Source organism: Spea bombifrons, chromosome 5 (assembly GCF_027358695.1).
Source record: "Spea bombifrons isolate aSpeBom1 chromosome 5, aSpeBom1.2.pri, whole genome shotgun sequence".
In the NCBI taxonomy this organism is placed as follows: domain Eukaryota; kingdom Metazoa; phylum Chordata; class Amphibia; order Anura; family Pelobatidae; genus Spea; species Spea bombifrons.
The window spans coordinates 98,476,903-98,548,991 of record NC_071091.1 but is presented as its reverse complement, the minus strand read 5'-3'; the positions used below and the strand labels follow the sequence as shown (position 1 = coordinate 98,548,991).

Here is a 72,089-nt window from a genome sequence, read left to right as displayed (position 1 = left end):
TCTTTGGTTACACCATCCAAACCAAGATAGGCTTTTCCTATGAAGCCAACATGTTGTTTTTGTAATATGAGACTCCACCTTACTCGTCTTTAGTTTTATTAAGAGCACGGAGTGAGCTTTCTGGGTGTGTAGTTGCAACCAAAACATCGTCTGAAAACAGCCCTAGCTTGTACAAGCTAATGGCTATGGTCTCTATATCCAACACAAGAATCAATGGGGATGGGGCCAGTCCTGTCAGGTGCCACTGGAGAGTTGAAACCAGGGAGAAGCAAAACTAGAGTAACACACTCTCACCCAGGGTCTTGTGTAGAAAACATTGACTGCCTTCAAAAATTGCTTGGATAGGTTCTAGTGCTTTAAAGTTTCTCTCATAAAGTCCCAAATAATTCTGTCAAAAGCTTTTTCAACATCTAGGGACGCTAAGACCGCTTGTCCACCCTGACTCCACAGAGCCAAGATAAGACCTAAAACATTCCTAGTTCTATCAGGTGCTTGTCTCCCAGGAATAAATCCAACTTGGTCCTTGTGAATCAAGGAAGAAAAACATTCAGTCTATTAGCCAGGATTTTGGTGTATAGTTTCAATAAACATTAAGGAGAGAGAGAGAGGTTGGTCTAAAATTGGCAGGACATGTGGGGGGCTTGCCTGGCTTTGGTAAGGTAACAATGTAAGCCTCTAGCATTCCTGCAGGCAAGTCTCCCGAGGAGAGAATGAGACTAGTGTTTTGACTAGGTGCGGGAGCAACAAGTCCCCAAAGACTTTGTAATAAGCATTCGAAAAGGCATCGGAGCCGGGGATTTAAAAGATTTCAGAGTTTTTATCAGCTGTTTAACTTCTACTTCAGAAATTGGGTTTAACAAATCTCTAATTTCTACGGGCACCCGTGGGAGCTCTACTTGATCTAGAGAGTTGCTTATGTCAGCCCTATATGGCTGGTAAGCGTTACTATCTTCCTTAAAATGATCAATGATAAGGCAAATGCTCGGGATATGTCCCTCGGGTTCCTGACCCCCTCTGATGACATTATGTAAGGAGCCCTCCCCTGCACGTCCGTTTTCTAAACCTCTTCGCTAGCAATCTGCCAGCTTTGTTACAGTTAGTATAGTAGGTTTGTTTGAGTTGTTTGTAGTAAAAGCAACTCATGCCTTGCCTTCAGCAGCTGCTGGGCTGTTTCTGTCATTTGTTATAATTTTGTGGGACTTTTCTAGATTTTCAGTCTGGCACCCAGTTGGATGAAGAAGCCTCCAGTCACTGCCTTATGGGCACAATACTGGTGCTTGTCCTTGTTATTGAGTTATTGAGGCTGAAATACTCCTGAAGATGCTTTTTCCTCCTAGGAACAATGTCTGAGTTGCTGAGAAGGGATTTATTCAGTCGCCATCTACCCTCACCCCCTAATAAGAATTTGGAACTAAAGGATGCCGGCACTGGGGCTTGGTCTAGGCATGTACTAGAACACCCCCCCCCAAAGAGTAAAGTAAGTTCTCTAATAAGCTCTAGTCCACTAAAATATAATCAATTCAGTATTAATATTGTGTTCTGATGAATAAAAAGTTAAATCCTTCTTGCTACCATGTCGTACGTGCCCATAGGTCAAACTCCATTAACAAGAGCTGAAATAGCAGATATTGGCTTTTCATTAGACGTTTCCAACCATGATGTCAACACCACGATGTCAACATCAGCAAAAATATTCAAATCCCTGCATAAAAGTAAACAACATTGTCTCGTCTTTTCCAGTTTCTCAAGGCTGCTCCTCAAAAAGCTAGTTGGGTTTTGTTGGGAGCAAAAAGATTTGCAATTGTTAGACGTTGCTCATTAAATTTAACTACTTGAAATATACGCTTATTAATTAATTCTAACAGCCAGTCCTTATAGATTAGAATAAAGACTCCTCTCAACTTAGTGTTAGCCATAGCCGCTATATGGTACATTCTACAGTATCAGTCACTACGACTCTAGCATGTCACTAATTTAATAAGAACTTTATCCTATATGTGTTTAAGAGAGAGATCTCTTCTCTAATTTGTAGATTTCGGGAAGGAGTTTTTTTTGCTATGTGCATTTTCACAGATGGCCCTCAGCATATCAACAGCAATAAGGACTTTAAGCAGCATTTACAACATAACAGACCTTCGATTCTCCAGGTTATGAGTTTTCTATATATTTTCTACCGAGCCGAAATAGTTGATATAATAAAGTGTCTGCACTCCCTGACAGCTCTATTTGCATTATTATTAGTTAATATAACAAATAATGTTAAGTGGGCATAGAGAATATGGAATGAGGGAGCCGTGAATCCCTGACAGTCAGACTCTCCCTAACAGATTACCTTGGAAGATAGATGTGTCTTGAGCATGTTCTTAAACGTTTTCCTGTAATGGACTTTATACAATCAGCTCATTTGTTTTCTCTGGTCTAACATCCTACTTGACTTTGCCGTCTGGAATCTGCCCTCTACATTCTAGATAACTTTGAAAAAAAAATATCTAAAAAATGTCTAATACCTTACACATCCAGAGATGATTTATACAAGAATTTTGTAGTTTTTGCTGCCACTCAACAAAATGTATCCGTTGTACTTTCTTCCTGCATGAGTATAGGTCATATATATACATCTCCAATCTCTTAAATTCTGATACTCATACCTGGGAATTTCATGGCTCCAGCTACATGTAGCCCCCCTTGCGGCACGTGGGGAGGAGGTCTTGCTGATGTCAGTGGGCAGTCAGCTGATGTTGGCGGGTGGTCCCACTCACGCCATGAGACACGGCTCTGTTTAAGGGGGAAATTGGTGAGGAGTGGGGGATGTGACTCGGAGTTTTCCAGTGGTGGCCCGGAAAAGAAGCGCTTCTCCTGGAGGCTCCGGGCAGAACCCGGAGAGTTCCGTGGTGCACTGATACTGTATCTCCGTGAATATTCTCTACCGAAAGTAATTCCTGAACGAAGTAATTCAGTAAAACACTTTATTGAGGAATATAGAAAGCCATTTAGTCCATAAAGCCAAAGCATTTAATTGAAGGGTTTACTGAAACTACTTGAGAACTGCTTAGCGTGGCCACATGTTTTACAATGACCAGGACTGTATTATCAGCTCAAGGGTAGTGGGATGCAGACAAAAACTAAGCTCTGGACTGCTCTTATGGGTGGGGATCCGACTAATATGTAGAGAAAGATATTTCCTCTGTAATGGCACAAGGGGGCCAAAATTGGAGATGATTCCAAGCGAAGACTCAACGTATGGGAGGCCATGAAGTGGCTCTCTGTTCTTGGTGAGCATCTCATATTCTTGTTGTATGGCGTTAACTAGCATTGAGAAATATTTTGGGGAATACAACCTGATTCTATACGGTAACAATATTTCAGGCCTGGAAAGCCTGAATAACTCACTTGGAACTATTATTTCAGGAAAGTTTTGAAAGGTGGGAACACCACTCAAGTTCTTTATAGAAGCAAAGCATAAATAATTTGGTTGACGATCCTAATAACGGGGGTTACCGGATTAAAGACATAGTTTCTTATTCCCGTGACATATAATAATATAATACATGACCAGCACAGGTATACATAGTCTAAGCGAACTGAGCACTACGTGTTTTAATAAACCCAGAATCAGATAGCATTCTGCAATGTTTATATAGAAACATGATCGTATGCATCTACATTATTACATAATCGCTTAAATATATTCTGCTTCCATCAGCACTATCTCATCTTACTAAATCGAAACGCAACAGTACACTTATCATTATGTAAGTGCACAGGCTGCCATCATGGAAGCGAAGAACTCGCCCTGGTTTTATTTTGATCCTTATTATTTTTGAGTATTGACATCTGAGGAACATGAAGTCATCCTTGGCTCCTGTTTTGGAAATGCATATGTTTTTATAAAGCGGCATAATATATTATAGAACAGTGAACAGAGAGGACACAACGGACTATTCTTTGCTTTTGTACATAAAAAAAAAAATTGTGCTGAATAAATCAACGGCTTTAACATCTATGAAGGGCATATCGTGGACACAGCAGAGCAAAAAACTGAGCCTTTCGTTTAAAGAGGACCTGACACGTTTTAGATTATCCCAGTCATAATTCTGATACCTACACAAAGCACATGATTGATGTTTTTGTCATTTTTACGTTATTAAGTAGAATTACTTTAGTTAGGTTCTGTTGCCAGCAACGTCCCGTGGCCTAGGAAGCCAAACTACGTGTTTGATCTCCCCCTTGGTCAATCAGGACCTCGACTCAACAGGCTGGTTACAAAGGGTATCTCCCCAACCAGCCCATTAACATTATGTAGGGCAGTGCTGAGCAGGCCGGGACTCCTGCGCGTCTTTAAGATATGACATCATATCCTGGTGATCTGTAATGATGACGTCAGGCAGCTTGAGACAATGCTTTGGGTCACTCCTAGGGCAGCACCCAATGTAAAAGGTCACTGTCTGTTGCTCGTATGTAATATAAGCCATCTTTGTGCTGCATCATAAATTAATCTGCTGCTCCATGGACCTTCGAAGGTATGGACAATCTCTAGCACTGGAGAGTCATGCGCGGTCAGCCAATGCAATCCTTCATACTTGGTCTGGTAGTAGGGTTCATTGCGATCTGAGGGATACTCACATGACATGTCCTGGCTAGGCCTTTGGTAAAGGAAGAGCAGAGGACTCAAACTCTAATAAATCTGGAATATTTAAATAAAAAAATACCATGCATAAAAGGGGGTTTTCAGTGTTAGATATAAGGAATTCACATCAAATGCTCTTTCATCAAAGGTCTGGGAAACATGGCAGCCACTTGTTATTATCAGGCCATTCAACTCCGACTCCAACGATACCTAACCATCATCTTTACTGTAAAAAGCCATTTAGGAGTAGTGGTTGAAAAATAGTTTGTAAACTGGTAACAGAGTGTGTAATTCTATGTGCCCTGGAGTGATTAGTGTAATTGGCAACTTGAAATACATTTAAGGAATCTTTAATTAAGATTCCTGTTTGGTTTCTATGTGCACCATGTACTTTTAACTGTTTGGGGATTTTCTTAGCATAAAAGGGGCAGTTATTCTCTCGCGATCTCAGCTTCATGTAGCATATGAGTACTTAAATTTTCATACGGCAACCAGTAACCTTTTGATTGCCCACCCATGTTGGTATTAAGGTTTAAGTTTTTACTATTTGTGTATATATTATACTGGGGACTTGCTGAATCCAGGCACAGTCATTACTTGGAATATCTGACCGAGCTACCGTAGGCATATACGAGAGCCAAGCCCATAGGTTTCTGATTATCTAACTAAACAATAAGAGGTTAATTTATTTTTGAAATGTACCTAATTAAAGTTTATTTTGATTTTTTTTCTTAATTATACTGGTTTAAAGTGGCAAACATAATACTTATCCTGCACATTAGCTGTGCTTTGCATTCACTTTAAATCAAAAGTGGATCCTTTGAATCTCCAATGGAACTCATGAGACCACAGCTACTAGTCATGGTAATAACACATTTTTTTTTATGGTTCCAACTTTTCCGTCATTATTCAGTATGACTTCAGTATGGACATTGCTCAGCAGCCAAACTTCAGAGAAGGACATTATACCCCAATTGACCAATTCATGGAGCTGGTATTTCAAGTTGTCCCTAACAGGATTCCACCAAGGTAATAATGATGAATAATGAACGTAATATGGGCGGGGAATGGGGAAAAGTGGGCGATGAATAGGTGGAATGTAGGTGGGGAATGGGTGTGGCCACATGCTGCTCCTCAGCATGGAGAATTACCAAGTATGGTAATAATCCTCCAAAGCCAAAAAAAACAGTATATTAATATAGCTGATCTAATTTATGTGGAAAATGTAGGCTTCAGATACATAGATGCCTTGCTTATTTTAATATGCAACCATTATTCAGTTTACTAAACTGTACACTGGAGGATTTTTTTGGGGGGGAAATCAACTTTAGATACATTATTATTATTATTTATTGATAAAGAGTCAAAGGGTATGACAAAACTAGAATTGACAGTCTAAGAAACATTTCCATCAATAAAGCGGTTTTATACAAGCTACAGGAAAACCCTTTCATATAGTAGTTATCAGTGGAGAATAATAACAAAGATTAGCTGCTCTGGACAAGCATTACCAGATCAGGGAAGATGAAGGCTAAGATGATAAGGATGTTTATGATTTTGTAAGAGTTGACAGAGAAGATCTGACAGATTCATTTTCTTTAGTAAGGTGGAAGAAGAAATATGAGCATTTTCTCCATACCGCATCGGGTCCAGATACGACCCAATCAGGAAAACGCCTAAGGATGTCATATAAATTATCTTTATAGAAGACAAAAGAGGAAGTAAATGGATTTGTCTAAAACGTTGTCCATTGAAGTCTAGGATCCTCAATATGAAGGGTCATTACATTCCATAGACTCATTAGTTAGATTGTTGCTAATGGAACAGTCTAGTGGCCCAAAATAGTATTTCTGTTTTTGAATGTATATGTTGGAGTCTATTACTGCATTCAAATCGGCGCATGCATTGTTTAGTTATTGCAGTTCAAATAATATGCCTCCTCGTGTTGGTATGTACATGTATTCCACATGCTCGGTAGCATGTAACTGAAGCATTCATGTGATCGGCTGCTGATACTCCCACCATTGACTTCATTACAAGCACAGATCTGATTAAAGGGGAGTTCTACTGGGCATGTGCAAGAAGCATACTGTGGTATGCTCCCGGCTTGACGTACGGGCAGTTGGGGGAGGAGTTACCTGACAAACAGGTCTCATTCCTAACTCCAATAACTAAAGAATGTCTTTACCTATTTGCATGCAGTAAAGTGCAGTCTATGCCAAGTTGACTCCAATATATATTTAACATGAAAAGAGGGCTGGAGTGCTCGTTAACATATTTGTTTATTTCTTACGGGCACATTCACCAATACTTTTGTGATGTTAAAGTAGCTCACCTGTTGGAGGATCAAAGTTATTATGTGTGACCGGAGCAGTCTGTTATTTCAATGAGACAGTCCCTTCTCGGATGGAAGACTTTGGTTTTAACAAGCAGTATGGGTATGTTTCACTTTACAATGTGCAGAACAAACATTTTACTAACACGGTGCATACTAAGGCGAACCAGACCCTGTTGATTGGATAATATTTGTCTTGTAAATTGTGTATTCCCCGATCGGGCGCAGCAGTATGTGGCTGCCGCATTGGATATCCCCAGTTGCACGCTACGTGAGCATAAAAACTTAACGTGCGGCCACGGTTATATAGCCATCAGCCATGTTTACATCATCAGGTGGCCGCTGCCATTAAACTGCCAGGGCATCGCCAGTCCAAACCAGTTGGTAGCACTCATGACACTGAAATAATGCAAAGTAATATCTCAATAAAATATATAAAGGAAAAATGGCCCTGAAAAATACCAAAAAAGAAGAAATAAATACTCTAAACCTAATATATATATATATATATATATATATACAAACATATAATATATATATATAATATATATTCTTACTGTCATTAATTTAACCAATTCCATTATTACCCTGTTGTAGGTGCTGTATGGCTTTTCACTTCCATATCATATCTTGCCGTTGGGATAAATGTATTGCTGCCGTCAGTAATAGCGCTGTAGTATAATCAGCAGAGTTTCATAAGGTCCGTATTCAGGTTTAAATCTGACGAAGGAGATTCATTTAGCTGATTATTTATACAAAATGTATAATTAAAATGAAATTCCATTGTAATAAAGCATCGCTGTAATGCAAATTATTTGCCAGACGGGAACTGTGCAGTTTTGGCATCTTTAAATCTACAATTTCCTCTGCGATTGTTATAGTAAAGCCGACCCGGACGTTAAATGCGTATCACTGTTACTCAGGACTGGGAGCATGTCATTAAAATAGCTTCTCACTGCCGACTGCTCTGCGACTGCGATTAGGGCCAGAAATATTAAGCCTGCAGCTAATGTATCTCATGTACTATTATGACATTCGAACGATGTGCCAGTCTTCTGCTTTGTGAGGAGATACAATATGTTTATTGTTACGCTGCCTGAGTAACCTAGAGGTAATGTTTTTGGAGGGGAAGCAAGTGTTCTATTTTACTGAAATTTAATTTAATGTGGGTTTATTCATTCCCATGATAGGTTTTCATTCTGTATCATAGCCTGTATACCGAGCGAACATACCACCGGCACATACGAGTCATGACAGAGCTGACGAGGAGCATGTAAATGGGCCACGTGTCATGAGACGACCAAGCTGGGATTCAGAAATTCAAAATCTCAGAATCTTCCATATTCTGGAGCATTGTACAGCGCTATGGAAATGGTTGGCGCTATATAAAACAATAAATAATAATAATGTCCTATTTTTAAGATTGGTATGATGAATGCTCCTCTTAGAAGTGGAGTTCCATTAAAAATAAATCAGTTTAGTATTGAAGAAAACTTGGTTTTTGTTTCATTTTGATATATTAAACTTCCTTTATCTGTAAAGCTAGAGGCATGTGATATTTTGGGTGATTTACTGCTCAAAAACCACACTGGGGTTACACTTTATGGCAGTGCTAATGAAGTCCTGCTTAATTCTTTCTTCTACAGGCTTTTTAATAGCATGAGTGTCCAGCTGGGTGATTAACACTGGGCCTTTCTATTGTTTTACCACAAAGCAGTATAATAAAAGTGTTAGGGTCTTTGTCTAGTAGATTGGGCTGAGATAACCGAAAATACTGTATTATCTAAAAATTAGAACGTTTTTCAAAATAGTACATTTTAAAAACCTATTTGTAGTGTGATACGGATAATAATAATAATAATAATAATAATAATGGTAGGAGTTCCCCTTTAATGACATTCTGGCCCCAATGGCGCCTTATCATTGGCACATCTCAGCAGATATCCCGGTTTGGATGCAGATTGTAAACTTAAATCTTAAGGCTTGCAGGTCGGTCGGACACAAGACAGGAAAACGCGTTAGTGACACGAACGACAGCTCAGGTAAACCGTGGGCCACCTCGACCCCAAGTACTCTGCCTGGTGAATTCGCTATTAGTATTTTCCCAAGAACTCCTTTCATTGATTGCAATGGATATTGAGCGTAAGAAACTCCCCAAAAAATAAGTTGATGACCTTCACCAGGAATCACTGAACTTGAAATCATTTTCAGGGAGTTTTACATCTGCCCTTATTTTTTAGACTGGAAGAAAAATGTACACTAATGTACACAATATTAAATAATCTGAGATTTCAGATAAAAAACACATTCCATTTCTTTAGTGATATTCCCTCTTCTTTAGAATGCCTATTACACTTTGAAAAATCAATTTTTGGGGCGAAACACATTGTGCTTTATCCACTTTTATTATTTCATAAAGCTTTGGATTATTCTATATTCTATATTTAGCTCTATATAGTGTGTTTCTCGTTATTATTCACCTTGGCTCCATAAGACGTTCTACACTATTTTTTTTCTTCTTCATTTTACATATCTCAATCCCCTGGTTTTATTGGAAGACCCTTAGGCTAGGTTTCCACTTGGGTATTTTTTGCAAAAACGCCCATAATAACGCCAATTCAGCCACACAGCGTTTTATTAGTTAAAAAACGCTGCGGCCAGATGTTAGCTGTTCTTCAATAGGAAATCGCACAATGCCATATCCACTTGGCGTTTTTCTGTTTGGCGTTTTTTTTTCCAGTCCTCTTTGGCGTTTTTCTGCTTTTTTGGGCTCTGTGGCAGTGTTTCAGAATCGCAGCATGTTGACACTCTGGCGTTTTTTGCAAGGAAATCTTGGCGTTTTTCTCCAAGAGAAGTCTATGGGAGAGAAAAAATGCCATGAAAACGCCATGAAAACGCCATGTGGGTTTTGCCGTGGCGTTTTTTATGGCGTTTTTTTTCCACAGTTACAAAAAAGGGGCAGGACCCAGGAAGAGGAAGAGCTGCCATTTTCCCAGTACTGTGGTAAAACTTGTATCTGCTTGTACACTGTGTGCTGTCTCTGTGTAATTTATTAGCAGCATGGCACCCAGAATTGTCTTTGATGTGTCCAAGCTTATTCAACTAGTGAGTATCCCTTGCAATTTGCAATCATTTGGGGCCAATCTTCCTAGAGGAGCAGACATTCGGAATAAAGCATGCCTTAGAAACCACAGAAAAGAGAAAAAAGGGTCCGCCGGGGCGTGTTTAAGTAGAACTCTACCAAGGAAATGACATCAGGAGGGGGCAGATACTTGCCATTTATCCTAATCCCTTTTAGCTGGGTGAAACTTCTAACTTGTAAAGGCTGGAAAAACTGCCTAGGGTCAAAAAAGCAATTTCCACAGAAAGGCTAAAACGCCAGAAAAAATGCCAGAAAAAAACGCCAAAACGCAGGAAAATGCAGTGGCAGTTTTCCTGGCGTTTTTCATCAAGAAAATAACGCAGGAAAAATACCCAAGTGGAAACCTAGCCTAACAGCCATCACACCCTTAGTCGCCACCGCCACACCCATCCCAAAGATTCTACCTTCAAGCCAGATAGGAGAGATTTCTGGCACGGTTTGTGTTGCTGCCTACACCTCTGTTCAAAGACTACTCCCAGCACTGAACCATTTTTCTGTATTTCTATGCAATTATATTATTATAAGCTGATATTGTGTGTCACTGACCGATCTGGCACTGAAAGAGTTAATTTTGCTAAGTCTGCCCATAAAATGATAAAATATTTAAAATAAAATAAAAACTTCATTGAACCCAACAAACGATGTGATGAGTGGGTGTCACTGTGCGTTAAACTAAGTGCATTATTATTACTAGGCATTGAGCTGAGTCACATTGAATAGAATTGTCCAGCAGGCAGAATGTTATTTCAGGCACAAGGAATACAACATTTAGCGGAGTACAATTATAGAGAGAAACAAAAAAAAAGAATGAGGCAGACACAGATCTCATATGGTGTTTCTTTATAATCATGTAACTCTGACACATCCCAAGCTGCAGACTTGGGGAACACAATTAAATCAGATTGCTTCCATGCATGCAAAGGGTCCAACAGCTTAACCTCAGTCTGCCTCATTATTGCCTTGTGTATAGACCCTCTAGTGGTTAACATGGTAGAGAAGACTATGTAATGATACTATTATTATATGGGATCTGAGCACTTCAGGTTAATATATATATATATATATATATATATATATATATATATATATATATATATATATATATCATTCCTTCCTTCCAATGGTATTGTAGCTTACTAAGCAAAATAAAGCATATTAAAACCATTAAATCTTGGCAGCCAATTAACCCACAGTCTGCCTATTTTCATAAGAGAAGAGTGATATAGTGGAGATTAATGATCAATTATTATTCTGTGGGCACTATATCTGGCATACCATCTGCACTGATTTGGAGACACTAGATTTTAATTTAACTCCTTGTTGGAATGCAGGTGAGTCAAAAGATTCCAGTAAGACTTTGGGGCATATGATTATGAGCTGGGGGGGGAATAAATAATTGGAATAGAAGTGTTATATTAAAATAAGAAATGAACACATCACTAAGGGGAATATAAACTTTTTTTTTTATAAAAATGTTTATCTTTGCTTGCTTTACAATGTATTAATCGTATATTTTCTTAGTATGTGGCAAATAAAACATTTTAATAATGCAACAATATATTAATATATAAAATATATAATTAGTTCTCAAAATATTTCCAGATGTCTTCTTCAAATGCAAAAATAAATTGATATATTTATATATAAAAAATATAGTCCTATAGAGCCCTTTGGCTATTTTTTTTGGTCTGTGAATTTCCCCTGCGTGATTGTTTAGTAAATCGAATGTAAAATCACCATTTTACAAAGAAAGTGGATAGCAGGACCTGTGCCAGATCAACCACTTTAATAATCAGCAAAATGATTCCTTTATAATAAAGCATTTAAAGACCATACATTAAATGTGAAACCTTACCACTTCTGCCAGGATGGTATTCCAATTACCCACTACCACTTCAGCCAGCCTAGCTGTAAGGATACACTAAGGGATCTCATTAAAAATACTTATTTTAAAACTTTGGAAAGTGTTAATATACTGGCTAAGGTTTTGGGATGTAGTTTTATGTGTTATCACTTAATCAATTCTGCATGGGGTTTCAGAAATGCTGACTACATCAGTTATAGAAAAACTGTAATAGAAGGAAGATATGTAATAACTCAAGGAATGTCTCTTCTAACTCCAGTATGGCTCATGTAATAATATTTCAGCATTAGTTTCTTAGAAATCTAGTAAGTTGGAAACCCCTTTAAAAAAAAAAATCTGATTAAACATCCAAATTTTTGTCATACATTTTAATTTCACAACAAATGTGTTTACATTTATCTTTTTTTTTTTTTTTTTTTGGTCTCTTCTGAAATCTTCCAAAAATTCTATTTAAATTGGAAACTGTGCAGCAAATCGCAATGTTTATTGAAATATGAAGTTTAGTAATGCATTCCTGTCCTGTTATTTACATGGATCTCCAAATAGGGATTGAAAAAGTTTCATAGCCCACGTGTTTAAAAAAAAAAAGTGGTATTTTAATTGTTATACAGTATATGAAGGGTTAAGTCTGCCACTCTTTCAGTGCCAGAAGGGTTAGCTTACTCCATTAACACTGAAAAGGGTTAAGTACCCACCTAGGAACACTTTTTTTATTATTTTTGTAGGACTCACGTTAACATACACATTCTGCACATTAACCAGTTCGGTGCCAGGGGTTGGAGATCACAGTGGTGTAACAAAGCCCACCAGGTTCTTGGGTTAGGAGATGATCTAGGTGAGAAAGGCTGCTGGATGAGAATGTGTGATGGGATTGGAAGGAGGGAAGGAGGAGGATCAGTGCAGACAGGACTTCGTCTTATTTAGGACCTCGGGGAGGCTGTGTTGGAGACTCACTGGCTGGAGTGGAGAGGACCACAGCACCACCTACATACTACAAGAGCATCAAACCTGCCACGGGCTCCACTGCATCTCCACGGGGACAGCTGCCACCAGGACCCGAGCACAGCCAGCACCGGGAAAGTCCTAGAGGGGCTGCAAGGGGGGACCCCACGTCACGCGTGATCTGAGTGTATAAAGCAGCAGGATCTCGAGAAGTTCTGGGACAAGCTCCGCTACCTCGGCTTTGGCGGCGACTCCAGATGGAGAAGTTCGGAAAGAGAACCTCGTGAGGATTCCAGCAGAACCGATAATCGTTTTGATCAATCAAGCGGGGGCTTATTTTTAGTTCTGATCACACCAAGCATTCGGAGTGACCGGGAGTGGGACCGATCGGGGGGACAATTTTCACGTGTTTGCCATTAGATTGCAAGCTGATGGGTGCCTCGAGCAGATCGATGGCTGCGGCTTATTGAACGGGAAACACTCAGCCCGGCTGAGTTACTACTCAAGGTAAACTCATATTTTAACTCCTTGACTGCCAAAGCCGATCAGTACGATCTACGCTCTCTCCCTTTTTTCTGGCACTTAACCCCTAAAGCACCAGTGAGGATTGCAACGTCTTGCATGTTCCCCTAGTAATGCTCGGGCTGAGAGCGATTTAATATGCTAATAATGGCGTTTTTTCTATGTGCATACATAAAATATCCGATTTATTTTATTGCCACCACCCCGTCCCCTTCCAAGCGCTTAATGCAATTTAATGGAGCAAAGGGTTTAGAAAGCAGGTGTAATTTAAAGGGCTAATCAGTTTACCTGGGTTCTATTTTAATTACATCCTGTTATTTCTTTAAGACTATTTAGCACTAGACAGCAATCTGTTTACAAAGTGTTAATGACCTTAATTGAATAAATCCCATTGAAATGCGTGTATCTGTGTCCAGATCGTGGCTCAGCTGGTTGTCATCCTTTAGCCCACACTTTGAAGATTACAACTTTCCTCCTTTTTATTTCTAAATCCAGATTCTTCATTTCTGAGAAGCTCTGCGCCTGATGATGTCAAAGAACTGTCCTGGTGCTGACCTTTAAAGGCGCTGAATACTGAATTTGGCGACCAATACACACATTATACATTATATATATTTATATATATATATTTTATTATTTTTTTGTGTGTGTCAATTATCAATTGGCATAGTTCCAATGCAGTTTAAATTGTTTTCGTTCGCTCTTATCATCCTGAACTGTGTGGATTACAGCCACTGCCAGAGCAACCGATGGAGAAGAAGTAAAAGAGGTAAGAGGACTTTTCATGGTACCCTGATTGATAAATATAGTGTATATCCATTTGCTTGTTAGTTTGCAACTGTGTCGATTTAAGCAACCGGTGCTTGTGAACTTTAACTCCTATAGTACCCACCCAGCCACCAGTTGAGTGTGATGGGAGTTGTACTCCTACGTTGCTTGGCTATTAATGACTAGCTGGCTCTAGCAGATACCAGGTACCATTGGCCCTATAATATTGGTAGTCCTTATACCTCAAATGTATATTTGGGTGATGACTACATAATACCATGTGATCATTGGAGGGTACTTTGGAGTTATTGACCTTTAGAAGGCTGAACATGAATCCATAGTGATTGAGTAATTCTGAAATCTTGATTCTGGAATATAACTCTTGATTGCTCAATGTAATGGCTTTATTTATAAAGAGCACACAGGACATCTATAAATGGACAGTGTTTTACCCCCCAAAATGTATATTTTTTTATTTTTAATGTATGTTAGGAGTTAATTTTATATGGACATTTATATGTACTGTGTGCAATTTGGAGAAGGCATTCTTTCAGTTCCTGCAGTTGGGAAAAAATTACACTTCTGTCTATTTTTCCCCTGTGGCTGCCTCTACTGAAACCAAGAGGAATTGGTATGCAAACTTCTTGCACATGCCCAGTAACAACCCTACTGGGCAGCAACTTGCTAGCAAAACATCAGCATTCACATTAATGTGCTGCTACTGATCTACTTTTTTGATGAAGCTCAGCTCACGTTTACTAGAATGAGTTTTACAAGAAGCATACTGCTGTATGCTGCCTGCTTTCCGGAGAGGCAGCTGGGGGAGGGGTTAAATCCGACAAATGTCTCCCTTTCTAATTCCAATAACTCAATAATGCCTACACCGATTTGCATGCAGTAAAATGTATTGGAGTCCATGCAAAATGGGCTCCAATAAACATATAATATAAAAATCAGGCTGGAGTGTTCCTTTTTTAAGGTAAAAATGGAACAATCGCACTATTCCACTTAAAATATAACATTTATATTCTCATTTCAATGATGCCTTCAGAATAATACTGTATGGGAATCGCAAATTCAGCTGCCGTAACATTCCCAGTATGAAGAACGTGTCTACTATAGTACGTGGCCAGCCATACATACTACTACTTTCCACGAGTAACAGTAGATTGGTTGGATTATAGGGTTGCCTACTGGCGACTGAGATCAAGTATTGCCCTTCTGAATCACTGGAGACTTCTGTTCTCCTTTAATTTTAAAGTGGGATCTATAATGGTACTTAAGGATAACTTTTGTTTTATATAATCTGTTAGCGGTCCCCATGGAATAAAAATGTTATTTTTTATTTATTTATTTTTTTTTCTAAATTGGGTCTATATTCATCTTTAACATAACTTGTTCAAGCTGATATATGCTAATAGTTTTTTTGTGAGATCCTGGCTTTTTCCTGGTTGTCACGAAATGGGGTCATGCAAATGATTGTAGGGTCAGCGTGGTTTCTACATTAGGCATGCCGCTTAATTGTGTGGTCTCTGCAGCATGTTTGCTGATCATCAGCCTTCTCCACAACCCCATTTCTGTCTTTCTCCTCTAAAATGACTTCATCTTGCAAGAAATGCCTGTGGGTGTTATCTGCTCAGAGGCTACCATGCACTTGCTGATCATTTTCTAAAAATAAAAAAATGACGGCATATCAATGAAAGGATTGCAGTCACGTTTCTGTCGAAGACACCCAAATATGTCTGCTTGGTTAAAGCCACCATGGGGAATACTAATTCGATGTGGGTGTTCATTAACCATGTTCTCCTTGAGAACATCCGCCTCATATGTTTTGAGCTCCCCGTGACTGTACACAATAAAACCAGGGGGGTTGGCATAATCCATTATCATAAACCAAGGGCTGTCTTGGCAGATATGCATTTTACACTTAAAATATTGTATATCATAAAGCAGCCGCTATGGAACCTAGATATTCAGTGAGGAACATCAATGTTCTTGTGAAAATCATATTTTGGCAACCAGAAGAGTTAACCCTTGCGGTAATATGATGCCAGAGCAAAGTGTTTTAAAATATATATTGGCTAAATCGTGTGGCGTACAATGCATTTTTAACCCTTTGATTGTGAGAGGGTTATACAAACTAACTATACACCCAGTTTTAACAATTGCCAAGATTTCTGGTTTGTCTAATTTTATCTTAATGCTGAAGTCTTTCTTTTTTTGTTTTTAAAGATAAACCATGGGGGTTAATGCCTAATAACCAGTTCCAGTGTAGAACTGAATCAGCTTGGTTGATATAGTGATTGCACCAGAATGTGTGTGTGTGTGTGTAATATATATTGTGCAAGTAGGATTTGGATTGTTAGAACTATGTTTAGCTGTGGAAAACAGTGTGATGAAACCAATACAATTATAGTCACTTGTTGGATATTTTCTCTTTGAATATAAGCAATACTTATATTTCTATTTATTTTGGTGTATATTCAGAGTCGAGTGGGTGAGAAATAGGTTGTAGAGGTTGCTTCTGCTCCCAAGACTGTAACGTACCCTTGTGCTAATTATTGTGACGGCTACACAGGATTATGGCATTGAATGGTTTTTGTTATGAGAGTAGTAGTCCAATACATAAGGAGTGTCGGTTGGCTTAATTGTGTTTAATTATCTTTCAAATAAGATGTGAGCAGAGGTCAACAGGAAATGAATAATTAATAAATCCAAAATTGGATGTGAATGTTAACCCACATTGTACTTGAACCATAGATTATATTGCTGGGATTCTGAGGTTTTTTTTTTCCTGGGGAAATTACTCATTTTTGATGAGTGTGGTGTTGTTTGCTTTGTTCTTGAAAACTGGCTACCATAGGGTGCTTAGTGGTCACCACGAACACATTGGAAAAATCTAAATAAAATCAGAAAATATATGCCCTGAAAGTGAAGAGTTAATGTTCCTTGGCTCTGCCTTTAGTCATGTACCAACCAATAGCTCTGAAGTAGCTTCTGAAGCCACAAAGTAGGAGCGCAAGAAGAAATGAACAAAGCAAGGTACACATTCTTCATGATGTGTAAGAGATGACAAGCTTCTTGCGCTCATCCTGTTTGTATCACTAGCAGCTAGTAGATTCTCAGAATAAGGATTTTTTTTTTTTTTAATATTTCAGCATTTTAAATGTTGCTGTTTCCACCATGTAGTCCAAAGGCTTAGTTCTTTTAAGATGTACCAGAAGCATTTTATTATTTTATGTAGTGCAAACAATTTACACAGCGCTTCGTACAGTCCATGCATTCAAAGGTTATGGCAACGCTAGAGCTGTCAGACTGGGACAAAGAGATGAGATGAAGAGGGTCCTGCTATTACGGTCTAAAGGGTTTTCCCCTTTTGTGTTCATATAGCTGTCTTTATACAAATCCTGCTAAGATCTGTTGCGCTATAAAAAGGCCCCATGTAAGTGTTGCGTGTCTTGAAATTGGGGGGGAAAAAAAGGTGATTCTGCTCGGATGCTGTGAATTCAGCTGTTTTGTGGTTCTATAAACTTATTTTATAAGTGTTGCAGAATATGATGGCTCCATATACATCGATGATTTATATATTATGGTTGTAATAAATGCGTGTAGTCTATGGTAAATGATAACACAACAGACAACATGACTGATATTCTCTTGCCTCCTTTGCCCCTGCAGCATAGCTTAGACAAGTTTTTTTGATTTTGTAAGTTAGCGTGTTGGCCTCTAGGGGCAGTGTTTCACGTCGGTCCGTTTGAACTGATTTTTGTTTGTAGACCATGTATGATCTGCAAGGTTTACTCACTGAACTGCATTGTTGGACTCTTATATACAGTAGAGGTTATGCAAAAAAAGTGATCTTTCAACTGCTGATTGGATTATTGGCTGCAATACAAATTCCTGTACATCCCCACATCCCTTATTCCCACCCCACCTTGTTTATATTCTTTATCACAAGCCTTTTCTGAGCGCACAATAAAATTGATTAGCAAACACTAGAGATCTGTTGGCTAATATTTTTTAATTATTATATAAGCCCTGGTTGGATTCTTTTTAAACCAGAGCGCGCTAAACGCACGTGTCCTCCAGCGTTCCAATACAAACTTGCATTTTCTTGTCTTAGTTGGAAGTATTTTGATAATTCCAAGAAAATGTGTTCCCAATTTTGTAGCTTCTCAAGCTAGCATGATGGTAACTTATAGCTACAACCTTCCTGGCTACAATCCAAGGGCAATAAAATGCAACACACTGGAGAGTCAGATCGCGTAACCTAATTATTGATCCTGTGATTGTACATGTGGTTGCTTGTACCTATAGCGTAATCTCATGTAACGCCCAAATGTTATTTGTCTGTGCCTAATGATCTAGCACTTAAGCTCAGATATGTTATGGTTTGACTAAGCCTAGGTTAAGGGGGTCACAGTCTTCCCATAAAATTTGATAAATTGCGTATCTGTGGCCAAGATTGGGACTAAAAACCTTTTCTTGTGCCCCCCATCCTACACCTTTTTCTAAGCTATAAACTTTAAGTTAAAGGTGTGGTAACTTGTGGAGCTCCCAGGTGTGTGGGTCTTACACACAGGGGTCTAAGAATAAAGCAGTAACCATGCAGTCCTACTGACCGGTTACAGATTTTGATGTTGATGCATAGTAGGTATATAGTAGCCATACACAGTTGCCACTTTTTCTTGTGTTGCAGTATAAACTAGGGGCTGGGACAGTATCTCTTTTAGACCAAAATCCCGCTTTTTATTCCCTAATGTCCCTGTTCTAGGCGCTCACAAGGGTTGCAGGGTACAGGTATATAACATGAATCCTGCAAAGGAGCCACACTTTTACCTTATGGATATGGTTCTGGAATACATTTCTTGTAGCACAGCAATAAGGGATATCTTGGTGAAGAGTTATTTGCATTTTTGTTTTAAGAGTCACCTTACTGCTAATTTATTTTTATTTTTTCCATATATTTTAAATATATAATGCGTATGTGTGTGTTAAATGCTCTTTTTTTGTTAACTTTGACTCAAGATCTATTTAATAAGAAATGGCTGCCACAGAATTATTTATTTTTAAATAAAATACTATGCACAAAAAAGTTTAAAAAAAAAATCTGCACTAGGTGCATTTTGGTAAAAGAACATCACTTTAATATAAATAAGGACAAAAAATTAAAAGTGATCTAAGGCTGACTTAAATCAATTGTAGCTTTTGTGTTTAGTGGTTTCTTAAGGAATGCTGATTTTATTTATTTTTTTTTACTTTTTTTTATAAAGCAGTATAGTTTTTATTTATTTTTCATATTCTAGCCAAACATTTTCATGCAATGTATCTCTGGGAAAATGTTATTTTAATGTTAGAAAATTTTTATTTTGTTTTTCTGTTGTAAACCTTTTTTTTTTCTAATGGATATCCAATATGTTACTCAAACAGCGTCTAATTCTACAGCTTTTTACTAACAAGATCATTACTACCTGTGTTTTTTTTTTTTTAAACTCTATTTTCTGGAGAACAATAAAGCTTGCACGGCCTCTCATAAAATGCACCAGCAAAATGGTTTAAACATTTAGCGTCTTGTAAAGTTTTGAGTAACTTATACGTTAGATTATAAAGCAGGTTTCATTTTGAAGTCGGTCAAACAGATGTTTTGGAGAATTCTAAACTTTTTTTTTTTTTTTTTTTCCCTCCTAGCTCAAATTTGATTGCATTACTTAAAAGTGACCTGAAAATCTGCCCCAACAAAGGGTTTACTATGTCTTTAATTAAATGTGGAACTACTTAAAGTTCTGGCTAGACCGTGCAGAATGATAGTTGTACTTTCTGCTTTACAACCCAGCTTAGCAAGGGTATTGTGAGCGCAAGAACTGAATAGAGATCTAGCTCCCAATTGTGTGAATTGTCCCATTACAATAACTTAAGCTGCTTTTAATTGATCTCCCCTACCACATTGAACAAGTAGATTAACTACAACATGAGCTGAATTGGTTCTGTGCTGGACATCTCATTACCAGCAAACAAAGGCTCAATATTTACGCTAGAAATGTTATTTTGCACCTCTTTTTAATATGGGCAGATGCTGTGGACTTTTTGTGTAGTTACGGGTTGCTAAAAAGCATGCGCATGTATTAAAATAAAATAAAAAATATTTGCGAGGTGAATTTTTTTTTTGTCTTGTACGAAATACACCTGTTACATTGTCGGTGACTTAAGGATAGGTGGATTTAGTGACCCTGAAGACCTCGCCGTTACAATCTGTAAGCCGATGAGAATAGATGTGAACCTGAGTGCTGTACGTGGTCTACCTTTCAATTGACTCAAATCAAATAAGCCCGCAAGAAGAGACTCCTTAAAGAGCGAGATTATTATTATTTATTGTATATAGCACCATTATATTCTGTAGCGCTGTACATTATTACCTGCAGGTTGTCAAAGACTTCTGGAAAAAAAATAGATTAAAAGTCTTCTACAAAATCACCTAGAAACAATGTTTTCCCTTTCATGAATGTTACAGTTGAGCATTGGCAACCGAACACAAACTCATTGTGGGTTCTTCGTTGCCACTGACTCCTTTTTAGTTTGAATCTACGGCTTTTGTCATGCAGAGTTGTACTTGGGTAGCTTATATGTAGTCTCTTTAGGTGAACAATTATGATATTGTACCAGAAACACCCTCGAAAAATAGGTTTGTTTGTGTATTTTTTCTCTTTTTCTCTTTGGCGTCTGAAGCGTATTGAGACCTTTTTAGGAAGATGATAAAACATGGAGAATTTTTGTTTCACGCTCAGTTTTGGTGTAAGATAAAAGTTGGCTTTGTATTTGCTGTATGACTATATATTTGCTTGAATCAAATCAATGTTAAGCAAGCAATGGCCTCCGCTTCACCTACTAGGCCTCCACTTCACCTACTAGGCCTCCACTTCACCTACTAGGCCTCCACTTCACCTACTAGGCCTCCACTTCACCTACTAGGCCTCCACTTCACCTACTAGGCCCATTTACCAAACCAGTAACTAAAGGCCCTCAGTTATAGCCTTTGTTACAAAAACACTATGTAGGGCTTATGGATATAGTGGGAGGTTATACTAAATTTGATTCAGGTTCAGAAGTTACTTGGGTTTACAGGGTTAATAGAAAGATCCCAATTATGTTAAATCTTGGTTCTTCTGGTGACCCACAAATGTTGACACACAAACCGTTGCCTAACATTTGTGTTTGTGGTGATGAGGATAAAGAGATACCTGATTTTAGTAGAATGCCTTAAACGGTTAGACGTTAAGTTGGTCAAAAGTACCCGTAAAATCACTAACCATATCCGTATTAAACCTCACGCTTCTCTTGATCGTTTTAGAGCCCTTTTTTATTTATTTATTTTTTATATTGATTGTGACCGAGGAATAAAAAAATTCTTAGAATTCTACAACTTTCCAGATCCCATGTGTTTATGGTTAATCACTTTGGGGCATGTGCCACAAAAATGTCTTTGGCGTTCTGATCTCTCCATTACATGAGCTCAGTTGCGGCATAATAGAATTTTCTTAATGAAATAAAACTCTTGGCGCAGGGCAACTGTTTGACTCGGTAGAAATCAATTGCATGCAGGCTGAAATGGAAATCAGATCGATCATTTAACTTCATTTAATGTTTTGCTTCAAAAACCAATTTAACAAGATGCAGAAGCGTGTTTCCCCCCCCCCCCTTATCTAGTGTTTGTTTATAACCAGTCTAAGTTATACAGACTCGCTCCAAGTTTGCAATAAACCGTGTGAAACTCATTGAATTTTATAACAAAAGCAAATTAAACTTGATGTGTTTTTGTTATGTTTTGTATTTGTATTGTGGATCCATGTGTATTATAAGTAAATACACTGAAGATCCCTCTTTTATTGGCTATATCCCCATACATTTTAGACCAGTTTACAATCTGACTGCTCCTGGTGGATGAGAGTGATGAGGATTCTAACCCAGCAATGTTTGGTATCAGATGTCTGGCTCCTACAGACCCACAGATCGGTTGTAATGGTACACTGTATAGATCGGCGTTGTTACATCAATATCCGCAGGGCTGGGTTGGTTCCCATGAAGTAACTACCGCTGCCTTTTGAAACAAAATATTAAAAGGCTACTCCAGCTATCCAACATATATGACAGCCGAGGTAGTCTTGTATCTCATCATTCTTTCATGCAAATACATAGGGAGGTTCAGCAGAATCTTCTTTTTCTTTCTTTTGGAAAAACAAGAGGCTAAAATATGATCTTCATGAATAGAATGTAAATGTTTTATGTTGCATCATTCTATAAACCGTATTATAACTCCTTAACTATAGTAGATTGATTGTGATTTGTAAGAACTCTAAAATATTCTTCAGGGAGATATTTTGGACCAGAATCACCGATGTGCCAAGGAAAGAATGTTGTGGTCTCAAGGTTCTTTTTCCTTGCAAATTGAACCTTTAGCAGGGTCAGGCTGGTGATGACTCTGTGGCTTTGGCACTTTAGGGACAGTCCTGGCATTTAATGCCTATTGTCATTTTCCCGATGTGTTGGATGCCCAGTCTGGACCAGAACCTTGGGTAGATGCATCAATGCTTTAAGTCTTATCCTTGTTAGATTCCGCAGTTACACCAAAGGTTGGTTTCTTCTAGAAATCCATTTTCTGGTGGAGCGACGCAAAGACTGCTTATTGTACGATCGTGAACTTGTCACTCCAAGGGCCGGGGCAATCACAGACACAAAGGTTTACTGCATGGGAACTGCTTTCTTACTCTCTTGACCTATGGCAAGCAATCATTTAGACGTTTTGCTGAAGTGCCTGTAAACCAAGCTCTGTTATTGCACCGCATACAATAATCTGTATGGATTTTTCAGAGAAGACTTAGATTTCATGTTACCTCATGTTAGAGTGTTTCTGAAAAGTCCATTTGACTTCAGAGGCTTTTATTGGACTCTACGTATAGTGTAAAGAGGATAAATCTATACACAATGACTACTTAATGGCACATCAAAGTCTGCATTTAATGTATATGATGTATTTTAGGAAACGTACAGGATTGCTGTTCACATTTTCCACTGTTATGTCACTACCTGGATGATTCTGCAAGCGGTAACGTTGTATTAAGTTACCATGCTGGCCGAAATATTGGTCACACTCAGATCTGTATGCTTTAGAAACTAACAATCTGATTTACTGTAAGTTTGGCAATGTTCCAAACATACTGTAGGCATATGTAATTATTATTATTTATTATTGTTTTATATAGCGCCATCAAACTCCGTAGCGCTGTACAATGGGTAGACCGGACATAACAAGTAGTATGTAACATAAATTAACTAACAGAGACAACAGGTGAGGAGGGTCCTGCTCAAACGAGCTTACAATCTTTGTGGAAAAAATACTTTAATTCAGGCCAGTGAAAATACTTGCTTTTTTTTGCAACTGGGGTGGTATTCATACCTGGGCACTGTCTGGCTCCGGCTACCCGAAGCCCTCTCTTGCGGGATGAGGGTAGGTTGTACCGGTGATGTCTTGGCGCTCTCGGTTGGCTGTACTGTCTACATCACGGGTCACGTACCATTTGTAATGGGGAGGTGGGGTGTGCCGCAACCCTGCTCCTGTCACCCGGAATTTCCCTGTATTGACCTAAGGAAGCTATGCTGAAACCCGAGGGTTCCCAGGTATGGTGGTATTAGAAACAACTATCATCATCTTTTTGGAGAACCAAACGAATGATCAGAGACTGGAGAGAATTCGGGATATTCTGGAATTTGATTTACTCAGAGTGCAGCTGTCCAATATTTTGCAGTTCTATACATTAAAAAAAACTTATAAAGATGTTTACAGATTAAAGTGAAAAATATATTTGCCATAAAATTCACCTTATGTATATACCACCGAGAAAGGTAACCCCCCCATGATCTGCAGAATTATTCATCCCCCCCCTTAAGTTATCTCTCCCCAGTTGTTGATTGGTGGAGGCAGTCTTTTGTAATGGTGGAGGGGAGAAGAAAAGAGGAAACTTCTATTTATCTCCAAAACACTGATTACCAAGCAAACGGCTCAAATTATAGGTTGTTGTCATTATAGAATGTAACTGGGCTAAAAGCTGTGACTGCTATTGAACAATCCATACATTTGGGCGTTTCATACTAAAAAAGTATAAAACCAAGTTTTAGGCTGAAACAAAAGTGTTCTAGAATAGAATCAGCCTGGGCCGAGTGCAGAGTTGATTTTCCTTTAATACTGTGTATTAGTAGAAAAGACCCCAAAGACCAACTTGATGCATATACCGGAGCTTCCTCCATTTAGAAGTCCTTTGGAAGTCGGCAACGACTTGGTTACGGCAACCAGGTTTGGATTCTATGTAGATTCCGTGTTTGTTCAGCTTGTGAATTTTGGGGAGGCATTAGATGGTTTGTGAGAAGTATAATTCGTTTTAAAGCAGACCGGGATGAACAAACCCAAAGACTGTAAGGAGTTAACTGTATATCGGGCAATTGCTACTAAAAGTGGTTTTGCATGTTGCATAACGTTTTTTTAATTAAGCTATTTGTGATGACCTTGCTGCTGATATTGGCGATGAGATATCCGTAACCCATGGCAATTCGGTAACAACACTGTTTCTTCTGCTTTAAGGAAAATTCGCCCAAGATGTAAACAAATCTTTACAATGTAATAATGATATAGCACTGCAGTGGTTCATAGAGCACGGATTTATTTGCTTCCAGATGCACGCTATGGCTCGGCTACAAGATTTTATTAAATGTGTCTACCCTGCTGTGAGACGGCGCATGCATAGGACATGCTGTCCTTGTGTTCAATGATGTAATGCAAGGTTTATTGATGGGTTTGAAGGGCTGATGTCAGAGTGAACAGAAAACACCTTTTGTATATTAATGTATATTGCACTTTTTTTTTTTTTTCTTTTTAAATTTTTAATGTTGAGCCTTTTTAAAGATCAGCTGTTGGCCGTCCGCTGTTCTTTTTACACCTCCTCTCTTGGCAAAGCTGTATATTCAGGTCTTCTCTATCATAATTTCATTTCCTACTGCCTGTCTCTGCCTCTCAGAAGTGATTATTTTACCATCTCTTACTTTATATCCTTTATTCGTCTTGGCAATAGCGCATTTTCACCTGCTAACTATGGATTAGGGATTAGGGATTTCGCACTCATACTCACTCCGCTTCTCCAGGTCATGCCCTACTCCCTGCCTATGTCGGGTACGGTGAGATACCTCTAATACCTGTAGTTTGTATGGAGGAGGAGCCCAATATGCAGGTGTGACGACATGGTTCGTGGAAAACGGGGAAAGGCAAAAATCACAGAGGTTAAGTCAAATGGGCAATCCAGGGTCAGTAGGCAGGCAGCGTTCCAAAAGCAAGGTCAATAGGTCAGTAAACGGGCAGAAGAGAGGGGCAAACACAGCTCGCAGCTGGGGACACATTGTATCATACAGAGTGTCTCAGAATATCTGAGCACCGACATGAAGGAGCTCGGGGGTTTTATAGGGTGAAGCACCGATTCTCCGGGTCAACACCCAAATCCTCCGGGTCGCAGCAGCGGGGTCTTGACACGCCACTCTCCCTCCCCTTTCAATGGGGGTGTTTCCCCTGGCGTTAGCGGATCGGCCCATCAACGTTAACGGGACCGCCCGTCAGTGGGCAGTCCTGGCCGTGTCCCACAAGCGAAGGCTCCGGGTAGCCGGAGCTTAGAAGAAAAAACTAAAGGCATGATACGCAACCAAGAAAGTTGGAGGCATGGCTATAAACACTTACTACAAGTAGTATTCATCCTTTCCTCATCTTTTACTACCTAAACTTAATGGATATAGCTTATGAATATAAGAAGCATTTTTATTTGCACACGCTCGGGCCTTCATCATGTGGCTCGTATCCCCACCAGAAATTCCCACGTGCACATAACTTTTTCTATGAAATGTGGATTCTTAAGCATTCTATACACTATTCCTGCAATGAGAGAGGTTCTCGTCCTATGGCGAATCACATAGACAACTTATTTGAATTTCGAGGATACGGACAACAGGAGTGATTCTCCTGAGGAAGCCAAATGAACATTGGTGAAACGCGTTGAGAATACGAACAAAATTAAAACTCCTGGACTTTCGTTTTGGACTCTTAGAACTAAGCGTCTTTGCATAAACTTTGTGTTATGCTGCAGCTTCCTGGAAGTGCGTTTTGATTATTTATCAGCTACATAAGGAGATACGGCACTATTTCTGTCTCACAGATTTTAAAGAAGCCATTAAAAGATTCTTTTAAATGGAACTCTCTGATGGGCCTGAATAACTACGTTTGTTAGTGATATTCACATCATACACCACATTGTTATTTACAGTATATTGCTCTATTTTTTTTTTTTTCCCCCAATGTACATGCGCCCCCAACATTTGCCATTTCAAACAGTGTTTTTTGGGCAGCTGCAGTATTTGTGGAAAGTAATTTTCTCATTTATTTTTTCACATTATTTCAGGTGAGTTTTTTTTTTATTTTATTTATTTTTTTTTTCACTTTATAAATTATTATTAATACCGAAAAAAGTTTAGTCCAAGAAAAGTGAATGAAGAAAAATGGATATTCTCATTGAAATGAATGATTTAGTAATTGACTTGTTGTTTCTGGGGGGAAAAGTCATAACGAAGCCCTGTCTAATTTGTTTTATTCTTTCTGTATAATCTTTAGTTTTGTTTGTTTTGGTTTTTTTTTGCCTTGAAGTACATGTTGTCATGAGTATGCAGAAGAAGTAAGGGCTTTGCAAATAAATAAAATGACGATACACTATGGTAATAAAGATACTTAATGGTGTATGTCCATTGGTTTCACTGGAAATTAAATTAGTCATTACTTGCATCTAGCGTTCACGGGAAATGAGTCAGTTACTTTCAGCGCAAGTAAGATGACACAGATATGAATCTGAACAGCTAAGGGATCTGTAAATTTTGACTGAGCTTTTCTAATCAGTTTGTTTTTTTTATTACTGTTGTTTAGTCTGACTCTCCGGGACATAGTAAAAATGCTTTTTAACATCGCTCTGTAGATCTTTTGTAGGAAGGGTAAACCGATCTAAACTTTAACTGGTTTTGCGTCAAAATGGTTGAAAGGCTTGTTATGTCCAACATAAACAGATCTCGAGTTTTTACTGCCCGAGTCTAATTGAGTTTCCATGGTAGGTTTGTCTTTGACCTCTTTTGACTAATTTCAATGAAACTTTTTTTTCTTCTTACTCTATTAAAAGCTTTTACATAAAGTTCCATTTAATATTGCAATTGTTTATGTAATGGCTATATGTTACTGATTTAATATTGGACACCAACATTTTTTTTTTTTTTTTTTTTTTCATTTGTTCAGTAAGGGCAAATTGAGCAATTGGATTGGGATTGCAAGCCGACCTTAACATATCTTTTTGGATTACAGCAGGAATAATTGTCAGAATAGATGGGCTGAATAGATTCTTCTTTTAGGTTTTAATTTTTTTTTACATTTTTTTTTTTTTTTTTTTTTTTTTTTTTTTTGGAGGGGGGTGGTTAATTGGGCACTACCTAAACAATTTTTCTACTAAATCGACAATTTAATTTTTAATTTGTAAATACATTTTCTCATTATGCTTTTTATGGCTGTAGAATGGAGACATGCACAATAACTATTGTGAGAGTTAATTAAAATACTTTTTAGGGGTAGAAAAGAAGACAAATTTATTTGGACACCAAAGAGGGTCGGTCACATTTGGAAGATATAAACTATATGAATGGGTGACCTCCTCCCAAAAATTGCCTTTTTTTTTTTTTTTTTTTGTAAAATTGTTTGACGTATCAAAATATAAAAAGTTTCCAGTTTTCTGTTTATTTTCCTAGCCTATTTTTCAGCCGTGCCTTGGTGAAGTCACCACTAAGCAATAATGTCTGACTAATATACTGTGGTTCATAAATTTGTTTTTATGAGCCTAATAGACTAAACTGTTTGTGTCCCGTCGGTGATCAACTTTCCCATTTAGGACTCTAGTGATTTAATATCTACTAACCCCCCCCCCCACAGTGAGAACGTATTTTGTCCCTCTGCTATGTGACCTTTTATTATAAGAGGGAAATACTATCGTTGGGTAGTCCTGTCAGACATCTTGGAACTGTACATCATGTAGTACAGTAAGAATCTCTTCATGCTATTGGCATCCGCTGGAAGGATATTCCGCATGGAGAAGTAATGTCCATTTCTCCTCTATATAAAAGATATTTGTGCAGCTTTGATCTGGCCTTCCTTCTTAATATGCCAAAACGTATACTGTATATTTAACACTTTTTGATTTTTTTTACATCCTTCGTGGCGTCCTTCCTTATGGATGACCTTGACTTCTTTCCTATACCGATACCCACAGTAGGGTTACCAGCCGTTTAGCTTGTCGGTAACATATAAAACGTACATGGCTAATGCAGGCACCCTTATCTACAGGTGGACAAAAACATTTGCACATGCGAAATGTCGAAAAAAGGCAAAACATTCTGCTGTGGGAAAAGTGTGTTCCCGCCATGTGTTCTTGCGGTTTCCCGCATCCCGTGTTTTACATTGCAATGTGTTACAGGAAGTAGTATGTTGCGTTGTGATGTGAGCAAGTGGTATGATTTAATTACCCTATTATTGGGGGGTAGGGGGGTTAAACAAGTTGTCCATGTTCAATACCAAGTTCTGGTTATTTCTTGGACCTGTCCTACTTTCCTTTTCTACATTTTTAGGTTGTGTAATTATGCTAGAAAACCTAAACTGAATATTTCTATAATGATTTGGTCTTTATTCTTCATGTGTCTATGTATATAATATGGCAGAAACTGAGAATATAACATTTAATATTTATATTTAACATTTAATAATATTTACCCTCAGAGCATTTGGTTTGCTCAAAAGAATGGACATTTTCCCGAAATTATGGTATAGATTAAAATCTATAAGCACTGCTGATTGTTAATGACCCAAGGATCATATCCCTTTTTATTTTCTTATAAGTGAAAGCTAAGTAAGGTTTGTATAATTGTAAAGCCCCCCCCATGGTCCTTCATTCATTCCTAAAACAAGTGAGCCATGGTGTAATCTGATGTTCAGTGGATAAAATACATTAGCTTGTGCTACTTAAATCTCTCTGGAAGGCTTAAGGACGAGAGGAAGGAAAATATTTGAGGAGATCAACTGAATGTGGTGGCATACAAGCGGCGTCACCTGAGAAGGATTAGTCCTGACAAAGCTTGGGCTAAGCAAGGGCTCCATATCTCACATTTGTGCAGTGACCAGATGGGCTTCTAGTATGTGCTTTTATTTCTGTAATTTTTCTATCTTTGTTTAATTTTATTTATGGGGCTCTTGTCTTGCTTTGCGTGTTACTGAAATTAGAACTATTGGAAGTGCTTTAAAGTCTTACTGAATCTTCAAACTGAGTGTTGCCATGCATCAACTTGAACTAAAGTACTTTTTCATGGATAAACCATTATTATTTGTAACAAATTTAAAATGTGGAACTACAGGATATGATGAGTTAACAAAGTCCTTATTAAGGATTGTTGGCTGGTATCTTTCTTTATGCAACTCTGTTCAGCACCGCACATCAGTGTTTGATACATTTTTACATAGTTTAAATGATCTACTGGCCTACATTCTAACACTATAATGCCCGACACTTCTAAACGAAAGGACCGATTTAACAAATAAGTGATTATTTTTTATACAGCCTAAACTATATAAGAACTGCTAATGGGAAAGTATGTATAGATTGAGTGGTATGTACACTTAGAAAAAGAAAAATGTAATTTCATTCTTATTTTTATGGAATCGTTATGGCTCATGATAGATAGATATATATTAAAAACCTACACATCATTTAATCCAGGTACACACCAGTCCCCACGATTAGTTTGCCCATTGCAGGGAGCTACTAGAACACGGTGACAAATTGATCCAATCACTTTCCCTTCAGCCATTAATTAAAGACATTATAAACAAGTCCTTAACTCTTAAGCTTCTCTGTTAACAGATTAAGATGAGTTGTAAACCTCTGTTATATAATTGTACATTTTGCCCTTTTTGACTTTTCAGAATTTGAATATTTAAGCCGTTTATGCGAATGGTTGGCTGTTTTAAGTCCTCGGTTATCAGTTGATTCAGAAATTGAATACATTTACATTCCAAAAGGAATCCTTAATTTCCATTAAAGCAATGTCCAAGAGTAGTTTAATAGCTGACAGATGTTAACTTTCCAATAATATAAAATTCTGATTTTGTAAAACTATTCCATAACATTTCATGTTTTTATAAGCTCTAGGTTATGACGCAGTGGAGCAGCTTGGGATACTACAAATTAGGAGCCCTACCACTCTGGGGCCCTGAAGTGATTGCTCCATGTTCTCCTTGGTCCTGGTTTTGTGGGGCAGTAGGGATCATTGGCTTATTGAGGAGATCCTCTTATCTCCTCTGAATGACCCAGGGCGTTGTATAAAATCAAAGTATGCCTTCGCAATTGCAGCGCAGACCTCCATTGTAGCTCCAACAGAAGGCTATAGGTGGCCGTGTCTCTGGTCTTAATTTTGACACCTGAAATGTTGGGGAGATGCACAGCTAATTGGACACATCCAAACTAATGCTAGTGGCGCATGTCTGTTTCGGTTATAAAACGTCTTCTAAAAAGGTTTGCATTTTTTCCCCTCCCCCCAAGGGGATGAGAGCTTTATTCACAGAACTGGTTGTATTCTAGATCTCTCTGAAGTAAAGCTTATGACCCAAAGCCAATTTTCAATAATCATTTCACCCATTGCACTTCTCGTGTGAAACAGTCTCAGTCGCAAAAGCAGGTGGCTAATGACACCTCATTAGAAGTTTCTGTAGTATATAGCTGGTAATTATCAATACTTAACTACGGCCTGGAATTTGTCCAGTATATCATATCATATATTATTGTAGGGAGATGGAGGTAGGGGGTGTAAATCTCTTTTGGATTTTAACATCAACACTATTTCCTTAATCAAGTAAAAGCACACAAATTATTCCGCTATTAAATGCAATATGACAAGACTGTGGTAAAAGAAACTGCTGCTTCTGTGGTAGCACCTCCATTTACAGGTTTTCTAACAGAAATAAATCCAACATTCCTAAGCGTCATCTGATGACTTTGCTCTTGACATTGTCTTATCCTGGATATTAGCAAACGGGAAAACTGGATGCGCAAAGAACTTCCATAGAGTCCAGAATAGGCGCAAAGCAGTCCTTTTATTCCAAAATATAATGCGAGCACACACCGTGAAATATGTAACGATAATGGTGCCTTAAGCGGTCCATACTATCTAGTCGGCATTATATTTAGGAATAGAAGCATCGCTTTGCACCTTAACTTATGTATCGAACGCAACAATGACCTAAGGTGAGATTTAGACAATGACCAGATCATGTCGATCTCTTCGATCTTATTTGTTTCTTCTCTTTGCATTTATTGTATAGGGGCTAGATAATCCATTTTTCAGCTTCTCTTATGTTACCAGCGGTCTGTGGCCAAACAAATTCTGTGGTTAGGGGAAAATTAAGCTATGATTGAAAGATCTTGTTAAAACTTCCATTTCGTTATTGCGTTACTTAGTCAAACACACACAAAAAAATATAATTATGAACCCAAGATTCTGTTTTTGTATTGTTTCATTTAGGGAGCAGACGACAAACTTGATTTTGCTGGTTTTTCTAAGTGATCGTCTACTTAATATGCTACCTACTGACTTACTGACTTTACTGTTGTAATAGTTACCATGTGCTGTTTATCTTGATAATTGTAAAGAAAATAACCAGTTGCCCAGTCCCAGTTTATATAGTTGTTTGTTTTGTTATTCATCATTGGATAATTTTACATTTTTTATTTGGAACCATCTATAGAATGTGTCTGGCAAGAGCTATCCCTTTTTACCTTTTTTAGCCCACTACATGAGCCTCGTAAAATTAGCCGCAGAAGTGTATAACTGGGAATTCTCTCGGTTTCACCTCGGACCTCAGGGGTTTTTATACCAATCTTACAGCCTCGGTGAATGGGCAAATTCTCCGTCACTTAGTCTGGGGCTGACTCCATACTCTATTCTGCACTGACAATATCTGAGCATCAGAATTGTAGCTTTAATCGCTTCTATTCAAGATGTGATGTACCAGGGTAAGTTCTGAACATCCAGCCCCAACCCACTAAAGTTGTTAATACATATTTATTATTTATTCATTAATATTAAAAAAAAAAAAAAAATATATATATATATATATATATATATATATATATATAATATATATATATATATAATTTTATATAAATAAATTTGTTTTATTTATTTATTTTTTTCATAACCGTTATGGAAAGAAGAAAAGTCAAAATGAATATTGTATAATGTAAAGTTTTATTATGTTTCCAAACTAACCAAAAATATATAAAAAATAAAATTTTTATATTAGCAATATTACATTTCAATTGTTTGCATTTAATATTTATTTCCATTTTAGTGTGTGTAATTACCTTTTTAGCATATATTTTTTTTAAATTCCAAAACGAGTACAATGAACATATTTTTCTATTAATCCATACACACAAGAACTTGCTCGAAAGCAGCAAGTGTTTATATTGTAATGTTTCTTTTTAAACAGGAAGGAAATCATCGAAAAAGATCAATGAACTCCTTTGTTTAACTAGTGTCAAGGTTTGGCCTGGATGTAAAACATTTCTTGCCTCAAGAGGTAGAAAACCAACCGTGGGCAACTCATTTTAATTTGAAAAGATTTTGACTACAGACCATTCAGTTCCTTCCACAATGTTCTTGGCAGGCATTCATTAACGAAATAATGTTAGAAGGGTGTCTATAAAACGGACTTAAATAGATCTGAGCCGTGTTGCTGCAGCGTTTTGGTTTACTATTTTTGTGGCATGGCAGAGGTTTTATTAAGCTAGTTCTGAGAGATTACAGCTGGCATGCATTAAGTCTGCTCTTGTTTTGTGGTCAAACTGTGAATGACCCTATTATACCTCCTGAAAAAATGAACTGCCGTTCCAGTCTCGCCATTCATCGTATAGTTTATCTTGATAAGACTGCGATGTCCTTTACGTGTAACCGGTGTCGCTCTTACAATTGGGTGGTCAGTCTACTGATAACTTCAGAATCCGTTGGCTTCCACTGCAACGTAGAATTATTGTGGCCGGCTGGTCCTCTCATAACCTCTGGTGAGCAGTGGGGGAGCCCCCTAAATAGTGGAAAGGGAGCATGATTTTTTATTTTTTTGTTAAATTAATTCAGTCATTGCCAACTTTTTTCTCCGCTGTAGGCTCACCTGGCGAATGTTTGGTCTGAATCACAGAACACAAATGGTGGAAAATGAGTCTACCACAGATGTTCTTTACATTTGCTATGTATTAAACGCGAATAAATATCGGCCATCGATTACTCGATTTGAGTTTGGGTTGAGTTTTTATCATATTACCCTTTTAATGCTGTTCAGAGTCCCTGTTTTGCTTCAGTCCCATTTTAACCCATGTATCATACTTTTAAAATAATTTTAGCACTTTTTTTTATTTGGTGTTTCCTCTTATGCATCATAAAAATTGGTAGATAAAGCAATGCGTTCTGTGCTAACTCTGAAATGTAAAGCGATAGTCTGTGTGGCACTTGTAATTTTGGACATAAAGGGAAAAATTGTGAAAGTCACAAGTTATCATTTGGATAAGAAGGCAAACAAAAAATAATTAAATCCTAGCACATGTTAAAAAAAAAAAAAACAAACAGTGATATGAGAATTTGTGAAAAATGCATTTAGAACATAGAGAAATGATGATCGTTCTATATAAAGTAAATCCAAACTTTTTTTGTTTTGTATTAATGGATATTATTGTTACTACAATATGCATCTATCTGCTAGGTTAGAACTGGACTAACGGCCCTAAGAGGCTATATATTTGGTTGACATCAAGGTTATCTTTGAAGATCTGGTAAGATTGTAGTACGGCTTACGATGATTCTAGTTCGAGCCGTCATCATTATCAACAGTGTCTTTATGAAGGTTCACTCTAACCTGCTCAGACTTGGAGCCCCCGTATTCTTTAATATAAGAAGGCAAGTATTCACAAACTTTTCAAATTTGGCCTATCTAAATTTAATGTTTTCGGAGGACGAACTGAATAATATCTAAATGGTTTCCCCAAGGTGAGCGAGTAGCATCAGCACAACTACAGGATTGTTAATAGCTGCTAATATTGAATACAAGGGCTTTTAAGATTTATTGGACATGCTACAAATCCTTTTTCAAGAACTTGGACAATGGCATTATGGCTAATTAGAGACCTTTGTGTTTATTTTTATTTATTTCTTCTGGAAACTCTATGGTTTTATCAACCTACGGCAACTGCTCTAGTGACCGTCACACAAATCAGCACACTCTGTGTTTTTATAATTCCTACTTTCTATTCTACAAAGAACATAAAATATGGAAAATTCTGTGTAACATTGGACAAATATATTGGATCGTAAGGCTCTTGATGTGAAGTATTTCTTTTAAAGCTATGGTTTTCATTTTAAATAAAACTCTAAAATTTTAAACATTCCTCTTGTTGCCAGAATTTAACCGACCTCTACGATGAATCAGACATCTAAATGGTGACGCAGTCCTAAAATGAGGCTAAAAAATTCTCTTTACATTAAAGAATCTCTGATTGTTTGAAGTGTGAAGAAGAATTTGCCCCAGAAGCACTAGAATGTAAAAGTTAATGAACACTTTCAACATGTTTGCAACACACTTAAGTAGTCTTCTTTGTTAATGCCCCCTTTCTTGCTGGACTATTATTCAGTGAAGTTGCGGCTTCTAATTTGTTTTGATTTATTATTTTTTAAAGCTTTTTATACATGAGGATCTGTCAAACTTCAAAGCATATTTATTTCCTAATTGTACACTGAAGTCCTCCATAAATCTGTTTTTTGTATAATGGAGTTTCTTGTCAAACCGAGACGTTTGCATCAATCGGTGCCGTGAATGGATCCCCTGGTTTTCAGGGTACAGTCTTCTGTCCTCAGGTCCTGATCGTGGCCTCCTTACTCCTTAAGGGAAGATACACTTTCAGACAATGTCTAGTTGTCCTAGGCTTTCTGTTCTTTTGATGTGGAGAGTGTGGGAATGGAACGAGAGATTTTCTAACTTCATCATAGTCCCAAATAAATTCAGATTCTTCCACTCTTGTGATTCTTTTGTGTTTCTACTCACTCTCCCCTTCAAATGTCTCTACTTGATGGCATGGACCATCTCTACTTGATGGCATGGACCATCTCTACTTGATGGCCATCACTAAATATATGGAACTCGGTGGAGTGGGGATACAATATTAACCATGTTATGGGGTTGAAGATGGACTAATGCTCATCTTGCATTTGCTGGGGATAAACCACTTGTGTTGAGCCCCAGTAAATGGGTCTCTCAAATTCTTGAGCCCCTTGAACAGCAACCCCAGTATACACAAATAGATGTTAACAATTGGCCCTTTTTATATTAATATAAATAAAATAAAAATATAAATTAATATACAGTTTGCAAGGTGAAAGGCTTACTTTAGAGACCCCTTTTCCCTCCTATTATTCCTACTATATTGATGATAAAGCGTATGCTTATCATATGGTATTTAAATTGTAAAACCAAAAACTATTTTTTTCTAAATGCCTAATTTGATGGGACACATGAAAATATTTGGTGAAACTTACATAAAGCTTAAACTTCTAAGCCTGACCTACGCAGTTCCCAGAAAATGTTCAGCTCAACCAAGGATATTCTCACCGCTGGCCAAGAGGCATACTTAATCCCAACCGATGTCAAAAAGGCATGTGATTGCAAATTAACAGATGCAAGGATGCTTTTACTTAATGTGTGGTATTTAACACTAAAAAGTCAGCTGCACTAACAACGGCTTGCGTACTGTATGGCACCCGCTCCCTTTTCTTTTTTGTTTAACCTAATTGTTGTAGAGTGAAGAGGCTTAAGCGTTTACAAACAGCGGCTGTTCTGCAAAAAAACAGAAAAAAGAAACACAAAAAAGAACATCAACTCAAATCTTGTACATTTTGGAGGCTTGAGGATAACATAATATTTTTATAGTAGTTATAGTACATTACATTTGCCTCAATTAGTGCCCGCTCCTCGAGGATCCCGCATACTCTTCCAATAGGAATTCCTAAAACCTGAAGTGCGCGGAGGACTTGGGGTGAATAATAAGAAACTTACAAGGATGAAACGATGGCTCCGTCTCATGCAGTTTATTGAATTGGTTGGTTGCCTTATTACTGGTATATGGTCTTGCATTTTCCGTATGTTACATATATTCTGCAGCTTAGACAAGCAAGAATCTTATTGTAACCGGTGCTTAGGTGGGGGTGACAAGCATATTTTATTATTTATTAATATTATTTTTTTAATTTTTTACTATATACTCTTGCTTACTAGTAGCTGACATTATTGGTTCTTAATGAACATGGATATGGTTACGCCTGTCCTGGTGGGCCAGATCGCCATGTCCCTTTTCAGTCTGAATCGTAATCTGGGACACAACTGGGGTTGTATTCCTGCCCCCCTTCCTTAAATACTTTCCACTCTTCTGCCTAAACAGTCCACTACTTTGGCAATCTCCTCTGGCCTCAAGCGCTTCAGCCATGTTGCTATTCCTCCTTGGTGTTTGGGCTTCTCTTTGGAATGATCTCGATAACCAAATGCAGCATGGAGAAAAACTAAATGGCAAACAGTCTGTAGAGGCAACTAACTTGAACCATTTTTTTTAATCACCGTAAATTATTGAATAGTTGGCCCCGTGAGATTAACGCATCGGTGTTGGTAAGCGATGCCTGAATGAACTTCGAGAACTCAGGACCTACAGAAGGTATGACTTGGCGGTTACCAGGTTTGACATGTGGAGACTAGATTATGCTCTGCTATATACTACATCCGCAGCTGGTAAAATAGTAGCTGCTTATTTCATTTATTTTGCTTACTTCGTGGCCTGATCTATTTTGCAAACGTGGATAGGAGGACCATCTTTTCTTTTGAACTTACTATTTTAAACTGGGCTCCATGTTTTGCAGTCTTTAGCGTTAATAATTTGCAGATGTCTTGTAAAATTATAGGTTTTTTAATTTCTCTAATGCAGTACGCCTAAAATATCTAATTAGTACTATAAGAACCATATAGCTTTTTTTTTATTATTATTATAAAATTTTCCTACATTGAACACGGAGGAACAAATGATGTTTGGGGTTTTCTCATATTGGTGCTGAACACTCATTGAGAACTTTTTGCAATTACTTTCTCTACTGTTGCTTTAGCTTTTTTTATGTTATTGAAATGATGCTGTGAAAAAGCAGAAAGCCTTTTTTAACACTTTTCAGCTTAAGTGTTGGCACCTTAGATTTTCAGGCCAGCAATGCCTGTTGGGTTGACTAGTTGCTGGCAGGTGGCTATGTTTTTTCATCAACTAGCCAGATGCCAATAATGTTTGTTTGTCTTTGATTTCTGCTTATGCCTTAGACACGCTATGATATAGTATTAAAACCCTATACCCTTTTCCCCCCTTCCTTGGATAGTTTTATTTTACTTGCCACCTCCATGAGGTCAGTGGATGTTTTTGTACATTGACAGCATTTTGATCAATTGATTTGTAAGGACTTACACCCTAGTATCTCTCTCTCAGTGCAAATAAGTTTAAGTGTTAAAACACTGTTTTGTTGAATGGTAACATATGTTGAATGGGTTGTTGGTTTTCTGTAGTTAAAAGGGATACTCCAGACACTTTACATTCTCATGAGGTCCCGCTTGCATATGCAAGGGGGGGGGTCTGCAGAATCCCTCTTCTCTAGTAGGCGATACATTCAATGGCACCACGTAGGAAGTGTTGTCTCCTAAAATGCATTCATTAGTCATGTAGATAAACAAAACGGTTGTGCTTACAAAGTACTTTAATATGCATTCTTTGTTGAACTACATGGGACATTAGACATTAGACTGTCCCTATAAGTACTCGTATCCCCAAATCTTTTACTTTTAGATTATTTACAACCAGGAAAAAATGACTTCAGGCTCTATTGGGGTAGAAGCTCAAGTGAAGATAAAGGCAGTGGACATTCCAAGCTAGCGCCTTTAGGTACCCTACTCATTATGTACTATAACCATCTTCAGGCCGTGCATACGCTGCCCTACTATGCCAGAGTTGATTAATCAAAGCATAAGTTGTGGGCAACTTGCAATGATATGAAAAGATTCACTTCAGTCAAATACCGGTTTGTTTGTTCTCCTTTTTTCTTTTTGCAAATGCATAACTTGAGAAGTTCATCTTACTACAACCTGTTCCGGAAATCAGACTAAATCACAGCATGTATCCACAATGGAAGATTAAGTCAAAAAGCGGTAGTTGTAATATTTTGCTACATTGTTGACTACATGGAAATGGTTTACCTACCTGCTGCAGTATGAATAGCTAATCAGATCTATCTCAACCACCACCTCAACTCCTTTTATTTGAAATGAAAATCAATATCTGTACTGATAAGAAACGAAAGAGAAACAGTATATCTCCAGATGGGATTCAGCTGGAGGTGTTTTTTCCTTTTAATGCATGACATCATTTGTAATGTCACCATAGAAGAAGGAGGCTCTGGTTTCATTTCAAAGGTATTTCTGCACTTTTAGCTGAAGGCCTTTCTATGATTTATATGGTAAATTATATAATATGTAGTATTATGATGCATGATTTTCCAGAAGGCCGTTGGCTTGTCTTCCAGAATTACAGGCGTGTTTGCATCATTAGTATTTAGGAGGACCTTGTTTACTCTTGCTCATTGGGTCTGCATTTTATAATGCATGTGATAGAAGTGTGTAGAATTTTGTGTACATCCAGGCAAATGGTTTCACCTATTTTCTCAAAATAGAAAATAGCATTTTTTGCTAATGTGAGGTTTACACATACCTCCCAACTGTCTTGTTTTTCCGAGGGACAGGGCTTTGTTGTTCCATAGTGGTAATCTTTCACAAGTTGGGGAGAAGGTACCAGGTCAAAAATTACAAACCCCTTTTTTTGTTTTTCTAATATACTTTTTTTCTGGTCGTTAACAGTACAGAATCAATATATTTAAATGTATATTGCCCTAGGGCAGCTGGCCTTGGTGTGTCACTGTGCAGTGGGGCGGTTACAGGGGCTATCGTCTGATCCTGGCACTGTTGGGTCAGGCCTAGGGTAGTAATAATATATTCTATAGGTTCCTTACAAAGAAAGCCACAGATTAATGTTTTTTAATGTTTGTCTTCCTCTTCTTTTGCAATGTGAGCTCGAATTTTGTATGTTAATAGCTGTAATGGAGATACTGCCCCAGGGGCATGGCAAGAAACCTTCATACTTAGTCTTGAGGTCAAATCCACAGCTTTTCTAGGAATGATCATAGCAAAGGTTGACTCGTAAGGATATTTGGGAACTCTAAGAGTCTGGTTCCTGGGTGTTTAAGTAGAATGGACAAATCCTCGGTGGCACACAGCCTGGAGCAAGCTTCATAGTCTATTCTGACTTAATGATCTCTTCATTGCAGTTGGTGTTGGGTTGATGGTCTCTGTTGAACCACTGCTTCAATAAGAGTGCATTAATTCAGTAATGATTTTCATGAGGACCATTATCTTTGCGATGGGCTATTCAATGGTTAATATTTGGAATCTGTGTCAGAGTATTGCTATAAATTATTCCCTACAAAAACTGAACTGTGTTCTACTATGCTTGTTGAGCACAAGTACACCCCCCGCCCCCCAAAAATGACTGCATTTACTGTTTATTGACTTTCGCCAACAAAGGTGTAATGTTTGTTTTAAAATCCATTACAAAACCTAGTAATCTAAGCATCTGGGGAAGAACAGACCCCCTTTTTCACCATTTCAAGTTTTTGATTGCCAGTGAATTTATTTTCACACTTGCAAACGGCCCAGAACAATTAGCCGGCATTACTGTCTTTTGTCAGTGGTTTGTGAAATGTAACTGGAGGCATTTGCATCAAACAGCACTTGTTGATATCCATTGCAGTGAAATGGAATCCCTAAAGAGCACATAGAAATAAACACAAGAACGCTGCTTGCCTAAAGAATATATTTTTCCCAGAGTTTTTTTAAAGGCAGCCTATAGCATGTTAAAACTCCGATGGAAGATGTGATGGGTGCAGTATTGGAGACCTCATCAAATGACTATGTAGTCCATGGCTTTGTGTATGTAAATTGTGATACATGTTGATCTTCTTCTTTTGTTTTCTTTAATGAATTAGTGTGTATCTTGTGATGCATGTCTTCATGTAGCTATTTTTACATGGTCTACTTGATTTTCTTCCCCTATTAAGTTCTTGATAGGGCTAGGTAAGGAAAAACGAGAGAACTTGAGGAACAGGAATTGATCTGTAATTTACGGAAGTTTAGTTATAATAAAAGTTGTGATGACAACTATTGCCCTTTAGTCCCTTTTAACCAGTGATGTATTTACCGTCTGCACTGCCCTAAGCTTAAGCTACGGTTGTGTCACCAGATGCCCCCTCCGCAATTGCCTTCTTGCCCCGGCATTTAGTAAACCATTTTGGAGCAACCTGGGGAAGCAAAGACAGCAGGGTCACGTAATAAGAGTTTTTTTACGTGATCCTGTAGTAAAAACAAGGCTGATTGCACAGAATGCAAACGGCGAGTCAGGTAAGGGGATGATGGTGAGAGGCAGTATTTATGAATTAATATATGTTAGCGTGAGAGTGTATGTAGAGTGTGTTTGTGTGTTATCATGAATGTTTGTGTGTGTTAGTGTAAGTTTGTTTTAGAGTGTGTATACATACATATGTATGTCAGCGTGCATGTAGGGGGCAAGGGGGCAAATAGGCTTTATTTGCATCCCGGGCTGGAAGCAGCCAGCCGTCCCCTCGCACCGCTGTCCTTACTGCTGAGTGCCGGAATATGACATCATTTTGAAGACTTTTTTGCCGCTGAACTATGGAGGCTGTGCTGCCATTTATTTTTTTTTCCTTCAAGAGGCGCACGCAGCTTCTAAGGTTATTACCAAAGTTTAAGTATAGCAAAACTACAAAAATTGGCCTGGCTCATATGTGAGATGCATTCCTGTACATTGCCAACAACTCCAAACAACGTGCTAATTATTTATTATGTTAAGATTTGGGATTGGTGAAGGTGGGAACCCCTGCTAATCTGCAAATTAAATATCTATGTTGGCAGATTCAAGTGGCAGAATAATTTTCCTGTGTACACTTTTAATCTTCTTAGATTCACAGTGTAATGGAATTCACTTTAATTTGTCCCAGATATGTGAATATTTGTATCAACTTTGATTGTTCTAATATGGCACCATATGCATGTCAGGCTGAATCTACCGGGGACTTTGATCTTTTAAAAACAATATCCAATCCATATACTCTGTTAAAGTCATTTAAGCATAAATTTTGGTTCTAATCTACAGTGGGATTATCTGTGAAAAATGTAACTTTTGTTCCAGAGTTAGATGAGGATTTAGGACTGTATTCTTTTTTGAAGAAAACTCGGACATTGAAGTTTTGCACAGCGTTAAATGATACTAATTATTAGTCCAGTGCGTCTTCTTCCAAACAGAATAGCGAAGCAAAAAAGTAAAGGACAGCGGGCTCACCGGATGGCAGTAAAAAAAAAATCCTTCTTTATTTATGCAAATAGTGATATGGCATCCTAAAATTGCTCAGTCGGCAGTAGACGTGTACACAGTGTGGTACCCAATAGCTACCCAATGCATTTGTGCGTTAAGCACATAGTCATAGATGATATAAAAAAAGAGCTTCACTATTTATGAAAACCAAATACCTTTGAGTGGGAGTTTTTTTGGGCCGGAAAAACAAAAATGGAACTGAAGCATTAATGAACTGCAGTAAAAATGTTGAAGTGTTAGCCGATAGTAGCTGGAGAGACAGATTGGGCGAGTATAGGGCTATGTCAGCCGGTGGCCCACTGGGCAGATAGCCAGTCAAGCCTGATACAATGTGTCGTATGTAATGGTCTCCATTATGAGGGCTCACCTGCACTCTTGAGCTTGCACTACAATCGTTACAAAACAAGTGTTACTTTGCTACAATAATTTATAGTAATAATACCTGTAGGAGGGACACCAGATGTTCTCAGAAATGACTCTAACCCTTTGTTGAACACTTTGTTCTGGCCCTACTACTACTGGAGCCACTATGTCCTCTAGGACCAAATAATATGTATCTCTATATCTGGTATCTCTATAACAATTCACCCACAATCTGTCTTTCTGGAATGGAAAGGTTCAGGATGCTTCAGCTGAAGAGATGGATTATAAACGAATTCACTGGCACTGTTGGGGCAGTTTTAGCTGTTGCCAGGCTGTATTTCATGATATTGACCACCAAGCTTATGGGGTCATTATGAAGTCTTGTTGGAAAGCCCCGTCGCATGTGTTTATACTTCAGTTATATCTGATGACAAAAACATTGGCAGCAAATCTACATTTTATGTTCGTGTTAGTTTTTTTTATATGTTTATCTTTTAATTATTGCTGTTATACCCCAATATGCTACTGGTTACAGTAGTGGTTTTTTTTCTTAACGGCTAGCTTGTCTGCATCTTGAGTTTTTCTGCGCAGTACTGGATATTTTTGTTAATTCTTCTTTTACTAAAACACATCTATATGATGTGAATGTGCCAAAAATGCTATATAACGATAGGTCTGATAGTACTATATGTTTGTACGCGATATTAACCTAGTGGTGTCCAAGCAGGTCTCAAAGGTGTATCAATAACTGTATAATTCTCTTTATTTTACAGCCAGCTATGGATCTAATCCGATATGCAAAGGCTGCCTTTCTTGCTCAAAAGACAATGGGTGTATCCGTTGTCAGCCCAAATTATTCTTCTTCCTGCGAAGAGAAGGAATGAGACAGTACGGAGAATGTTTGCATTCCTGCCCACCCGGATACTATGGTCTCCGGGCTCCTGACATGAACAGATGTTCGAGTAAGTAGATTTATTCCGTATGTTTGTTTTTTGATCCTACATCATATATTTTGACTTCTTCCAAATTAATTGCATTGGGACATTTTACATTGAGCAGTAAATCTTGAAATGGCTTCTTAAAATATTTTGAGTATGTGATGAAATGTTCGAATGTGAAATTTATTGTTCTTTGAATGTGATATCTTTTATGTAGTACACATTACTGCACACTTGACTCCAATATAGTTTTGAGGGAGTGGGGTTTTCGGTTACATTGGTTTTTGTCTCTATACCCCAGGGGTTTGGCAGGACTTCAGATATTGCCGAATTACAATTCTCACTACCCTTTAACTCCTAGGCTGGGCATGATGCGAGTTATATTTCGACAATCGCTGTGATTCCATGGGCTGTCTTTACCCTATCGTCATGGATTTCCTATGCAATTTCCCTATTCAAGTTTTCGGTTTAGCTTTTTGTGTTCGTGTTCCCTATTGTATTTAGAACATTCTTCAAAACTAATTAAATCCATAAGAATATGGATTTTCTAGAACTTAAAAGTTAACTCAAAATACAAAATGTCAAAAAAGTGGAACCCGCCATTTGATCCGTGTTCATCCATTTGTATAACTCACAAATAATAAACAGCTGTAACATATATGATGGATTACATTGCCAAATATTTTTTGGCGTATTCGTTTAATTTTTACCCCACTCGGACTGATGAGGTGCAACTGAATATTCATGTGCCTGCTTATTGAATGGCGACTGTGAGTCCAATTTTAGCTATATGCTTTCATCGCTGCCATATTCAAGGTTTCATCAGAGATCTGACAAAGCCTTTCTTTATCCCTAGATTTACGTAAAGAACCGATAGGCCTCGGCATAATGTTTCCCATCAAAGTCATGTGTTTTTGAAGTGGTTTGCATCATCTTTCATAGACTACATGAACTGTGTTCAATAATTGTTTTTTTGTCACCGACGTTTTCTGATCTTCACAAGCTATTGATGTATACCGAAATAAAACCCTTATTTGTTTGCATTTTAAATCCCTATCATAGACTCTGATCTTTTACATCTTCTCATGAGATCTGGCGTGTCGCTGTACATATCTCTCTATTGTATGTCCTAATGGTTATTAGGTCTCTGTGACGTTCGTGAAAAACTTTTTGAATTGGCTCATTGAATTGAGCTTATTTACAATTTTTTTTTTTTTTTTTTTTTTTAAGGGACACTCCGGTGTCTCATGCAGCTCCATCAATGAAAAACTCTTATTAAAGTGCTTTTAGCATCAATTCTTTAACTTGTACAAATAGAAATTGTCTTTTTTTGGAGAAGTTGCCCTGCCACCCCTGGCGACAATAATAAATTCACAAGTGTGTCTGTATGTGTAGTGTACAGGCCAGGCTACTACAGCATCAACAGTGATGAACAATGACGGTGGCAGTGTCCGCACGCCGTATCATTTTGATGCCACGTCTCATTGGAACGGGCAGGGTACAGTAGCTCCACCGTATTCTGCCCATGCCCCACTCCTTGGGCATTGCTACTATTTTGCAAAAGCCCCCTCCCTCCCGGAAACATTTTGGTGCACGTTAATGGATGTTTTCAGCCATGCTTTCACAACGAGGGACCAAATAAAAACTTAAAGGGACCACTCAGCTATCCTATATATTAAAGTGCGTAAGGTGTCTGGCATGACACTTTAAGGTCACCCTTCTCTCCAACAAGATTTTTACTGTGTAATAATATAGTAATACATTTTTGTTCATAACAATAAAGTAGGCCCATGTGTTATGACCACATGTCTCCCAAATGTCCCCCTTCGCACAAGACAGTCCCGATTTTGCCACTCTGTTCCAGTCGAGCTCCAAGTCCGTCTCACTTTTTTGGCAATCTCGCTATCCCAAATGTATATTGCAAGCTCTGCCCCTGACATCCTTATTCACTAGAGGTAGAAGTTGGGAGGTATGTGACCATCATTCCTGGGAACCCTTGCGGGATGCGGCCAGGACTGAAACACCCCCATTTAAAGGAAAAATGGGTGGGGATCGGGGTGTGTCAAGACCCCGCTCCCGCGACCCGGAGGATTCAGGTCTTGAACCGGAGGAGCAGCGCTCACCCGGGAATCTCCGGGTCAAACCCGGAGAGTTCCCAGGTATGGTGACCACCTGACCAACCATTCCTGGACCATCAAAAACCAAACCTCATCTCTCTATTTTGCAAAATGCAGTTCAATAGATAAAATGTCGCTGAGTAATATATATATATAATTTTAATCTGTGGACACACGTATATAAATTGTTTTAAAATCATACTGCCTTGCCAGAAATCCCAGACGGTGTATTAATAAAAAGTCTTTATGTCACTTTGGTTCAATCATCTTAGCAGCTTTTCTTTGATGTGGCTGCGGTTTTGGCATAGCTGGCTAATCCAAACCTTTGTTCAAGACCTCACATTACAACATCATTTATATAATTTCTTGTATATGGTCTGTACTTCTTATCAATTTTGTGCGAGTTTATCCTTTAACAAATTATTTCTGATGGTTGGTGTCCGTTAATGTGATATTTTAAAACTCAGATTCCCATTTAATTTGATAATGCATTTTATTTAGATCCACAGAAACTTATTAAAACTACACATTTTACCAGGGTGATAAACTGTTACTAAATTTCATGTTAAAACATACGTTTTCAATTATTTGTAACTTTATGGTACAATTTTTTTTTTTATTTTATGTTATGACACCAACCCTGATTTTCACGTTTTAGCCTATAAAAAGCTACGGTAATGTGTAGCTAATCAAATAAATGATGCAAAAATTTCTTCTGTTTCTATTTAATGTACTCAATTACTAATAAATAGCCCAGCCCATTGCGGCACATAACCCGACCCCGTAGTAGAGATATATCAAAGAACTCCCTCCCATGTTTTTTTTTATTACTAGTATCTCATTAAAACAGGTTTCTAAAATATTTTCTGTGTATGGGTTCTGGTTGCGTTATCTTAGCCCAGGCTACTAGAGAAAGGCAGTGAGTCCTTATTTTGTTCCTAGTTGCATATGGTGGCAGGGCCGGCCTTTGGGGTGTGCGACCGCACAGGGCGCCACACTCCAGGGGGCGCCGCCGCGGGGTCCTAAATTAAAACATCGGGTTTTTTTTTTTTTATTAGCTTTATTTAACATCCTCCATGTTAAATAAAGTTTTTTTTTTTACTATATTTAACATTGGAGATGTTAAATAAATAAAGTTAAAACAAACAAACAAAAAACAATGTTTTCATTTATGTCCCGGGCAGGGGCGCCGAGCGGTCGCTTGTGAAGTTTTCAGCAACCGCTCGGTGCCCCTCACTCTCCGTGACTCCATCGCGGTGCCGCGTTTTATGCTGAGCGCCAGAATATTCTGGCGCTCAGCTGTGAAGCGCGCACCACAGGAAGGCGGACGCCTCCCTCTCCCACCGCTGGACTCAACAAGGTAAGTAAGGGGAAGGGGCGGGGGGGTCAGTGAGAAGGGGCAGAGGTGGTAGATAGTGATACAGGGGGATAGATAGTGAGAAAGGGGAGTTTTGTTACAAGTTCTTATTCCTTTCTTTTTTTGGGATGGGGGGGCGCTCCAGAGGAGTAGTCCGCACAGGGCGCCAGAACACCTAAGGCCGGCTCTGTATGGTGGAAAGCCTCAGTCTTAGTCACACAGAGGGACCGTCTGACTAATGAAAGGCTACAAAGGATAGGACTTAATTCGATAGATAAAACATCACTGGCATTGCCATAAATCGACCAGTATGGTGTGTTGGGCAGTTCAATATCACATGACTAACAACATCTTCCAGGGCTGCAGATAAAGGACGTTTACCGGACCGACTGGAGACGAAACCAGGTTTTCGTCGGTTAACCTAAATTACTGTAAACGGCTTTGTAATTTTATGTTCAGAGAGAAAAACATTTTTCAATGAGACATCTTGAATTCTCACTGTCTTTGATATGTGGAACCTCTGTTAGAAGGACTAGTGATGTAACTTGGGATATGGTCTCTTTATGGCCCTACTGCATAATTCCCCAATTGAATCTATGTGATTCCTTCTAAGAATTGACCGCATATTGCAAAACACCAACTCTGCCATTAACAGAGAAACTGGTCCTTTTAAAAACTCTTCATCCTCACTTGTTCATATGGTAAGGACCTATAATTCTTCTACCACTCGGACATTTATCACTTTTGTATGAATATGCATACAAATTACTATGCAGAAAATGCTTCCCGTAAATTAATATTGTTTACTTAACATATATTTCGGATTTTTTCCCAAAAATCCACTTAAGATCCAATTATCTGGAAATCCTATAAATTCTAGTCTCTGCGGTCAACGCAGATTTGAAAAAAAAATACTTAGCGGCACCACTGTGCGCTTATAATTGGCTGTCAAATGACTTCATATTAATATTTGGACTGGAATGATGATTCAAGTTTTGTTTTCAGATCTAAAATAACATTACAAGACCAAAGGATGAGTTACGAGCTTGAGGATTTGCCCATATATTTGGCTGTTGACCTTGTAAAAAAAAAAATTTTTTTGTAAAGAAAATACTCAGACTTGGAAGGGCCCTCAGGGGGATTTGCAAATGGTTATTTCAGAAGTTCTATATTTCACAGACACAATAAGACAGGAGTGATTTATACAACTGACCAAAAGACCTAGTATTGTATGCTGTAAATGAGTTCCAAATGCTTAATGCTGCAACCTCGTATGGCTGGTGAGAGTTTTGTAGTGCCAAACGTAGTGTGTTAGAAATGAATTGCACGTTTCCCATAATGTACCTGATTTATAAAGTGTCTCCGTTGTATATACAGGTATACATTTTATTCTGATGTAATTTTTTTTTTTTTTTTTGCTTTCTCTTTCCACTACAACACTTTTGAAATATATATTTTTTCTTTCAAAGGAATACTGGAAATATATTAATGTTACCTTGACGTTTGGTCATAATGGGTTTCTGTATTTTTCAACTAAAAAAAAAAAGTTATTAAAAAGCTCAACAAAGGCAAATAAGTTTTTTTTTTTTGTTTTTAATATAGTAGAAGTTACACATATATACATATTTTCTTGTACACCTTCTGGTACACTGGATTTCCAAAATACTTTACAATTACATTACACGAATGACATTTCTTTGTTTTATTAAACTATTCTTTTCCAGGCCCTGCAGGATTTGTAAATATTAGTCTGTACACATGTTTGACTCTCCTGCATTGCTTGCTTTTAATATAACAACCACTGGAAAATGTATAAAGCAAACGTATTACTCTTTTATGGATTATCTGAGGAACTGTAAGAAGACACAGTCTTGGATGTTTTTAGAGCCAAGTAATACAATTGTGTCGGGTAAACCATTGGGTTAGCAAGAGTTGTAACTTTAATGTCTGTCATAGAAACTGTATTTTAAAAGTCATGAGATATGGGTTATTGCCCTACACTAAAAAAGAAGAAATTAAAGTAGACTGCCGCTGTGTTGTGACTCCTGGCAGGCCCAAACCTGCCATCTTGCAGTTGGCCATTGGCACCACACACTCGCCCGATCTGCCATTCTAGCATAAAAATGGCTGCGCATATCCAGCCACCGGCCTCACATCAGGCATCGGCTGGCCTTAAAGCGACAGGGCAGCCTGCTCATCGCCAGTCCGGCCCTGTTTCCAGGAATAAATTTCAAAGTGTGTTCCAAAGTGGTTCAGCTGGTATAAGACACCCACCCAACAAGAACGTGCAAGAGAGCTCGCCCAGAGTGCTAGAAACCGTAAGGCTGACCCTGTCTGATTCTAGATATTATGTAATGTTACTGCTTTCATGTATAAACGGTCCACCCGATGAGACCTGGACTTGCTTTGGACAAACTTGCAGACATTTATATTTGTGGAAAACCAGCGCTAAAATGTTTTTAAAAGTGCCGTATTAAAGTAACCTGTAACACATGTTTTCTCTTCCGTTTAGGGTGCAGAATAGACAATTGTGACTCTTGTTTTAGTAGAGATTTTTGCACAAAATGCAAAGCTGGCTTTTACTCCCACAAAGGACGTTGTTTTGAGGAATGCCCGGAAGGATTTGCACCGCTGGATGATACCATGGAGTGTGTGGGTAAGTTATAGGGATTTATTCACCAAAGTGGGAGTTGGTAGGAGAGTTGAGTTTTTCTCTCTGGCTTCACTTGACTTTATGAATGGCCAACACCAGCCAGCTTCAGTTCCGAGAATATTTTAGATGGCCCTATATAAAGTGTATTTTAACTAGTGAAATTTCAGCTCGCTTATTAAACTATACATTGTGCTGGGCCAGCTCCACCCTACTGTCGAGTTAAACTTTAGCTAATTAACCCCAATAGTTCACGGCAGAGAGGTCATGCTACAATGTCTAGTTAAAATGGACAGAAGCCAAGTACGTTTTCCATACATTACACTCTAGTCAATTTCCCAAACTGTACCCCAGCTCTGGTGTTCACACCATTATTCTTTCCCAACTGAATTTCTGAAAAAGGCCTACACCCCAAACAAGTCCCATTTCCTAATGATGGCTAACCTTGCAGCTACTTAACTTTTAGTTCATTCTTATAGGTACCTTCATACCTGCGTTAATCATTCGCCTTAAACATAGACAACTTTCCCCCAACATGTTTTTATTGAAGTACGAACCGATATGCATGGTACTTGATCATGACGGCATAAAAGTGCATTCATATAAGAAGTATGGTAGTCTATAGCTATAACTATAGAGTTTACAGTCTAAGTAGTAGTAAGGAGTGTGCAGATGTACAGAATCGGATACAATCGGGAGAATAAGTAGATTTTACATTAATTAAAATGTGTTCCTTGCAGAGTTGAAGCTTGGTGAATATACGGTGGTAGGGAGTTCCAAATATATTGAACAACAACAGAGAATTACTTTTTGTTAAAGATTGAGCAATATTTTTTTTATATATATATGTGAACTGTTTATAAAACCTCTAAGCTGCTTAATATTCCGAAAATAATTTGTAGTACATAAATGATTTGAAATGACTGTAGCTTTTTCCGTATACCATACACTTGTGTATTCCCGGAATAATATCATGTCCGGGTTAGTGGGGTCTAATTAAGAGAATTAAGTTGCATGATGGCATTAATATAAATCAAATTATATTGCCGAATGGAGTATAATTGTACTTTAAAATAAAACACAAATAGTCCTATTTGGTTTCAAATGAGTTTAGTTATGATAAGTTATTGCCATTTAATAAATGCAAAGAAAGTATATGTAAAGTGTGTGGTTGGTAGGCTCACAAGCAATATTTTATTTTGTGTTCTTCTAAATAAATGTATAAAAGTCCTCCTCTGAAAGGTATATTACACACGGGTGTTTTAATAACCACTTGGTATGTGTAAGTCTTGGGTTATCTGTGTGCCGCTGAAGGTAGCCATCTCCACTGCTTGTTCCATTCTAGTAGTTAAATGCGTTTTGTTATAGAAATACCATTAACTCCTTCATGACAAAGTACAGGCTCACAACTTAACTTGGGGTTAATCATTCAAATCTGTAACCCGACAATTTTTTTTAAACCAGTTGTTGGGACAATGTAGGTAATTTGAATGGCTAATATATTATACCCAGTATGTCTGTTGTATTTTCTCAATCTATTTCAATGACGGTAGACGTGTAAACCATCATTTCTGGGTTTAGTTTTGAAATATGCTTGAATTGTTCCTAAGTTGAAGACCTAAGTTACCGTAATACTTGAAATGCTTGCATAATCATCATTTTCTTCATCTCCTAGATGGCTGTGAGGTGGGACCTTGGAGTGAATGGGGTGTATGCAGTAGAAATAACAGAACCTGCGGATTTAAATGGGGCCTGGAAACAAGAACGAGACAAATTGTGAAGAAGCCTGCGAAAGATACAATTCCTTGTCCAACCATTGCAGAATCCAGAAGATGCAAGATGGCAACGAGACACTGCCCTGGAGGTAATAGCCGTTCTGTACTTGTTACTCCAACTATCGTGTTTTGCTTCTTTGGTTCTTATATTATTTTTCTTCTAAGTTTCTCCACTGAAATAGAAAATATTACCTCTTGTAATTCCAGCCTCAGGCCCCCCATCTATAAACTTCCTTTTTTTACTTTTACATTGTGTTTTTAAATTCTTCCTACTAATGCTAGAGTTGAGTACGTGAATCCAGTATTCTTGTACAGAGCCAAGGAATACTGTGCCTAATAAATTACGAATTTGTCTAAGAATGTTTCTTTCCATAAATCTGCTACAGCCCCCAACTAATCATTTTATGATCTTCCCTACATGATGATCAACTATTAAAACCAACGTGAACGATTCCACTCCAAAAAAAAAAATTACGCAAATTTATTGTGCGCTTTGCCAAACTTAATAGCAGATAGCAATAATTAATGAATTAACCGATGTCTCTGGATTCATTAATCTTAACCACTAAAAGCTTTATTATTTTTCTTCAGAATTAAATCCATTAGCACAAAGATAGTGAGAGCGTTCTGCAGTCAGAAAGCAACACGTAGTTGCAGGGTTATGTATTTTATACTAGAACGTTAGGCATTGGGGAGGAAATGGACAAATTGGGCAAAATCTTAAAGGGACAGTTTTCTCTGACAGTCCCACAGAGTACTCTGAATACTTCAATTAAGGTATTTTATTTAGATTAATCCAGTTTTCTGATTTTTTTTTTTTATTTTTTTTTATTTTTTTTTAGTCCATCTCGTATTTAAATTTCCGTCTTCCTTAATTATTCTCATCCAAGATTAAAATACCAAACGGGATTTTGTTTTCATTTTTGACCAAATTAAAAGCATGTAGCCAAGTTTAGTGTCCAGTAACATTTTTACAATTCCACACCAACACGTGGTCTGTTTCTATTTTTTTACAAGATTACACTTGACACGTATATAATTCATTGAAGAAAACACGCAAGCTTATCCATAAACCACCCTGAAAGATTAGAAGATAAAGTGCCTGCTAGCGGCAGGCACAGCCAAGAGGCATAGCAAAAAGCTGGGTCATTGAAGGGATGGGTGTTTGGCAAAGTCTGCTATTCAAAATATTTTTCCAGCATACCTAGTTCTTTGATTCTTCTCCCTCCTCGTTGAGAACAGCACCTGCTTGTTCTGTATCAATGCTGTCCAGTTTTTATTGGAGCCATTAAAACCATTATGTATCGTAATAAAGATTACACTGACAAAGCACATGCCATGAAATATTGAAGAAAATGATTTTCTGTTGCCATCAAGATTTTGATTGTATATTTGTTTGGTAGATGTGGGTTTCAACATAATTCCAAGGTTAAAACTCAAGACTATATGAAACATTGTTTTTTTGTTTTTTTTTTTAAAGCAAACCTAATAGTGTATTTTTAGGATCTCCTCTGGTGACCAGTTCTCAGGGCCATATTGACCAAGGGGCACACTGAAAAATTACTCCAGGGCCACTGAGTAATTGAGGGGTCATGAGTCCTTCATCCTATGGTAGACTTGACTTGATTTTAGTAGCCTGAGCTGCATAACTACAGTTGCAAACTGTGTTGCCCGTAAGCTCTGGATTACTGTGACCCATGTAGGAAGAGTGGCAAGGCTATAGGTTGGAGTGTACACTGGCTCTTTAACCTTCTTACTTTGTTTCACTGCCCTCCCTTTTCTTTCCCTCCATGTTATATGGGTTTGTGTGCTCGGCCAATGGATGTGCAACCCCCAGGCAACAAGAAAGTGTCTTGAAGTGTGATGGCTGATGGCATCTCTAGATCAGTTTAGAGAAGCCTAGTTTTTTACACTCTGTGTTGTGTGATATATGAAATATTATACTGTGCCCTATATTATATTTATATGTGCATGGGGCAGTCTGGATCAGGCGTTATTTGCCACTTGCCAATAGTCCCATCCAATGTGACAACAAATGGCACTTTATTGGCTGTAGGCGTGCCATGGTCAGGATTAGATGTGACTTTTTGTGATGCCAATGCTTAATATGAACATGTGGTGACATTATGAAAGAGTGTAGAGAAACCTGGAATAACCTTTTATATATATATATATATATATATATATAAAATGTTGATGTTGACATGGAAAAATAGTTTGGCCTTTTTGTATAAGGGCTCCAAGCTCCTTAATTTGGCCTTGCCTGTGCTAATTAAACCGCTTCCTTGGTTCCTATCAGGAGATGTCAAAAACTTTCATTGGTTGGTACCAAGACCAACAGTCTTGAGAAATTTAGTCACAGGGGTATTGGTAAATTAAGTGATGTAATAGTTATTCTGATACCTCCTGTCATAACGGGAACTTTTATCATCTTGGATAACTAGTGTTACTAGTCAGATGTCTGGACTTGTTTAGACAGTGAATGTCTTTCAAATGGTGGGTTGGAGAAGAACTTAATCCTGCTTACAAACATGCACATTGAGGGCTAAAGTTTTTCCCCAGATATCCAACTTATATAATTCACCTGCGGTGTATAAACCATGTATCTTAAAACCAAACCTCCCACTTCATAGTAGACTGGGATAACGGTAACAAGATTGGAATAGGCTCTTAGCATGTTTTAGTTCCGGTATCTGTAAGGTCACCAGGTGTGGTTTAAAACATGCTAGGCTCATTGATGGACGGGTAATTTCCAGAATCACTTTCTAGAGCCAAACCTTCTGTCTCGTGCACACTTCGTTGCGGGAAAAAAAAACATACTTATTGGAAGTTATTTGGCAAGGGTCCATGAACCTGAGGGGGCTACACATTTATATTGGGTACAGAATATCATGTTACTCCAGTAAAGAAGAACAGATGTGCTATTCTTAGAAATATCTATAGAAAAACATAAGGTCACAGCTAGGTTATAAAAAGAAATTGATCTCTGGAAAAATATTACCCAATAGAGATGTTAGGCCAGGTTTTGAGTACAGGCTTTGCTAATCACAATGTTTTCTTTCCTTTCCACAGAAAGGGTTTTTATATCTGTATATTTCAGATATTTACATAGTTTACCAGCAACATTTATATATGCATCATCATAATATGTAATTTAAAGCAGTTGGTTGTGGCTGTTAGTATTTGAGAAAAATAATAATTAAACAAAAAAAAATAAAATAAAAATAATATATATAAAATATATGCATATGTATGTGTGTGTGTGTGTGTGTACCTTACATTGGGCGGACTGGTAATATATTTAAGCCTTAGCGTATATTGTGCATATTTTCATCATATCGCTTGGTATATACACAAATGTAAATAAAATGTTATACAAGAACTTCACAGATAGGCCTAAATAATTAAGTGGGGAGCTATATGATAGAGGAGTGCTATAAAAATAGAGCAGACGTATACATAGTAGACAGAAGAAGTCAATAGGTGCAGAATACATTTAAGATGGCTAAACCCAGCCTAGCTGATGAGTTCATTCCATATGCTGAATGAAGCATGTCCAGCATCGCTTTGTAGTATAATTCAATGTAATAACCCTTACGAAAAAATTACTGCAGTTTTTCTGAAGTAATACTGCCGTTTTTTGGACATGAAAAAACTGCAATACTGCACTTTTACTGCAGTATTACTGCACATTTACTGCAGTTTTACTGCATTTGTACTTCACTGTACTGCAGTTTTACTGCAGTTATTTTTGTAAGGAAGTACAAATGCAATAAAGCTGCAGTACATTGAATTACAACTGTAGGTTTGCAATATATAAAAAAAAAATATTGCAGTTTTTTCATGTCCAAAAAACTGCAGTATTACTTCAGAAAAACTGCAGTAATTTTTTGTAAGGGAAATGAAAAACCAAAGTCTGCTCTGATATCCATATTTCCTATCGGATCTTAATGCTTCCGGCCCCTAGCAATAATAGCCTTATGTGGGTACATTGTTATATCTGAGAAATGTATATCTGCCCTGATGCTCTGGCTATGCACATTTTAATTACAAATCCTACTGGGAAATGCTTTAATTGAGTGGATGGGGTGTGATTATCTGTGACCGGTCTATTTCAGGCCACTTTGTGCCCCATTCCTTGTGTCTCCATACAATGTTAGCCCAGGCATCCCAACCGAGCTCCACTGCCTCCCATCTGATTTGGAAACCGTAGTGTTCTGAGTCGGTGTTCCCGGGAAATTCCCAGGTATGGATAGTAAAACTCTGAAACCTTACTATGACCATGCTGCCCCTCCACTGACCCTGCCATTTAATTCCTTGATATCATTTGGTTGTTCAGAATAGTTTGGCCGAAGTGCTGAAACTTTGAATCGGAAGGATTTTCTGCAAAGCCATGACAGGGATTTGAAGAACTGTGCTGTATGGATGTGAACTTGGTTGTATCAGATGCCAAATGTATACTAAAACTCCATACATGCTGAAAAGAGTCAAGATACAGTTGTCATTATTATTTTAACCAATTAAAAGCAGTGTTATTTATGTCTGGAGAATGGCTCCATCATGATGAGGACCCCAAATAATTTCTGTTGACCCATGGGCTCCTTCATAAATCTTAATGTTTCACTGAGACGTTTGTTATGTGATTGTATCGCAATTACTAGTCATTCAGATTCTCAGAATTAACATCCATTAACATTATTTTATTTATTTTGCACATTCCGTCTCTTTTGAGTTAGTGGTAAGTTGTGTTAAAAGGCAACTCATGGTAGTTAACTAGTCGTTGCTTTTTGAATATCCTTTTTGCTTTCCACTTAAATTTCAATATTAAATCAATGCAGGTTATTTTTTTGTTTTTGTTTTATTTATTTATTTATTTTTTATATAATTTATATGAGAGACACCATCTTGATGCCACATTGCATGTTAAATTGCTGGTTTTTGGTTGGCAATAGGTTTATACAGAAACTATCTAGCTTCAGGAATAATAAGACTACATGGGCTGATGGCAAGATCCTAATGGTGTGTCTTTTGAGGGATCGTGGTTAATGGAGGAAATGTTTAATGAACTACCCTGGTTATCCCTTACGAAAAAATTACTGCAGTTTTTCTGAAGTAATACTGCAGTTTTTTGGACATGAAAAAACTGCAATACTGCACATTTACTGCATTTGTGCTTCACTGTACTGCACTTTTACTGCAGTTGTTTTTGTACAGAAGTACAAATGCAATAAAGCTGCAGTACATTGAAGTACAACTGTAGGTTTGCAATATAAAAAAAAAGTGCGGTAAATGTGCAGTAAAACTGCAGTACAGTGAAGTAAAAGTGCAGTATTGCAGTTTTTTCATGTCCAAAAAAACTGCAGTATTACTTCAGAAAAACTGCAGTAATTTTTTCGTAAGGGATATGTCTTGAGTAATGGGGATGGCGGAGCCATCAAAATCAGACCTTAAAAGTAAAAAATGGCTTGCTTTCAAATGTCGAAGCACCTCTTTCATTGCATAGCCCCATGGTGGACGCAGGTTGCTGTGTGAATCAGAATTGCTAGGTAGACTCATGACCTCTCCACTGTAGTTTCTATTTGTTTTGTGTGTTTGGCTTTCTACTTTGAACGGTTGCAGACCTCCATACAGTGGCATATAGGTGACCTTTTGACTTGAACTGTGTGGGGAGTATTTTTTAAAATGGCAACTTGAAAACACAGGTGGAGAAATAAATTGTTGTCTAAACCTCCTACGGCTTGATGTATTTTCCTCTTCTGTGTTTTTCGAGTGACATAATCTCAGTTAAATCACGGAAATGCCGTATGTTAGCCAGCTAATTAGTCTATGCTCCAGATCACGTCTGCCAAAGTGAAATAACATGTTTATTGACTGCTAACTACTTTTCTAAGAATTAAACAGTAATGTGGTGCGCAAAATATATAAAAACTAATTAGACACGGTATATCGTAGCCCACTTATTTGAATTTCCTACAGCCGTACTAGTACTTGGCATAAGAATATAATTCCTCGAGTCCTGTTCAAGATGATTAATGTGAATGCTGAACACAGAAAAAATATTTTCTATGTAGACCAAAACTGAATCTTGTCCTTGAATGCTCATAGTATTCTAGTATTCTATTCTGGATTACTTGGTTTCTAGATGGAATTTTTTTGGGAAGAACTGTTTAATACGTTTTTGCTGTCGTATTTATGGTGTTTTATACCGCATTTTGTAATAAAAAAAAAAAAAAAAAAAATCCACTATAAAAACAAAGCAACAGTAAGATTTTTTACTATATGCTACTTTGTCATGAAGCATTTGATTAAAAACGCCTCTATTCGGAAAAGGTGCTGCTGAATTTGTTTGGCAGTTTAGTTATTGAGGCCGATTCAGCCGTAATGGAACAGCACTAATGCAATTCCCACATTTCAAGTTAACTTGCGTTCTAACTCTTTCCATTCCAATTTCTATTTGGTCAAGTTTAAAAAAATAAAAATAAATAAAAAAAATGCTCCAATGCAAAAAGTGCGATAGATTTTGAATAAATCAAACCCACTGACAAACTCAACTAGGATTTATTCTGTTGTAGAATCTTGATAGTGTTGAACGGGAGACTCTGACGCTCCACAGTATCTTGACTTCTGGCCAAGTTGCTGTTTGTGTTGTTGAGTCAGTTGTCATACCTCTGTACTTCACTGAGAGTTTAGACTTATTAGATGTGTTTTACTAGACCAGGGCCATCCAACCTGCGGCCCTCCAGCTGGAGCATTATGGGAGATGTAGTCCTGCAGCAGCTGGAGGGCCGCAGGTTGGACACCCCTGTACTAGACTATAGTTAGAGCCAATGAGCGACTCAAGATATTATCCCAGAAGTAAAACTGATTTGGATTTAATGCGAAAACAAATAATTACATGGGGGGGGCCTTTACAAGCACAGGCGCAGCTGATTCAAGGCTAGAAAAAAATAAAATGTGTTAATCAAAAGGGTTAATCTACACAAAGAGATTGTGTAATCCTCGAAGTAAAATATTGATATTTTGGGATAATATCTCTTGCAATGTGAATTTAGCTATAATATATTTATAAATACAAACATAATCCTGTATCCATAACCTCTGTAAAAGTAAGGTTAAAGTTAATTACAACATTGTGTGGCATTATTTGCCTTTAATAGAATAAAAAACCAACTACACTCATAGCACAGTATACATGTAAATGAGGGGTTATGTAACCCCTGAATTAAAATATGTAATTTAGTCTACATACATAAAAAAGAAAAAAAACTACTCATTTCTTCCTACGCCTAATATTTTTTTCATTGTGACATTTTTGGTAACTAATACTGACGGTAAAGGTGCATACTTGAAATGCATCTGGAACAGTATGGGCTCCTATGGGGAACATTTTCACTTCCTCCTTCAGGATACAATGGTTGAGCTGCCACAAGTAATGTGATTGTGGTCAGAAGATGACTGCTCATAGTTGGTTGTGTATTGAGGGAAACATGTCTATCTATAATAGCATATGTTAAATGATGTGCCCAAGAATCTTTCTCCTCATTGTTTCTCTCTCCTCCATTTTTTTCCCTTTTCCCTCTTCTTGATCATCTACAACTCCTTCCAACCCTATCGTTTTATTTATTTATATAGCGCCAGCGGATTTCATAGCACTGTTACAACAGAACATTTTAAAATCACAACAAGCCATAAAAAATAAAAAGGTAAAAAGAGAAAAGGTCCCTGTTCCTGCAATCTAGTTGGTAGTTGAGGCAGAGGTGAAACGGTGAGTGCGCTTCTTGGGGGGGAGTTTTTGGGAGCTTATGAAAACGTGGGAAATGTGGGAGAATTACTCTTCTTAAAGATCATCTCTGTTCTCTCCCATTCCTGATTCTCCTTTAACCATACAATCTCGGTTCCATCCCATGCCTACATCTCCCTTAATGTCCATAATCTTCATCCCCCTCCATGCCCAGCTCTCCCAGCACTCATTCATATCACTGGTCACAGCAGAACTTGTTGGCCAAGCTGATTGGGCCTTAAAGTTTTTTGCCTACAACTACACCCAGTGTGACTGACAATTCCCATGGTGACTATATAGTATATTTATTGGTCTTGTGCATCCAGATTCCTCTGAATTGTAAACTTAATGTAATTTCACAGAAAAGGAAGCAAACGGTACCGAATTAGTGGGCACTTTCACTCCCGCTCTCTGAATGTCTCCCTACCTTCTCTGCCGACCACTTCTGTGTCTCGCATCTTCTTGTTTTTGTTCAGTGCTGGGTACCGGCTCTGGATTGGCTCTCAGGAACAATTCCAAGAAATTGTAATTTGTCTCAATTCAAAGAATTTTGGAGTAGGATTAACATCAGTGATAGATCAGAATGAGTTGGTGTTCCTGGATTTAAAGATTATACAATCTAGTGCTGATGTATTAAAAACAACATATGGCAAGATTGCATCCCAATTCACTCAAAAAGGGCGTTCCAGATGAACAATACCATTGGTTATGTTGGAATTGCTCGTGCTTGCAGAATTTCATCATAAAAGCAAAAACATTGCATCAAGAAGGGGCTATCTTAATACAAAAAGGAGAAATGTTCTTTTTTTGCATTTATTAAAAGATTTTTGTGCCTTTTTTCACTCTTGCTGCGTAAAATCACTTATCTTCCGTAGACCCCCTCTTACCACTATTTAAGGGCTATCCTAATAAATGGTTTAAAAAAGCCTACCGATGAGACCTGCAAGCTGACGCCCTATTAAGAGTCATATCTGCGGGGGAAGGATGATAATATAATATTATGTATGTGTTGGCATGTATGATGAGGCTTGGCCTGTAGTGAAGGCCATCTTAGAGAAACACTGGCCCATCCTAAATTTGGACCCCCTTCTCTAGCGACACACCATAAAGTAGACCTGTAGTTCTGAATTGAACGGACAGGATATGAGTGTGTTTAGTTCTTCATGATAAGATTTTTTGATGAACGCTAATAAGGTTGGAGGGTACCAAGTATGGTAACTGATGATGTCATTCGGAGATCACATTCACTAGGATATTCTTTTTCGTTTATGTTACGGTTTACATTTTATTTTAAGAAAACATCCGATCCCCGCCTCCTATGATTGTTGGAAGAGGGTGAAAGCGGGATGCATGAACAAGCGGGGAACTAATTAGAAGGATAAATGATCACCCCAAGTGGAACCCCTTTGATGGAACCAATAAACAGTAACTTAGGGACCTTTAAATGTTGGTTCATCCCATGAACGTTTGCTATCATGACAAAGCCAACTGTGCCATTGGTGAAACGCGTATCAGTGGTGAATTTCTTGCTGTTTTAGTAGTCACTTGTGTGCAGACAGTATGAATTGAAGAGATGCTTTGCTGGTAAAGACGACAGGGTTTGGTGAGCGGCTTGATATGATGGATGATGTAGAGAGCAGAATGCCAGCTGATTTATTGTGAGATAATTCCTGCTAGACAAGTACTCCTGCCCACTCCCTCAAAAAAACATCTTCCCTAAATAAAAGCTTAAAAAATAAAATAAAAACAAATATTACTTTTTGTTTCAAAACAAGGAAATTGACTTTTATGAGCATGTTTACTTCAGCTCCCATCGCTCTCAGCCAGAATAATGTGGTGAAAATTGTAGTCCTCAAAAGCCAGTGTGCCAGAAGGGAAAAACTGTTGTTATGCTTGCAGACATGGATGATTTTTTTTTATTTTTTTTATATTTTTTAACCTTCCCATGTGCGCCAACCATCCACTATGTATTGTGACATTCATTAGCTACAATAGCAGATTCATTTAATGGTTTGGATTTTATGGAAAAAAATAATGTTATGTAACTTCACACTTTTTTTTTGGCCCAAAAAATATATCAACTTCAATTACAGAATTTTTTTTCTTTAAAGTTTTTAGACTTTATTTCCTCCGTGCGCTTAAACTGGATGGTCTGTATGGTGGCGCTCAAAGCTTAATAAAACTCGTAACTGTTGGATGCTTTATAGACCTTGTTTGTTGTCGTTAACATGTTCTGACTGGTCAGTTCAAAAAGGTTAATTTGTCAAAATTTAGCTTTTTCAGAGTAGGACTGCAGATGTTTTTTCTTAAGTGATCCTTTGACAGGCTCATGTGCTAATAGAAGCACAAAACTGGTCTTTTTCTTCAGATGTCCCTTGGGGTCTGTCTCTGCTGGATGTCATTTAGACAAGAGCATATCCTGTTGCAAGTTTGGAGAAGTTGAAATCAAATGTGACCAATAGCCTATAATATGTCATATTTGAGAACTTGTCTTGAGAAGTTCAAGAAAAGGTCGTAACCTTGTAGGACCTTTTAGATTCAAGAGTTCTGGCATGTGGTCTAAAAAATCAGTCTTCGTTTTAGTAGACCATGTCTAATTTGTGCTAAAAGGTAACTATTTAAGTACTAATTGTCCTAATTTGTTTGTAGCAAAATCAAATGTTATTGATGTGTAACAAGATAACTAGACTGAGGGCTAGACTGTAAAAAATATTTACGTATGCACACAATTTGTAAGATTGTAGACTCCTAGAGGCTCCATGAATGATAGCAAGCTCATTCTTTGCACTGTTCTATATGTGTTGGGTGAACTTGGTGAATAAACTCTAAACATTGATTTTTCTTGTGGTTAACACTGTTATTTTTGAAAATTAAGGTTTCACCTTTTTGTGGTTAGAACGAAAGCAACTTAAAATGCACAAAGAGATAGTTTTGTGGCTACATCTGGAATACTTCTTCCCTTTCTGTGTACCTGGACTTCTTGCCCCATGTCTGCTGGATGTTGTAGAAGGTCGGCTTAAGCTCATATTGAAGTGTTTTATATTTATACTTTTGAAGTTCCCATAGGTGGTGTGCATATTGGAGTCAAAACCAGTGAAGGTGTCCCAGGGCCTCATGCAAACACAATCCTACGCATTTTTTGGTTTATCCTTAAAATCCACAAAAGGAGTAAAACTTCTCTATTGTAAAACCACAAACCCTTCCCCGTAGGACCATCTTCCACTTTACAGACCTCTCTGTTCTAATAATCATTATTTTATTGCTGCTGTTGAGAAAAGCAGAAGTGAAAGTGGAGGAGTTTTTGGAAGATGGGATTTGATTTGCATATATTCAGTTCTTGGAAATTCTTAGGGAGAGGATAAGCATCAGAACACATTAACCTGGTGTGTTTTTTTTCTTTCTTATGGATTTTTCAGATTTTATTTGTGCACAGACACAAAGTAACACATGCGTATTATCAGATGACCAAGACAGATCACTTAAACTGTTCCAAATTCCCTTGCACTCAGGTTTAAATGTGTTTTGGCTCGCACCGCGAATGATATACGGGTAGCATGAGCAGGACGCAGAAACTGCTACGGGGTTAGGTTGGCATGATGCTGTATGAAAACCATTTTTTTTTGTTTGCCTCCATAAATGCTTCCTAAGCAAAGCACTTAAGATTTGTTACCTATCCAAAATGTTTCAGCGGGCTTTAACAGCAGGCTAGTTTATGAAGGTGATTGATCTGCATGCAGTAGGGAATGGCTCGACTCCTACAGTGCATCATTTCTAGAAAAGGCTAATGGAAATTAGATTAGCGGGTCTTCAGTGAAAACTAAATGGACTTGGTGGAACTGGGAACTGGGAGAGAACTTATCCAAAATGTAAGCGCAAACTCCTATTATTTTATCAATGCAAATATCGCCAAATTATTTTAAATGGCAATCAAAACATAATTTACTCTGAATTTAGGGCATATTTGGAAACAAATGACTGCTTTTGAACACCGATTTGCTAAATTTGAGAAAAGTGGGGGGTTAGAGGTGATTTTAATACGAGCTCGTAAGCATTTCTGATGTTTTCTGGTATGCTGTAGTTTTTGGTTTCATTAGCGTCTTTTCCAAATGTATAAAATATGGCATAAAATAACAGTAAGTGGACTAGATTATGATTATTTAATGGCATCTAGAAAGAAAAAATAAATACAATTATACTTAAAGTGGAGTTGACACGTTTTTTTTCCCCAATCCTACAGCTCAGTACTCTAAATAAACCCATGTGCTAAAGTTTCCAGAGTAAAATACGTAATTTATTAGAAACCAAAACTCTGTATATAATAAGAGCAGATTGTTTTACTTAAGCGCCGAAGCGTTCAAAAAGTATTTGTAAAGAGAAGGGAGCTAAATTCAGGACATAAAATTGATTTGATATGTGTGTTTTCATTGTGCCGGAGACTTCAACCTACTCGGGGTATGTAGTCGATAGTAAATTACATGGAATTGAGAAATTAAAAATACAAACTGTAGGTATATAGCTACAACAATAAAACTATAAACTATAAAGTTTCCCATTTTAGTAATAGATTACATTTTTTTGATTTTCTGTTAGAGGCTATATTCATACTTGTTGATTCATCATTAAGTACAATAACACAAACACTATTCTGGATAACTTGGTCAAAACGTTCTAGAGCCTTCTCCCCATCCCTCAGCGCCGTAACAGGGAGCCTTCTGGGATTGACCCAGAGTATCTGGGTGAAGCGCTGCTCCTCAGAGGCCATCTTTTCTTTAAACACAGGTTTGTTCACGCCCAGGTTGCATCCCACTTCCTGCCCACATACGACTATATGGGGTTTGCCCCTCCCCACACACAGCTAGCTCCACCTTATTTATGTATAGCCCCATCTTCTGGGACTTAACCAGTAGACTTCTGGGACTTTTTCCGATAAATAAAGTACATATGTTACGTTGCCAATTGAATACAGTCGGGCATAAATGGAATCCTCATGTTATGTTTTGATCTTGGTAACACCTGGTTCACACACGGTTTCATACACTGTATGCATATTTAATGCGATATAGAGCTTGGTAAATGAATAATGTATGATAAATCAGCTGCACACCCTTGATTTTTAGATCAACGACTAAAATAATAATCGGCGTTAAGCATTACATACTGGCAGAAGAGTGGAATTTGGCTTGATACTTTAGACCGATTATGAAATCTTTCTGTAGATTCTTTTCATTCTTTCTTTTATCGTCGGTACAGAAACATTGCGGTCCATGAAGGCATCAGAATGAGAATTTCTTGTGTCAGGAAAACCCCTTCATCATTCCTTTCCCCATGTTGGCATGAGATCTTATTTTTTTTTTTTTAATGTTCTACTAATCCACATGTCACAGTACATGTATAGTATGTCATGCGTTGCTGCTGAATTGGTTATGTTCATGATCATGTAACGTATTTTTTTTTTTTTTTTTTTAAAGCAGCTGTTTATATGGGTGTTAAAGTGCATGATGGACCGTATGTTAAAATTGGATATGGCTTGTTATACTGATGCTAATGGATTGCAGGCTTTATTCCATGATGCTTGTTGGGTAGTAGAGGCAGTGAGTTACATAACTCATTCCACACTGAATTTGACATTTATTATTATTTTTTTTTTTTTAACATAGCTATATCTGAATGTTATGGAAGCTTTATAAAAAAATGCTTATTTGCAACATCTTCAATGCACACAACTCGCTAATGGAGCCTAATCTAATTTCTTACTCCGAAATCAAATCTCATAGGCGCCAGAAATCCTTCTCGTTTGTATTTACTTTATTTTCAAATTGCTCAAAAAATGTCAAGGTATTATTGTTTAGTACATGACCAAAAAAATTACATGAATAAGTGTCTTTAATGTACCGACATGAAATACTATATCTATAATTGTTCATTTTAGACGCTTTATTTTTGGATAGGTTAAATGAATTTGTACGCCAAAGTGAAAACCGCAGAATAAGATAACAAAGGCAGAATATTGATCAGCTTTCAAGATTTGCTGGGAGGGAGATTTCTTTATGAACACACATGTTTTCTCAAATCTTTTTCAGGAATGTGTGTTTATTATGAGAAGTAAATAAGAATATTACATAAATATTCATATGATCTAACTGTATGGAAGAAAATGTTTTGCTGTATTTTTTTTATAAGAAACGAGAATGTTTGTTTTTTTTTATTTATTTTTCTTTAAATCTAGAAATTTTTGGCACTGAAAATAGGATCATCCACTTGCCAGTTAATGGGTTGCTCCCACCATTTTTATTACTAGTTTGATTTTATTTTATTTTTTTTTTGGAAACGTTAACTTTTTTTTTTTTTTTTTTTTAAATAGTTCTAGTTTGTGCAAAATGTTTTCAGATGGTTCATATTAGTCATTTGTATGTGTGTTCTAGCTCTGTTATCTTAGCCAAATCTACTAGACAAACACACTGATTCTTATCATACTGTCTGTGGTAATGAATAGAATAGCTCTTTGGTAATTACCCAGCACGAAACTCTGACTTATGAAGGTCTGTGGGATAACTGACTTCATTAGCATTGCCATTAAGAATCGTCTCAGTGTGGTGTTTGAGTAGGGAAGTCACTCAAAATATCACACGACTGACAACAATGGCGGCCTCCAGGTCACCAGATGAAGTTTGAAAATGGTCTTATTTGCTAGAAAGGGCTTTGCTTATTTATATTCCTATCAATACATCAAAATATGACATTTCATTTAAATGGTCCTTAATAAAAAAAATAAAAAAAAAAAAAAAAAAACAAACCTGAAATTTATCGGTGCAGATAACTCAACTTTTGCCCACAGTCTTGGGAAAACAATATTTCTATCCAAGTGTTATGGCATAATCTGATATACCCAGGTGTTGGCTTGTAATGCTGGCTTGTGTCCCTATGTAACTTTTTGTAAGGAGACAATGACCTCATTAGATAATTAAGTCATTTATAACTTTGGGGTTTAAGAGATAGCTGGCAGTTTTGGTTTCTACTCCCTCATTTTACTATTCATTATGAAGGACCAACACCAGGCAGCAAGAAGGGCTGAGCAGACACTCCAAAGTCCTATCACCCACTGAATTATGCATTATGAAGTATTCTCGCTGATTTAACTATACATTATACAGCACCAGCCAAACCTGTCTACAGCTGGAGCTCACTGGCTTTGGACCTGCACAAGGAATTGTGAAGTCAACAAGCTCAAACGGCAGCTTAAGTATTCTAGACAAAAGGGTCTATTCACTAAATTTAAATGTATGAAATTACGTCCCTCTCCCAGTTTTTTCCATCTTGCACTGCTAGCACCAAATGGAGAAGTTGAATTTTTTGGTGTGTTTAGTTGTCTCCCACATGTGTTTTTGTACATTGTCTGTAGACACACCTCTTCTTTCTGGCTTTATCTTTTCTAATGAATGAACAGTTCAACCAAGTTTATTATAAAAATGACAAATTAGTTGTAGATAAAATGTTTATTGCACTTGCTTACTCCCATGCCATATACGTTGCTATATATATATATATATATATATATATCACTAATAAATGCATTCTTGTATGGAGAACGAATCAGATAAAGAAGGTACATGTCTCCCCAAAAATTTGGTAACATAACTAGTATATAAATCTTTTGTGTGTGTGTTTTGAGCCAATATGAACACAGATGTAAGAATGAGAGAGTGCCCCCTTGTGGAACTCTGTTTTTTCACAAGAGGAGCGTGATGAACAATAGTTAATGAATTTTAGCTCCCTTATTTTCACATGTTGCCCTATAATAATATTTTTTTTAATTGTATTTATACTCCGCATGTCTTGATGACAATACCATTTCTGCTTCTGGTAAAAAAAAAATAAAAAAAAAAAACCCACAAAAATAAAAACTGTAAAATGTATGTATTTCTTGATAATTTTAGACTACTATGTGCCCTATGGAAAAAAATGTTGAGCAATCCCAATTGTGAATTAGAATCGTGTATAATTGTACATAAAACGCCTGCTGTACATATGCTCATTTTTATGTATAGATCTTTCATCATACTTTCTATCTGGGCATTGTAGGAGTATCAGAAGAGAACTTACAATACATGGTGGACTTTGTCTATGTCCGCGTACACAAAGGGATATGATAGAGCCATCAGTTTTGGTGAATAAGGACAGTGGCAACTTTTTTATTTTGCAACCTATCTGAATGGCCCTTGAGTAATGTGAAAATATTGGATTTGCTTTTATATTCATATTGCACTTTTTCGTTAACATTTGCTATTTTACGATGTGTTTCAGGAAAGCGATCCATGAAGAAAAAGGACAAAAGGAACAAGAAAAAGAAAAAGAAGTTGCTTGAAAGAGCGCAGGAGCAGCATATTGTCTTCCTATCTACTGACAGAACCAGCCAGTAAAAAGAGACAATTTGTTACATTTTAGTCCCCGCCCCCTTTTTTCCCGCTAAGTGCACAAAAGCTGCTACTTGCTCTTGCACACAAACGAACTGCAGAATGGCTGCTTTAACAGTATTGGTTGCAAATAACTTGTGAATATATACACAAGCTTATTTGTTTTATTTATAATAATTTTTTTTTCATCTGGAAACTTTAAAAGGCTGAGGAACACTGAGTTGAATCAGTGAAATGATGTAGATGTCAGATTTTTTGTTTTTCTTTCATTTTTTTGTTTTTCTTTCTTCAATTCCACTAACGGTAATGGATATTTAAGAAATAAAGCCAGTATCTTGGCATGGATCTGCTTCAAGCATTGCAAGACACTACATAATGAGGACTATGTGTATATTTCTGTAAAGGAGAAAAACTAAGTTTAAAGATAGAAGTACAATTTCAGGTTTCTTTTTTAATTTTTATGATTTTACATTGTACATTGTTCAGAATTTTATAGTAAAATGGTTTAGGTGATGTCTGTTCTCGGCGCCCATCTTATTAAAACAGTTGTATAATAAACTGTTAAAGCTAATATACTGTCTAATATTCCATATAACACAGCAGTTATAATTTGTACATAGTGCTGGGATGCTACATATAATAAACTTATTTACTATGTATCAAGGTGTTTTTTTTCCCCTCTTATTCTCTGTAATTGGTTATGTTTTCTGGTACCCATTAGTCAGCTCTCAAATCTTTCTTTATGCAATCTTCATTCAAAGAAAACATGTACAAGAATGGAACTTGGGAATACTTTCTTTTAACATGTTACCTGGCCATTTGAAATCTGAATGCAAGATGATCAAGGCTAATTTGCATTAACATAACATTTTATGGATGAGAAATTGAAACAATCTGCATAAAGCAATAAAGACAATAGACAGAACTCCTTACAATTCATTACAAATTTAAAAATGCTACTTAAATACTAGCAACAGCTGCTGAAATGTACACGTTCAATGTTTTATTCATTTAAATTTACTTGGTTATAGCAGACATAATTAAATGCCTTTTTTCTATTCATGACCAAAAAGGTTGAGCCTTGAGGAATATTATCTTGTCTGGTTTCTGACATATCCAGTGGACATGTGCAAAATGAACCAAAAGCGCTTGGTAACTTTTTTGGTTGGTTTTTGGCCCATTTGTTTTAGAACAACAAATTTTGTTCCCTGCACCTTTGGTTTGGTTTTAATTTGGAAACAAAATTTGTTGCCCAGTGATCACATTCACTCTTGCTCACTCTGTGACACTTTTATTCTCATTCGCCCTCTCTCATGCATCATCTTTTATCATTTAGCTTCTCTTTGCCATCTTCTATCTTCCGCTGCGTCTTTGTGGACATAATCCTGCAGCAACTTCCACCAAAAATGATGGGGAGAGGATGTCCCTGAAAGCGCCACCTTTTTGGCAGAAGTTCCCACCGGGTTATGTCTGTGGAGATGCAGATGATGATAGCAGATTAAACAGCAGATTGTAGAGAAGGAAGAAGATAAAATGTAAGACGAAGAAAAAGAAGATGCGGAGAAGGTAGGGAAACATTTAGAGTGAACAAGAATGAAAGTGTAAGTGAATGTGTGCCCACGCATTTCGGACAAAAATTCTGAGCTTTTTGCTTAGTTTTTGACCATAGGGGGGTCAGGCCTTTCGTGGCTTTGTACCACGCTTTGTACCACCGAAATTCTGTAAATTTGCAATTCGTATGAATCCAATTGTACAAGTCTAATATCTAGTATCCATCTGTCAGAGTGGGGATGATTGGATTACCAGATAATAAAGCCTGCGGTACCATGGACACAATGGACAGGGTGATCATTTATTCCCCTTCCTTTCACTCTTTCTGTGTTAAAGCACAGAGATATGGGGACCATCCCTTCGCATCCAATCAACTCCCGCTTGCTGCTTCTCATCACAGGCTGAGCTCTTCCATTTGAAACCAGTGCATTTGCATACTGTTACTCTTACATATAGATAGATATATATCTTCCATTAAGCAATTACGTTTTTTTTTTCTGTGTGAGACAGTTGAGTCTTAAAGGGATGTTCCAGTGGTTCTTTTTCATGTGGTTCAAATACATGGGGTTATACAGATTCCCCAAAATACATTTGCCTCATTCCCTGCCCCTCAGCTCTTTGCCCAAGCTCATCTCCTGCTGCCTGTGCCCACATGGTATACTTGCAGTCAAATCCAGTGTTAGCTTATCAAGGGTTCTGGTCAGGCCCGGACTGGCCATCGGGCACACCGGGCATTTGCCCGGTGGGCCGGGACAGGGCCACGGCCGGGCCGAATTGATTTAGGGACTAATGGAGCTGCAGCTCCAGGCCCCTACCTTAAAATAGGCCCCGTCAGGACCGGACTGACTGGGCCTATGCGGCCGTCCTTAACGCAGGGCAAAACGGGCACCTGCCCCTTAAGCCCGCAGCAACCGCGACCGGGCCCGCTACTTACCTGGCAGACGCGCGCAGCGTCCCTTCCACGGCCAGGGGGACGCAGGAATCCAACGGAACGTAGCCATGTGACGTACGTCACGTACGCCACATGACCCTGCTGTGCGTCTGCTTCCCCTGTACAGATCCGCGGAAGTCTGCGAGCGGCGCGTACATCATGAGTCCAGGTAAGGGGGTGAGGGAGGCTGTATGGAGTATGTGAGATTGAATGAAAGAGAGAATTAATGAGTATCTGTGAAGGAGTGAGTGAATTAATGTTTGTGAATGAGTGTATGTAAATGAGTATCTGAATGAGAGAATTAATGAGTATCAATGTATGAATGAATATCTGAATGAGTGAATGATTATCTGTGAATCAGTGAATAAATATTTGTGAACGAGTGAATGAATATGTGTGTGTGATAGCATGGATGTGTAGGGGGGGCAAAGATGCCACAGGCAGGCTGTTTTGGTGGCAAAGATGCCACAGGCAGGCTGTTTTGGTGGCAAAGTTGCCACAGGCAGGCTGTTTTGGTGGCAAAGTTGCCACAGGTAGGCTGTTTTGGTGGCAAAGATGCCACAGGCAGGCTGTTTTGGTGGCAAAGTTGCCACAGGCAGGCTGCTATGGGGGCAAAGATGCCACAGGCAGGCTGAGTGAAACCGTCCGTGGAAACCCTCTGGATGCGGGTGTCAGTGTGGCATAGCCTGCCCTGGTGTTTGTGATTGGGTGTCAGTGTGGCAGAGCCTGTCCTGTTGTGTGTGTGTTTGGGTGTCGGTGTGGCAGAGCATGTCCTGGTGTGTGTTTGTGTATGGGTGTTGGTGTGACAGAGCCTATCCTGGTGTGTGTGTTTGGGTGTCGGTGCGACAGAGCCTGTCCTGGTTTGTGTGTCTGGGTGTCAGTGTAGCAGAGCCTGTCCTGATGTGTGTGTTCGGGTGTCAGTGTGGCAGAGCCTGTCCTAGTGTGTGTGTGTGTGTGTGTTTGGGTGTTGGTGTGCCAGAGCCTGTCCTGGTGTGTGTTTGAACACAGAAAAGAACCCCAGCACTCCAATCAGCTTCCAATCCTTAGGTTACTTTATTCAAAGAAAGCAAAACAAAAAAGCAACGTTTCGGCCAAACAGGGCCTTTGTCAAGCTCAAAAGGCCCTGTTTGGCCGAAACGTTGCTATTTTTGTTATGCTTCCTGTTTTTGTTTTGCCCTTTTTCCTGCTAGCTCCCAGCTTCCTGGGAGTTGAGTGCTGAACCATTTCTTCTTTCTTTAACTGTCCTGGTGTGTGTGTTTGGATGTCGGTGTGGCAGAGCCTGTCCTGGTGTGTGTCTTGGTGTCGGTGTGGAAAAGCTTGTCCTGGTGTGTGTGTTTGCTTATCTGTGTCCTTAATTTACAGTAGGAACTATTTCATTTTTACTTATCCAGAGATAAAACACCCTCCTGAATTTGAAGTGACTTCAGGGAACAAAACATTCAAGGCCCTGAAATCATTTAGTGGAAAAGATAAGGTATTGTGTTATTTACTCTATAATATTTATTTCAAGGATTAGTCGCACTAAATTGTGGCTTCAGGCTTCCCAAGTATTATATATGTTTTTTCATAAAAAATGGGCTGCTCAGTCTGAAATGCGGGGGTATGCGGGGAGGGGATTGCATTGCATCGTTTCCTAAAGCTTTCATTTTATTAGTCCAAAACCATGGAAATGGTTCCAATTTATCCCAAAGGTTTTCAATGGGGCTAATTTTTCAGCTCTGTGCAGGTCATTGAGTTTCTACACACGAAACGTTTCAAACTGTGTCTTTATGGATCTTGCTCTGTGCATGGAGGCACGGTTATGCTGGAAGAGAAAAAGGCCTTCTCCAAGGTGGTACCACAAACCTGGAAGCATACAATTTTCTAAAATGTCTTTGGATGCTGTAGCATTAACTTTACACTTCATTGGAACAAACCAAAATTACAGTAGTCACTTTGCATTCTGGTAAGTAAGGTTCTCCTGGCTTTGGCCAAGCCCAGATTAGTCCACCAGACATCTAGTTGGTGAATTAGTTACTCCAGAGAACATGTTCCCTCTACTTCAGAGTCCAGTGGCGGCGTGCTTTATACCACTCCAGCCAATAGTTGTCATTGCACATAATTATCTTTGGCTTGTGGGCAGCTGCTCAGCCCTGGAAAACCATTACATGAAGCTCCTAACACACCGTGCTTGTGCTGATGTTGCTTCCAGGGGGAGTTTGGAACTCTCTAGTGGGTGATGGTTCAATGGAAAGGCAATTTTTATGTGCTCCATGCTTCAGCACTCGGCAGCCTTGCTCTGTGAGTGTGAGTGGTCTATCTGC

At 38.0% G+C, this 72,089-nt stretch overlaps 1 protein-coding gene across 2 annotated transcripts; it reads left to right on the top strand.

Moving 5' to 3' along the window:
- Positions 1–14,095: 14,095 nt before the first annotated feature.
- On the top strand, positions 14,096–67,963 carry RSPO2 (R-spondin 2). Of its 2 annotated transcripts, XM_053467429.1 has the most exons (5): positions 14,096–14,201; positions 43,050–43,238; positions 49,201–49,344; positions 51,014–51,202; positions 67,195–67,963. In XM_053467429.1, the coding sequence occupies exons 1-5, from the start codon at positions 14,108–14,110 to the stop codon at positions 67,308–67,310; spliced, it is 732 nt and encodes a 243-aa protein (XP_053323404.1). In that variant the 5' UTR covers positions 14,096–14,107; the 3' UTR covers positions 67,311–67,963. The 2 variants fall into 2 exon arrangements, with proteins under 2 accessions (XP_053323404.1, XP_053323405.1); XM_053467430.1 differs by lacking the exon at positions 43,050–43,238 and having other exon boundaries at positions 14,101–14,201.
- The last annotated feature ends 4,126 nt before the right edge of the window (positions 67,964–72,089 follow it).

Coding starts and splice junctions, on each gene's coding strand:
- RSPO2 (XM_053467429.1), top strand. CDS start 14,108: ATGCAGTTTAAATTGTTTTCGTTCGCTCTTATCATCCTGAACTGTGTG. Junction 14,202..43,049: donor ATGGAGAAGAAGTAAAAGAG/GTAAGAGGACTT, acceptor TTTATTTTACAG/CCAGCTATGGATCTAATCCG. Junction 51,203..67,194: donor AACGAGACACTGCCCTGGAG/GTAATAGCCGTT, acceptor GATGTGTTTCAG/GAAAGCGATCCATGAAGAAA.